The sequence below is a fragment of the Ochotona curzoniae genome, unplaced genomic scaffold (genome assembly GCF_017591425.1).
Source record: "Ochotona curzoniae isolate NIBS_2020 unplaced genomic scaffold, NIBS_Ocur_1.0 scaffold_4683, whole genome shotgun sequence".
Lineage (NCBI taxonomy): Eukaryota > Metazoa > Chordata > Mammalia > Lagomorpha > Ochotonidae > Ochotona > Ochotona curzoniae.
The window spans coordinates 32337311-32403458 of NW_024467121.1; the positions used below are offsets into that span (position 1 = coordinate 32337311).

Sequence of the window (66148 nt, forward strand, 5' to 3'; positions counted from 1 at the left end):
AATGGCCTAGAACTCACCCGGAGGTTTTACATGCCTGAAAAACCTGAATTGTCCATTCCTGACAACATCTCCATTGAGAACCAGCAGCTACCAAAACTGTGATATGGGTGCACTTGCCCCTTAAAAAGTTGCATATAGACTTTTTCAAACCTTTACACCAATCTTTTTGGTACAAGTAAGCTATTAACCTGTGTAAACTCTGCTTTGGGGCTGCTTTTTGCAGTCCTCATTAAGCAGTCCAACCAGCAGATACTTCTACCATCTATAAAAGACCATGGTTATTAAAAATGACCATGTGGGGCCCGGCGTGGTGGCACAAGTGGTTAAGGTCCTCGCCTTGCACGCCCAGGATCCCATATGGGTGCCGGTTCTAATCCCGGCTGCTCCACTTCCCATCCAGCTCCCTGCCTGTGGCCTGGGAAAGCAGTCGAGGACGGCCCAAAGCTTTGGGACCCTGCACCCACGTGGGAGACCTGGAAGAGGCTCCTGGCTTCAGATCGGCATAGCATGGCCGTTGCGCTCACTTGGGGAGTGAATCATGGAGGGAAGATCTTCCTCTCTGTCTCTCCTCTCTGTATATCCGCCTTTCCAATAAAAATAAAATAAATCTTTTAAAAAAAAATGACTATGTGACCCAACTGTAGTATTGTCTCAGTATAAATCCCTTGTCTGTATCTATGATGGCTGGTGTTACTTCCCTCTTTGTCTTATTGTCTTTGCCCAACCTGGTGGATTGGGCACACACTGTTCCAACAGCAACAATTCAAGTTGTTGGATATACACTGAGCTTCCCTGCCAGCTCTACAGCAAAATTCGTTAAACAGTAGCAGCAACTACTAACAAAAAATGGACTTGGTTAGAAAGATAAAAGGCTTCTGACCTATTGTAAAATAATACCTGGACCCATGAAAATATCCTAATCAGAGACAATATAATGAACCTTGCCAACAAGGGGTATTCTGTATTCTCTGCGAGATGAGTATTCTGTGTTGTCTTCCCTATATGCTCATTCATAGTTTGTGACTCTAACTTACATTGTTGTAAAGTTTTGACACAGTGTTCCACACTCACTTCTCACCTGGGGATCTCCTGAAAGGTAATAGACATGTAGATTTTGAGACAAAAAAACACTGAAGAGATGGAGTGATGGGAAAAATGAGGACAGTCTTCCTCACTGGCATCACTATTGCTAAACCCAGATATAGATGCATTTCTGTTAGTCAGGGATCTCAGAAACTGACATTCTGCTGTATAACTAACTACTCAGCCACTATTGTCAGTAAGCATAAGATGCTAGGGCATTGCTGAGTGCTGATCACAGAGGCATGGAAACTGTGTGTGTGCAGCTGTGGCCAGGAGAAAAAAAGAGGAATTAATCTTCACTCTCCCACAGCTGGTTCATGGCTTGTTCAAATATCATCCTGATGATCTTGGAACAGAGCCCCTGCATTATAGCTTCATCCATTGGTTTCTTCAAATGGATATACTAATGAATTTTTAAAGATTTCTCTATTTATTTGAAAGAGTTACAGAGAGAGATTTCCTATATACTGGTTCACTCTACAAAAGAACTTAATGACTCAGGCTGAGCCAGGCCATAGCCAAGAGGCAGGAGCTTCTTCTGGTCTCTCGTGTGGATGCAGGGGCCCTAACATTTGGGAATTCTTCCGCTGGTTTCTCAGTTGCATTAACAGGAAGCTGGATTGTAAGTGGACAACCAGGACTCCAAACTGGTGCCCATATGGGGTGCCAGAATAACAGGCAATGGCTTTTCCCTCAATTCCACAATGCTGGCCCCAAAACATTTATATTTAACATTCCATTATTTTCCAAAATGACTGATTTATCTTCCAGAATATTATTTTAATGTGCTGATCTTGAGTGTCAAATATTTTGGCTAACAAAATTCTCTTCAGTACATCCAGGTTGTGGGTTCTTAAGGAATTCTAGCTCTTGTCCAGGGTATTTCCAACATTACTGGCTAGAATTACTGGACCAAATATAATTTTGGCTTTCTGACATGACTGTAATTAAGAAGAATGTTGAGAACCAGTATACTTACTGAAGTTCCTTACAGTCTATTTATCAATATATGACATCCTTATTATAAGCAACATTTTCATAGGATTCCATTCCATTCTTACTTATGGGCTAAGGTTTGTTCAGTCCTGCCTGGTATGCCCCGTTCCATTACCATTTCACACATTAGCCAGCTGTTGGAGCTACTTTGCCCAGCTTGTCTGACCCCCAGGTCTGGAGCATGTGTTCACCAGCACAAGCTATGACCCGCCAGGGGGGTTTCCCAAGTTCCTCCACTTGACCCACTTCCAGACCCAGTTCACATACGTGCTATTGGGCTTTAGGCCAGTGTCAGGCATAGTCTGGCCTTCCAATTGGCCTTGTATGAGCTGGTGAACGTTGCAGCCCGGCCCACCCTACACCCTAGTCAGGATGCACATTCGGGTGCTGCTGCCTTGACCAGTCCAGACTGTTGTCAGTTCCTTAACCTGTGATTGATGGCAGGCTCCTTGGTCACACCTAGCTTAGTCCATCACCACCCCATCTCTTGAACTAACCCATGGGGCTAGTATTTCCATGGGGTTTGGCCCACACATCCCCCACAGAATCTTCCCCTGGATATGGTTCTCTAGCATGCTAGTTAATGTTGTGGACCTGCCTAATGTGACCCGTCTCCTGACCCACCATCATGTCAGATAATAGGATATGCTCCTGCTATATAAGCCCCGAGTCTTAGGTTTTGCATGAACTGGTGTTCGGTGTTCGGTGGTCAGGATTGTTCAGTGATTACAAGTTCTTCAAAGGAAAAGTTACCCTGTTGTTGGGAATCTAAAGGATTCATTCACATCCCAGAAGCACAGTGGGTTCACTGTGGAGCTACATAAGCAGGGATTCAAAGAACCAAAACCCCAGAGCTCGTGGCCAGGCAGCCAGCAGGCGGATTCGCATGCTATTTGGTGGCCGCACCAGGACAGCTCAGCACGTGCTCACGGTGGCTGGAGTCAGGGATCTGAGCATGAAGATGCCCCAGCCTGAGACCCACCAGCAGCCCGCAGGCTGCCAGAAATTTCAGCCCCCAGGCCCAAGGTTGTGCCCCTCCCCAATCCCATCCCCTGCCCAATGATGGCAGCGGGTGGGCCCTGTGCCCACCCAGGCCCCCAAGACTCCCCACCTCGATGTAATCACCCCAAGGGAGCAGCCCCTGGAGCCCAGGCAGGCCCGGGGACAGCTCACCACATGCTCACGGTAGCTAGAGTTAGGGATCTCGAACATAAACTCTTTTGAACTTCTATATTTGAAGTGCCTGCAAGACATCAAGGTGCAGTTCTCTAAAAGAGGATTAGAAGCCTTGATAGTGTCTTCCATATTTGGAGCTCTTTATCTGGAGCCAAAGGCTCATATGTTATGTTGGACAGTATATAAAAGATAAGGCAGAAACTTCCTGTCTAAAATACTTACAAAACATATGTTTCCCCTGCTGTTTTCTGTGATTGTCCTGTAGTAGTTTAACCCTTCAGCTTCCTACTTCCAGTTCTTGGCTCGTCTTTCAGACACTGCTTGTTTTCTCAGTAGATACACTCTTCTCTTAGAGACCATCTTCATCTGCTCCCTAAAAATGCTGATAATTAAATTATAACTACCCTCCCTATGAGTTATTGAGATAATTAACTGATACAAATAGAAGAAAATTGCTTGAACTGTATGTATTGTGCCTCTCATCTTCTAATTTTTTGATACAGGTTGATGGTGATTATTCTGACTTTAAGTTTTTATGCCATATGCATAATGTTGAATTGTTGCTTTTTGTGTGCAATGCAATACAAATGAATTAATCATGGTAGTTTTATGTACATTTTATTTCCATTCTGACTCATAACTAAAATGGTTATATTATTTTAATGCGGAGGGTTGTTTTGAGTCCAATAGGAAGTTCATGCTGAAGTCAACAAAGAATGCAGGTAATGATGATACAATTATCAACCTAGATGGGGAAAATGGAACATATGTCACTGAGGAAAAGTCATTTTGAGAAGGACAGAGTGCCTTATTGGGTTTTTGGTATCAGCTCTCCCCAAACAACTTCTCTCACCATTGCAAAGTGAATTGGCTGTGCTTCACTCCTGAAAGCCCCCAGAATTGCATAGACACTTGGTGTTTTTTTTTTTTTAGGATTTATTTATTTTTATTGCAAAGTCAGAGATATATATATATAGAGAGAGAGAGAGAGGAGGAGAGACAAAGAGAAAGATCTTCCATCCTATGATTCACTCCCCAAGTGACAGCAATGGCTGGTGCTGCACCAATCCAAAGCCTGGAGCTCTTCCAGGTCACATGGGTGCGGAACCCAAGGCTTTGCGCCGTCCTCAACTGCTTTCCCAGCCCACAAGCAGGGAGCTGGATGAGAAGAGAAACTGCCGGGATTAGAACCAGCACCCATACGGGATCCCAGTGCATTCAAGGCGAGGACTTTAGCCATTAGGCCACGGTGCCAGGCCCAGATACTTGGTTTTAGCACTTATGTGATGCGTACAGTTCTACTTTTAGCCTTGGATGGGCCTTCCCTTGCACACCTTCGCACATATTGTATCCTTCCATAACTTGGCTATTGTGATCAATGCTGCAGTATGATGACTTCAGTTCTTATTTTTCCCTTGTCAGTAGTGACATTACTGGGTCACATACTAATATCATATTTGGCTTTTAGAAGAACCTGTTTTTCTGTTTTCCAAAATGATTATGCTAATCTACAATATCACACAAAAAAGAAAACATATCCTTCTATGTCCTCACTAATCTATATCTTTTATCTTTTTTTAAAAGTATCAACCAATTCAATATTTGTGAGGCAATATTTCATTGTAGTTTTGATTTACATTTATCTTGTCATTAGAGATGGTTAACATTTTTTCATGTATTTGTCGAACATTTTCATATGTTATTTTGAGAAATATCTATTGAAGTTGTTTGTCTATAAAATGAGTCTTATAGAGTGCTGTGAATTCCTTGTATGTTTTGAATATTGATTCCTTACCTGATGTGCAATTTATAACTATGTTTTTTCTACTCTGTGGTTCTCTGCCTTTTCACCCTATTATTTCTTTGTGATACAGAATGTATTAGTTTGATATAGTCACATTTGTCTATTTTAAACTTACTGAGACTTCATGTGTGCCTAATAAATAGTCTGTTTTCAAAAATATTTCATGTTTTTTATAGCAGTTGGTTGTAATGATCTGTAAATGTATTTTTGGCCTAGTTGCTCTGTAGTAAACCTCAACTCTGAAGTTTAATTGTTGATTTTCTGTCTTTATCTGCTTATTGATGACATTGAAATTCCCCACTATTATTGTATTGGGGTCTGTCTCACCCTTCAGGCCTAATTACAATTGCTTTATAGGTTTGGGTGGTCTGGTGATGGGTTCATATCTATTTATGATGAATTCTTGCTGAATTCATCTTTTTATCAATATGTGGTGACCTTCTTTGTATCTTTTTAGCTTTTAAATCAAAGTCTGTTTCATCTGATCTGAGTTTAACTGTCCTGGTTGTCCTATATGTGTGAAATGTTTTTTTCTAATTCTTTGCTGTTATATATATCTTTACCTATGTAATTACTTTATTCTAAGCATGAAATAGTTTAAATGACTTTATTATAAGCATCAGGTATGTTTTGACCGGGGAGTTTGCATTTGCATTTAAAATTATTATTGATAGCTAAGAGCCATCTCCTATTATTTTCTTGATTTCTGATTGAGTGTTTTATATATTCACTGTTTTTTTCTGCCTCTCATTCTTTATTTTTGTGGTTTTGTATCTTTCTGTCATGATGTTGAATTTGATTTTCTTTCTCTTTATGTAGCTGCTCTGTTAGTGAATGTTGTACCGCTGTTTGTTTTCACTATGGTTTTCATGAATCTTTTGCTTATCATGTAGGTCTCCCTTCTGTATTTCTTGGAGGACTGGTCTGGGAGGATGCATTCACTCAGTTTGTGCTTCCTTGTGAAGGACTTGGAGTTTTTCTTCCCTTCTCAAGAATGGCTTCATTACATGTATTATTTTTTTAAATATTTACTTATTGATTGCTTCAAAAGACAAAATGACAGAGAGAAGGGTAGAGGCAGGAAGAAATATTAGGAATATCCATAAAACACACCTTATTAGAGAGCATGGAAAATGTCATAGTGATCTTGTTGAAATGCACATTCCTAAATTTTTTTGAAATATTTTAACAATTTGGAAAATAATTTTTGGATATTTACCAATTTATATAAACTAATTTTGTAAAATGTTTGTAACATAATGACCAAGGAAATCTTCCTTAGAATTTTTAAACACTTTAAGAATCAAGTGTTTGCTCTATAGCAATGAGATGCTCATCGTCTTCACATTATTAACTACGTTCATATGAATAGTATTAATTTGCCTCTTTTTGCATCCTTATTTTGAAGTCTTACGTGAATTTGTTTAGTAAAGAAAGCAATTTAATTTTTCATTACAACTTTTCTTCCTTTGTACATTTGTGAGATCATATAATAAATTATCCAGAGCTCCAATTATAGGAGGAGGAGTGTCTTTGTGGGAAAATTGGAAAAGAAAGAAGAAAACAGCATCTTGTGTTATTAATAATTTTTTAAAATCTTGGCTAGTTCTGTTTACTCTAATATTGGGATTCCTGTTGTGAACATGCCCTTTACTTGGCATTCAGAAGTTAAGAACTGAGAAATGTTTTTGGAGGCTATTTTCTTTCTTTATTTTTTTAAGATTTATTTATTTTTTATTACAAAGTCAGATATCCAGAGAGGAAGAGAGACAGAGAGGAAGATCTTCTGTTCGGTGATTCACTCCCCAAGTGGTCGCAGCTGCCGGTACTGCGCCGGGTACTGCGCCGATCCGAAGCCGGGAACCAGGAACCTGTTCCAGGTCTCCCACACGGGTACAGGGTCCCAAAGCTTTGGGCTGTCCTCGACTGCTTTCCCAGGCCACAAGCAGGGAGCTGGAAGGGAATTGGAGCAGCCGGGATTAGAACCAGTGCCCATATGGGATCCCAGCGCGTTCAAGGTGAGGACTTTAGCCGCTAGGCCACGCTGCTGAGCCCTAGAGGATATTTTCTACAAAGGATGCCTTCCTATGGCTTCTAGGAATGCCATATGTCTTTCTCCATTTTTGTGGCTGTAACAGATACTCGGCACTGAGTAATTTATAATGAGCAGAAGTTTGTTTGGCTCACTGGCATCTGGCTAGAGCTGCCTTTTCCTGTCATGCGGTGGCAGAAAGCTCACGAGCTAGACCCTGCTAAGCGAGGGAGAGAACCTGACAACCTTAAGCCCTGTTAAAGGGCCCTAATCCCATCCACCAGAGCTCTAGTCTCATGATTCTATTACCTCTTTAGGGTCTTAATAATACTATTTCAAAGGCAAATAAGTGCCCGGCATGGTAACATAGTGGTTAAAGTCCTCGCCTTGTATGCCAGGATCCCATATGTAGGATGGTTCTAATATCAGCAGCCCTGCTTCCCATCCAGCTCCCTGCTTGTGGCCTGGAAAAGCAGTCAAGGATGACTCAAAGCCTTGGGATCCTGCACCTGTGAGGGAGATCTAGTAGAAACTCCTGGCTCCTGGCTTTCAGATTGGCTCAGTTCCAGCAGCCATTGCAGCCACTTGGGGAGTGAACCATCAGATGGAAGATATTCTTCTCTGTCTCTCCTTCTCTCCTCTCTGTATATCTGACTTTGCAATAAAAATAAAAGAAATCTTTAAACATTTTTTTTAATTTAAAAAGGCAATTCAAATTTAACATAATTTTGAAAGGAACAAATATTTAAACCTTTAGCACCATGCTTTAGAAAAACTCTGCGAAATAATTTGCAATGAATACTATACAAGCATCTAAAGATCTGAAGGGTCCAGGTGATTTTGTCAGCAAAAGAGAAGTTCAATCATGGGTTCACTGGCAAAACATATTGTAGCTTAATACATTCTTCAGACACACGAAACTATATCCTTCTATTGTGTTCATATACAATGGCCATGGAGATTGTAGAAGCAGTATGAAACGCAGTCCCTAGGAGGATATCAGGCCTCACTTTATTTGTATGCTTTAATTCTGTGACCTTGAGGAAATATACAAACATATGATAAACTGACTTAAAAGATTTGGAGAGTCTTTTCACTTACAAACAGAGACAAAAAACAAAGTAAATTTAAAAGACATCAGAAACTAGAAAGGAAACAACAACAGATACCTCACACATACAGAGAAGTATTAGGAACTGTTACAAGCAACTATATTCAAACAAATCAGAAGACCTAGAAGAGATGGATAGATTTTTGGACACATACAACCCACCAAAATTGAATCAAGAAGCAATTAACAATCTAAATAGGCCTATAACATGCACTGAGATTGAATCAGTAATTAAAGCCCTCCCAACTAAGAAAAATCCTAGACCAGATGGCTTCACTGCTGAATTCTTCCAAACATTTCAAGAGGAGCTTACCCCAATCCTCCACAAGCTTTTCTAAAACAATAGAGAGGCAATTCTCCCAAACTCTTTCTGTAAAGCCAATATCACCTTAATGCCAAAGCCAGATAGAGAAACAACAGAAAAAGAGAACTACAGACCGATATCCTTGATGAACATAAATGCAAAGATCCTCAACAAAATATTGGCCAACAGGATCCAACAGTACATCAGGCAGATCATTCACCCGGACCAGATAAGATTCATCCCAGGCATGCAGGGATGATTCAACGTTTGCAAATGTGAGCTGCGTAAGGGGGAGGGCTGGCCTGGGCCAATATACAGAACACACTGACATGAGCGAGAGTCAGGTTGGACTGAGACATCTGTCAGTTTACATGAGGGCTGGGGGTGAGCCAGGCTTGACTATGCTGCTGCAGCCACCAAGGAAAGCTGGGTCTGGGGACAGATCAGGCTAAACTAGGCTGTAGCACCTGCTGGCAAATGCTAAGACTGGGAGTGGGCCATCTCAGACTGGGTCATAGCACCTACCAGCACCTACAAGACCTGAGGCTAGGTTTGGTAGGAGGACTTAATGGACTGCCTTGCTGGGCCTCTGCTTCCACTGGTGAGCTGGGACTGGGAGCAGTTCTGTCTGGGGGTGGGCCAGAATGGGCTAGGCTGCTGCATCCATTGGCATCCATGAGAACAGAATGGGTGCAGGCCAGCCAGGTTAGGCCTCAGCACCTACTGGCAAGTGGCAGGTACAAGATCTGTTGCTGAGAGCAGGCCTAGTAAGGGAGCTATCCGCAAACTCCTGCTGAATCATGAGAGTCAGGGCTAGGGGCAGGTCAAGCTTGTCAAGGCAGCAGCACTCATTGGTATACAAGTAGACTGGGTCTGGCGGTGGGGTGAACTTAGCTAAGCTGAAGCACCTGTGGGTATGCACAAGAGCCAGATGGGATGCAAGATGGACCAGACTAGGCTGCAGCACATGCTTGTACAACCAAAATTTTTAAAAAATATATTTAAAATAAACAGAACAAGTAGTTAAGATTCTAAAAATATCAGACATAGCTTCCTCAAAAATGTCACTGTCATGAAAGACAAAGGCTGAAGATTTTTTTCCATAGTAAATAAGACTAAAGACATGTGCCAATTAAATGAGATATTCAATCTTTACCTGGATTCTGTGCTAGAGGGGATAAAAACACTACAGTATTACAGAGAAATCTGGTGAAATTGAAATATTGTGACTGCTACAAAATACACAGAAAACACTATGACATATTCTTACCTGAAATGTGGAATTTGAATAAAAGTTCTAAATTTAACTATTTTTCTACAGAAATAAGAGGAATATTACAAGAAAGTAATTATCCAAATTATAAATATGGACTATCGTAAAGTAAATATGGACTTGTTTCTCCAGTTAATAGAAAAAAAATTTTTTTAAAGGCCATTTACTAGTAAAATTCAAATGAAAGAGACTTTTGAAACATGAAAACAAAGTACAAATTATGGATCTTGTTTAGATTTTTAGTTAAATAAAGCATTTGCACAAAAAGTCTTGGAGACATCAAACATTTTGATAATTGCTGGGCAGTGGATAGTGCTGAGGAGATATTTCTTAGTTTTATCTGATAATGGCATAGTGGATATGTTTTTTTAAATGCTGTCATGGGACCCACATATTGAAGTTGGTAAATAGTACTTAAGAAAAAAAAAAAAAGGAAAAGGGGGAGAAAGGTTGGAAACAGGCCAAAAACCAAAAGTGTACAAATGTTAATCATGGTTGAAGGTGATAACCTTTGAAATTACCAAGGCATATTTGATTAGGTTATTCTGGGTTTTTTTTGTGTGTGGTTGTGTGTGTATTTAAAATTTTCCCCAATAAAATGTCAAAAAATTATGTAATTTTGTCCAACCTTGGTTGGTTTAAGTTATTTATCATAACTACACTAAAAAATGGTTCAACATTAAGGTAAAATTTGTTTTAAAAAAGTTCCTAAAATAACCATGTTGACCTCATATATAGTGTCATGTTTGTGAGCCATTTGAAAATTCATCACAATGAGAAATGTAAAGTTTTGTGCTTTATTTCTTGAGATCTTTTTAACTAGGTAGGTGGGTAATTTTAAAATCATAAGCTGATGATATTCAGTAGTTGGTCTTCCTAAGCATATAGAAATAGAAAGCTTTATTTAGTTATTTTCGTAAGAAAACAACTTTAACAGAAAGGAAAGCATGCACCATATACAGGAGGAAGCATATAGCTCCATTTGCATCTGGAGGAATCCCTCCCCGTACCCCCCTACAGAGACTGGAAGGTGCTATCCAGGTGTGATCCAACACTGTAGTGAGAAAATGGCTCAGATTTCTAGTTGCTTTCCCCCAGAACTCCAAGATGGTCCTTCTCTTTATCTGGAGGGGATGTCTATTTTACAGTTGTAATTTTTCTGTTCTCTGTAATGTTTTAAAACAAGATGGTCACAGATGGGGAAATTAAAGGCCACTTGTCAACAATCAGCCTATTTCATTTCCTAAGCAGAAAAGATAGTCTACTGTGAAGTTTTAACATGTTTAGAGAATAATTAGGGGTTGTTAATCTAGGTCAAATTTGTCCACTGGGCTTTTCCTCTGTCCTTGCATTTAAAACTCAGTCTTGCCTATAGCTTAGTTAATCTTCTATTAGTTCACAGTAACTGCTGCTTTATAGTTGAAGTAAACATTGCTAAGAGTAAAGAGAAGCTAAATAGGTGATCAGTTAGCTTCAGCCTAACTTGGTGAAATACCTAGATGATAATATTATGATTTACCCATCAGTTTTGAGGACAGTTGCTCTTACCTAGGTTGGGGACAGGGATGTATGATACTGATTTTGGGCTTTCGAGCACACAAGCCTCTGTTCACCTTAGAGAATCGGGCCACCCACCTAGTGCTACTAGTCACACAGTCTTGGGAACTGCGGGGCATGTTCATTGCTCACTCAATGAGCAGTTAGTAGTACACACTTCATAGCATCTTATGAGGATTAAATGACTTGAATTACTTACAAAATACTTAGAACAGAGGTTAGCACATTATTGTAAACACCGCATGAAGATTTATAAAATAAACTCTGCATGGCTGTATGAATCTCCTTCATAATATCTGAATAACTGGCAACTGCTGATGAAGTTCCAAAATCTTGTTGATAAACTTATGTTGACTATTACACTGCTGGCAAATGGTATGTGGGAATGTCACTAATTTGAAAATCAGTCCATAAATTATCAAGCATGAATAAGTAAAAATTCTTACATTGTTAATCTTGAAAAAATATTTGAAATTAATGGTTTTTTAATTATTCCATTCATGAAAACTTTTGTTAATCAGTATTGCTTGAATGATGAAGTATACTTAGGGCATACACATTTATTTTGTGAGATTATAGACTTAATTGAAACAAACAGGTTTTGAGACAAATTTAAGTAGGTGTCAGTGAAAATATAAGAGTGTATGAGGATAAACATTCTGCATGAATTAGATCTAACCAGACATCTTAAAGAACATTTTAGACTTCTGTTCTGGAAAACAGAGATAGAGTCAAGGGAAAGAGAGACAGGATTGCTCTCTGCTACTTTAATCCCTAAACTCCCTTGATAGTCCACGTTGGCCCAGGCTGAAGCCAGGAGCCAGGAACTTAATATGGGTCTCCCAACTGGGTGGCAGGGAACCAACCACTTGGATTATCACCTTCCATGATCTTCTTTCACTGGAAGCTGCAACCTGTCTTTACGGCGCCCTAACACAGGGTGTGGATGTCTTAATTTGCATCTCCACTGCTAGGACGAACATCTGCTAAATTTACAAGAATCAAGTGTTTACAAAAATAAGCAATCCCAGTGAAACTCCTGGTCTTGTGAACAGTTAAGAATCATTTATAGTCACTTTCACAGAAAAAAGAGGCCAAGAGGCATTAGATTCAATTGGTAAATATACTTTGTGCATGTCAAAAATATCTTAAAGGTTTGCTTTTATCATGTTGTAATTGCACACTTTTTAATAGTTGCTGAATTGATTTGCTTGGAATCTTGCTTTACAGCTAAAACTAACAGTGTACTACTGTGCCATTCCATCTCTCTCCCCCCGAGTGCACTTTAAAGTTGGGGTTGTCATTTGTTTCCATGTCTGCCTCCTGCTCTGGACTATTTGCCTCTGAGTGTAGGACTAATTCATCTGTGTGCTTTGCATTTTCCGGCAGTAGTATGTCCTCAATTACATTTCTTAAGATTTATTTTATTTTTATTGTAAAGTCAGATATACAGAGATGAGTTGAGACAGGGAGGAAGATCTTCCGTCCATTGATTCACTCCCCAAGTGGCCACAACGGCCAGAGCTGCGCTGATCTGAAGCCAGGAGCCAGGTGCTTCTTCCAGGTCTCCCATGCGGGTACAGGGTCCCAAGGCTTTGGGCCATCCTTGACTGCTTTCCCAGGCCACAAGCAGGGAGCTGAATGGGAAGCAGGTTCGCCGGGAGTAGAGCTGGTGCCCATATGGGATCCTGGTGCATTCAAAGCAAGAACTTAGGCCGATAGGCTACTGCACCAGGCCCAATTACATTTGTTGAAGAGCCTAGTTTGTAATATCTGAAGAAAATGATAGTTTACTTTTTTTAAACAAAGCTCTGGAAAAGTGAGATGCATATTTGAGATTGTAAAATGTCTTAGCTCTTTACAGAAACTTGGGTTTTAATTTGGTTTGGAATTTGAAGCTATGAGTATAATATTTACTTTAGTGTCTAACGAACTAATATTTGCCTTAGTCTCTAAAGAACAGGCGAATCGGAATTACTGCCCTCTTTCACCACATTGGATCGCTAGGATGCAGCAGAATTAAATCAAATCTCAAATTCTGTACTGATGAAAAGCATTTACTAAAGCTTTTAAAAAAGTATCCTACAAAGTGTTTTATAGCTTCTGCTTTTGATTAAATGTTTGGAGCAATCTTGTTAGCTCTTGTAATGCTGGGCTGTTATCTGAAGGACTGCAAAAGTATTCAGATGTTAAACATCAGATGGCACACTAGTTCCCATATTCCTGGGAGTTCAGTTAAGCTAGTGAAAAATGTATCACTGGGGAGAATTATTCTTAAGACAAACGAAAGGCAGGAAGAAACACCCTTGGCTTGTTTCTGGTACGGTGTTTTTTGTGTGTGTGTGTGTGTGTGTGTGATCTGTAAAACAAATAATCGTTTTCATAAGTATGGCTGGAATAAGTAGTTAATGTAGTCATGCTCATTTACCCCAAAATCTACTTCTGGGGAACAGTTTTATACGTATGCATTGAAAAAATATGAACATGGATACTGGAATGAGCATCGATTGCCTTATTTAACTTTGTAGCCAAAATTTCCCGACGTATTGAACTCGCCGAATTTCACAAGGTTGAAAAAGCACTGTTTTGATTTAAAAAATCTTTCTTTTCACTTTAGTACCTTTAAATAGGATTCAAATGGAGCAAAGGGTCTTGGATCAACACCACAGAAGTAATTATCTTTGTTTTTAACCATTTCAGGCTTTCTTCAAGCAGAGGCTGCATGGTGTAATGGAAAAAACAGCCCTGGAATCTAACAAAGTCTGATCCCTGGATTCAGTCCCAGTTCTGCGTGACCTTGGGCAAGTTACTTTACTTATATGAATTTCCGTTTCCTTCCCTGCACACAACCAAGATCGCCAACAGTCACCTTGCAACCCAGTCTCGGAGCGCGCTTAGCACATCCCCAAGTCGGCCTACAGGAATATGCAGCCATGATTACTACGTCGCCACTCCACGACCCTCTCGAGGCCAGTGGCTTCGCACAGCAGGTGTAGGCAATGGCCCGAGCAGCCCCCTCCTCTCTGCATTTGTGAGCCTGCCTCCCTTGGCGTCTGCTCGCAGAGGGCGGTGGCAGCGCGATCGCGGCTTCTGGGCGTCCCGGGCCCGCCCCGAGCGGAACCGGCCGAGGGGCGGAGAGACGACGCGCGGAGGACCGGTGGGTCTCCGAGGCCTAGGCCGAGGCCCCAGTCCCGCAGCGTACAGGAGAGCCGAAGAGGCCTCGGCGCCGCGCCCGCGCCCCAGCGTGTGCACGGCCACCTCCCCCTCGGCCCTCCCACCCCCCGGCCTCTCTCCTCCCCCTCCGCCCTCGCGCGCCGCCCGCCCGGGTCGCGGCGGGGCCGTGGTGTACGTGCAGAGCGCGCAGAGCGAGTGGCGCCCGCACGCCCTGCGCTCCTCCGCTGGCTGGGCCGGGCCGCCCGGGACGCTGAGGCGGCGGCGGCGGCGAAATCTGCTGCCGTGCCAGCGCGTCCGGGGCTGAGATCGCCGTCCGCCTCACAGGCCGTCCTCCTTCATCCCGAACGCGCGATGAGGCGCCGAGGCAGCCGCTGACGCTGCGTGGCCCGACGCACGGACGAGAAGGCGGCCTGGCCGAGGGCGAGGGGGCGCCGGCCTGCCTTGAGGAGAGGGGCGGCGGATGCGTGGCGCAGTAACGTTCCTCGGCGCTCTCCCTGCTCCCCGGCCCGAGGCTAGGCCATCCGGCCACCACCTCCCCTACTCGACCATCGCCTCCGCCGACGCCTCCGCCATGGCCAATGACAGCGGCGGGCCCGGCGGACCGAGCCAGAGCGAGCGAGACCGGCAGTACTGTGAGCTGTGCGGGAAGATGGAGAACCTGCTGCGCTGTGGTCGCTGCCGCAGCTCCTTCTACTGCTGCAAAGAGCACCAGCGTCAGGACTGGAAGAAGCACAAGCTCGTGTGCCAGGGCAGCGAGGGCGTCCCCGGCCATGGAGCGGGTCCGCACCAGCAGCCCGGCCCTGCGCCACCCGCCGCCGCGCCGCCGCCCAGGGCTGCTGGGGCCGGGACCCGGGAGGCCAGGAAAGGAGCGGCGCGTCGGGAGAGCGCCGCCGCCACCAAGGCTTCGGGCCGGCCGGCCGGCGGGGATGCGGCCAAGGCAAAGACCAAACCCGCGGCCAACGCTGCCGCAGCCGCGTCCCCGCCTCGCGCGAACGCCGGCGGCCAGGGCCCAGCGGCGGCCGAGGCGGAGCCCAGGAAGGTGGAGCCGCTGGGCCGCCCGTCGATTTTGGAGAGGGCGAACATGTACCCGCCGAGCAGCTCCCCTGGCGAAGGGCTGAGCCAAGGCGTCGGCCTGCGACCCAACGGGAAAACGAAGCCCCTGCCGGCGCTGAAGCTGGCGCTCGAGTACATCGTGCCTTGCATGAACAAGCATGGCATCTGTGTGGTGGACGACTTCCTGGGCAAGGAGACCGGGCAGCAGATCGGCGACGAGGTGCGCGCGCTGCACGACACGGGCAAGTTCACGGACGGCCAGCTGGTTAGCCAGAAGAGCGACTCGTCCAAGGACATCCGAGGCGATAAGATCACCTGGATCGAGGGCAAGGAGCCCGGCTGCGAAACCATTGGGCTGCTGATGAGCAGCATGGACGACCTGATCCGCCACTGTAACGGGAAGCTGGGCAACTACAAAATCAATGGCCGGACGAAAGTAAGTGTGTGCATAAGGGTTCGCGCTTCACGTCCCTTGGAAAGCTGGCAGCCTCTCCTTCCAGGGGCACGAGCTGCTCAGGGTTAGGAACCGAATTCCTCCGTACAGAGATTTCCTTCTTGCATAGCACCCGTTAAAAGCACGGTTGGAAATAGAATGCATAGGTAGGAGGGAGGAAGGGACGGAGGGAGAGAAAGAAAGGGAAGCGCTTTTGCTCTGCGTCCCCTGCTTTTCCACGTATTCCGGGTTCATGATTTTCAGACCGAACTTAGGCACCCCCGTTCCTCCTTTAACGTTGCTGTTGCGCTGTTAGTCAGAATTCAAACCTTACCAGAATTCGAAACACCCAATGGGGGGCATTAGAGTACTACCCCAAACCATGTCCTGGTTCTGCCTCGACCTCGAGTTTGCATAAGTTCTTGGATTCTCCATAGTGCTTGACACATCCTGATTCACGGGGTTCAGAATTGGCCGGCTGATTGCAAAAAGGTACACTGAAAATAAGCTTTCAGCTGGAAAATTCCTTCTCTTTTCTTTCTTTCCTTCTTTCCTTCTTTGCTTCCTTCCTTCCTTCCTTCCTTCCTTCCTTCCTTCCTTCCTTCCTTCCTTCCTTCCTTCCTTCCTTTATTTTTCTATCTGTATTAGTTTACCATTTATCTATTCGGGAAGAGCTTGCCTACTCCCCTCCCCCTCTTCTCCCTGTCTGTTTTGAAGCCACTTGCAAAACTGGGAAAGAGGTATTTCCGTTTTCATCTCTGTGTAGGTAAATTACATTTTTAGCATAGATTTCCTTTATTTGCCTTGTTAATAGAATACCCCCCACCCCAATTAAAAAAAAAAACAGCTGTTTTTTTTGTTTCCTGGGGAAAAGAAACAAGGAAGGCTCAGCGTTGCAGCATGGGGTCATGTTTTTGCCTGCTCTTTCAGGTTGTCGCTTTTCCCTGACATTCTCAAGTTCCCATCCAGCCTAGTCCTCTGGCTTCCCTCAGGACGATCAACAGCAGGCAGGTTCTCCCACAGCTGTTTTTCACTTTACTTCCCACATCCCAGTCTTTGTATGCACCTCCTCCCAGGCCACACTGCTCCGTCCATCTCCTCCATCCGCAAAGGTCCCTTTTCGAGTCTGGAGAGTGTGTCTTGGGGGGTCCTCACCTGTGCCCGTGTGTACACACACACATGGACTCTTCCTACGAGTTGTTCTGTGTGTGTCAGAGCATCTGTGTTGATGGTCATTACTTGTGACTCCGGCTGTCTGAACACTCACATGAGGAAAGTTCTAAACATGAACATTTTGTGGAGAAATAAGAACCATGCAAAGTCCACTTTTATGTACTCCCAGTTCGATGCTGGATGAAGATGCATCATATATTCTCAAAACAGAGTCGTGTCTGAATGTTAAGCTGGAAGAGGGAAAGGGTTGCGTGAATCTCAGCCTTGGTCTTGGAATTTTTTTTCTTCCATCCCTTCTCCCTCCCTCCCATCCTTCCTTCCTCCCAGTCTTGCTCCCTCTCTCTTTTCCCTCCCTCCCCTTCTTCCTTCCTTTTCTCCCACAAATCAAATCTGAACATAGCCATGAACTCTGTAAAACAGAAAAGAAATCAGCTTGAAGAAAAAGGACTATGAAGACTGACCAAAGTATAGAATTGGAAAATTAAGTTGGGAGTCATGATAAATGCAGTGAAAATAAGTCACCTTGTTCCTCAGGAATGCCAAAGGCTGAAGGCAGTGTGGTTGAAGTGTCGCCTGACTGCATGTATTATCATGTAATAAGGCACTAGGAAGAATGGATTTTGAACTCTTTGATTTTGCTCTTATGCTCTGGTTTTAGGAGTGTAATCTGAAAATTTATGACTTAGGAAAGTCCTTTCTTTGTACTTCTCAGCTGAAAGTTTTTGAGAATCATGCTTGAACATTTAAGTGTCTCTTTAAAAAAAAAACAAAACAAGGGTACTTGCTTTGAGGGAATAAAGCAGGCTCTCAAAATATTATCCACCAGTCTGTTAGACACCAGATTAGGCTCAGTGCAAAGCAATTGCAATAATAATCCTGTGACATAATAATATTTCTAAATTATAATTGAAATCTTAGCTCAGCCACTTGATCACTTATGATAACCTAGCTGGTATTCAAACTTGGGTCATTGAAATGTAAAGCCCATGGTTTTTCTGCTGTAGTAGATTTAAGTGAGACATTAGAAGACAGGATGCGGCTCACTTAACATACCGCTGAAGTTAAAATTTGATCTACATATTTTGTCGATAGCAAATAGTATTCGCTTTATTTATAACCAGACTATGATTGGGCTATGTAAGCTTTTTTCAGCCTGTATGTACAATCACAGTCTGTAAAGTGCCAAGCCTACTGTTACGTCTATTTAAATCCCAGCCCCTCCTAATCTAGAAAACAGGACTGCCCTTCTAGAATGGAATATAATCAGATACATCAGGGTCAACTTCAGGATTAGCGCATATCCCTACTGTAGTCTGCTGTGTCTCTCAGACTCTGTGCTTACCTAGCCAGGCCATTCTGATTTATGAAAATATTTTGCGTGATGACTTAAAAACCACTTTATATTTACCTGCCCGAAGCGTGCTGATTTAAGAGTAACTATTTAAGAGAAGTCAGAATATGATTATTACATGTGATTGTAGAGACAGTCTGCAATCGAGAATTTTATTGCCTTCATCACAGCGATTTTAAATAACCGCAAATGTGTACTATTTTTCTCTCTTTAAATTTCATAGCAGAAGCCTAGCTTACTGGTGTATTACCTATGTAATAGGTTGGTAAAGTGGGGCCTTTCTAGACACATTATCAAGAAACTGAATGGGAAGCAGAGCAGCTGGGACTTGAACTGGCACTCAAAGGTGGGATACTTGCATCACAAGCAGCAGGTTAACATGCCGCACACGACCCCAACCTCTGTCCAGCTGCTTTGAAGGGCACCATAGAGAAAAATGGAATAGTGTAGGGGAAAAACAGAAACGAAATTGTTGCCTCTGAAGTAACTGAACTTTAATTGCTACTTTTTTCCTGTCTTTGGAGGGAAAGTCTCCCCCTTTTTGCTCTGATCCTGTGCTTTGGCTCTTTATGCTTTGTTTTGTCACACCCTTTTTCCCCATCAAGATTTGGAATGGTGACCAGAAAAAAAGAAACCATGCTTTGCTGCTTTGTAAAGAATAGTATTTTGTGGGCTGTGTGACGTCACAGGTGCCTTGACTTGGAAGTAGAAAAAACAGCATGAGGATGATGAGAGTTTAATTTAGAGCTCCAGTGCCTCCCTAAAAGGAACAATAAAGCATTGGCTGCAAATTATGTTAGTAAGGTTAAGATTTGTTGATAGTGAGAGAGGGAGAGACAGAGAGACATCGTCTGTCTGGTAGTTCTCTCCAGATGGTCTCAAGGCCAAATGCAAACAAGCTAAAACCAGGAGCTTCTATCGGGTTTCCTACTTAGGCAGCTTTTTGCAGGCTGTTTGCAGGGAGCTGGAGTGGAACTGGCACATCCAGGGCAAGAACTGGAGCCATATGAGATGCAGGCTTCTCGCAGTAGCTTTATTGGCCATGTCACAGCAGCTGCTATGTTCCTTAGTTTTCATTGGTGCTGCACTTAGTCACTTGGGCAGAAAGTGATTTTTTTTTTTAGTAAAAGGTGAACAAATCATATGATTTGAAGGTAAACCAGAGTATTGAATATGATTTTTTAGGATTTATTTATTTTTATTGCAAATTCAGATATACAGAGAGGAGGAGAGACAGAGAGGAAGATCCTCTGTCCAGTGATTCACTCCCCAAGTGACCACTATAGCCTGAGCCGAGCTGATCTGGAACCTCTTCCAGGTCTTCCAAGTGGGTGCGGGATCCCAGGGCTTTCGGCCATCCTTGGTTGCTTTCCCAGGCCACAAGCAGAGAGCTGGATGGGCAGTGGGGCTGCTGGAATTAGAACTGGTGTCTATATGGGATCCTGGTGCATGCAAGGTGAGGACTTTAGTCGCTAAGCCACCATACAGGGCCCTGAATATGATTTTTTTTTAGATTTTTTTTTTTTTTTTGAAAGTCGGATATACAGAGAGGAGGGGAGACAGAGAGGAAGATGTTCCGCCTGGTGATTCACTCCCTAAGTGACTGCAACGGCTGGAGCTGAGCCAATCTGAAGCCAGGAGCCTGGAGCTTCTTCTGGGTTTCCCACACAGGTGCAGGGTCCCAAGGCTTTGGGCTGTCCTTGACTGCTTTCTCAAGTCTCAAGCAGGGAGCTAGATCGGAAGCGGGGCCTTAGGATTAGAACCAGTGCCCATTTGGGATCCTAGGCATGCAAGGTGAGGACCTTAACCACTACACTATTGTGCCGGGCCCCTGAATGTGATTTTTAAAGCCAGAATAGGGTAAGGAAAATGCAGTACTTTATTATCACTGCTGTGAAGAGGTGCAATCATGTTAGGTGTTAAATACGAATCTACCCTTTGAAGACATAGTGAGAAGGTGTGTGTCTGAAGCCAGAAGGAGAGGCCTCACGAGGACTTGATTCATCATGTTGCCATCCCAACACTGTGAAAAATCATTTTCACTGTTTACATCTAAATAAATGAAGTAGTGGGCATAAAGCAACCAAGCCAAATTTCCTTCTCTGTCTACTTCTGTTATTTTTCTCCCTACTTTTGGAATCTAGGACAAATTGAAGCCACTTATTTAATAACTTAATAGCTGCACTAGAATTCATGATCAAAGTCATTTATGCTGTGTACCCAAAGTCTGAAAATATTGACCTGCAGTAATTGTGCCAGTTACAAAGGAGATATGTATGGATTAAAAGGATAGTCTTAATTTTCAGTGAAACCAAATTCAACTCAGTAAAAAAAAAATATTTGTATAATAAGTTTATAGGTAAACTAATATATGTATGTCCAAATGAATTTTAAATTAAAAGTTTCTTTACATCTTTGTAACTTACTGTAAGTCATGAAAATATCCTGCAACCCTTCGTCAGAGGAAGGGTGGTCAGGAGGAGAAAAAGAAAGAGAAGAAAAGCAAAAATGACATCTGTAAGTAGCAGGGATCTTGTGTTGCTGTTGGACCAGCATGGGATTCTGAGTTTCCCATGGTTTCTGGGTCCAGTGAGGGAATCTCTCTGAGTGATGCCTGCCTCCTCTGCCTCCCAGGCTAAGGCTCTCTAATCCTGCAGGGGAAGAGTTAGTTCTATGCTTTCCCTGTCATTTCCTTCTGTTACAAAGTGGATTAAAAAAAAAAAGTAGAATGATCGTTGATTTCTAACCTAATAACTTCCTAACCTCTTTCCCATGCGACACACAGCATTTTGTTTTGTTTTTTTTTTTTTAAAGGAAGTAAATCTGAGAGCGGTGCTGACTTATTCAAAGTCCTAGAGCTGATTACGAACAAAACATTTTATTTGTTTCCCTGTTATGTCACAATCTCTTCATCTAATTTAATTGTATTTGATGCATCTTTACGGATATATTTGAACATGTGTGACTTCCTTCCCCCCTTTACTTCAGTTATGCCACACTGACTTAGCTGACACTCTAGTTTCAATTTTCCTCCTTTAGAAAATCACCCTCTTTATTTCCTTAGATTTTTGTTTTTGCTCAACTCTGTCTTTCCTCTAATGTATCTAAAGCTTGAGACAAGTATACGCTGTTGGTTTCCTTAGCTGTCTTTCTGCTGTGCATGTCCTGTTTAGGGTTTGTTTTCTGTTCTCTTTCCCTCTGTCAGACCTGAAATCTATCTTTGTTCTTCTTCCATGTTTTCTGAAGCCTGTGCCCTTCTGGTATGCCTTTGAGTAGATGTTATCAGCTTAACTATTTTTAGTTAATTTTTCACTCTAGTCTTCTAACGCTACACCAGTATTTCAGCCTCCTCTTCGTTATAGCTCATTCTTGGATGATTTTTAAAGATCTTTTGACTGAATGTACTTTCATTCTACCTCCTTTTTCATTATGCCCATGTGTCCACATTTAGAACGTTGTTTGTGATTACATGTTGTCATTGAGGTAAATGAGCCATGTTCATAGCTTGTTTTTGGCTCTTATTCTGTTTAAAATACTTGTGCTTTTAAAAAAATGAAACAAGAAAGAAACTGATGATGATTAACAATCTCCCCTCACAGCATTAAGTATTTCCTAGCCCGCCCTTTGAACCATTCACCTCTATTGCAGTGTCCTCGACCTCATAATCCCACTTTTCTATAACTGATTCACATTTGTGTATCTGAAGAGTTTGGAACAGTATCTGTAGCCTCTGTTTACTTGTTAAAGTCACTGTAAAAGTTTTTATGAGTCTGACGTTATTACTTTCTTTGTTCAGTATCCTAGATCCTATTTCTTTCTCTTAAAAAAGTTTATTTTATTTTATTTAAAAAGAGATCTCTCCCTTTGCCTCTATCCCCCATTTCACTTCCTAGAATGACTGTAACAGCCAGGGCCCAGCAAGTTGAAGCCAAGAGCTGGGCATTAACTTGAAGTCTCCATTGTGCAACAGGAGCAATCAGCCATCCTGCACTGCCTGTCAGGGTGTGTACCAACAGGAAGGAGGAGTCAGGTGCGAAGCCAGAGCGCAAACCTAGGCGCTCCATGAGGGGATGGAGGTGTCCCAGGCAGTGTCCTAACCACTGTGCCAGACAGCTGAACTCCCTCCCCACTCCAAGATGCTAGTATTTTAATCAAAGTAAGCTATGTATACTCTTAGCTCCCTGTATTTTCCAAGTCTTGCTTTGGTAATATTTTTATTCATTTGTTAACAAGTATTAAGTGAGTCTCCTTCATGTACAGCCATATGCCTGAAGCTTGGATTCTGCTTAGGGTAGTTGAAAAGTAGGGAGTTACAGTTAGTAAACAAAGTTTAAACACTACATGACATATAGTGTTAGGAAGATCAAGAGAATAACCAAGGGATTCTCTTTTTAGATTATGTTTATAAAGTGCTGTAAGTAGAGAATTGAGGTTGGGTTAAGGATAAGTTACACAGGCGTGTGCACGAAGAGCATTGCACATAAAGGTACTAAATAGTAAATACAAAGGCATTGACATGGAACGCAGCTTGTGCATTCGGGGAACAGCAAGGAACCCACTGTGTTTAAGACAAAATGAGTGAGGGAGATATAATTACTGAAGTAGCAATAAAGGAAATTAGAGCAGTTTACGTAGCTATTTGCCTTGCTAGCCCTGGCAAGAGCTCTGGATTTTATTGTGGCTGATATGGGAGGACATTGAAGGGTTTGTTTTTAAAGCTCTCTAGCTGCTTCATGGGAGTAGACGTGGGAAGGAAGGATGGAAACAGGAGTGCTGATTAGGAGATTGTTACAGCAGCCTTGGCACTAGAGATGATAGAGATGATGATAATTGCTTATATTCTGAATGTATTTTGAAAGTAGAAGCCATGAGATTTTTTGAACGTATTAGATATGAGGTATGAGCTAAAGGAAGAGGTACAGATGACTTCAAGTATTTTGACTTGAGTGGTTGGAATGTAATAGTTACTTTATCTCACCCTAACTCTTTTGCTCTTCTTCTCCTCTTGTCTCACTTTTAAGTTTCCATTTATAGTGACCTGCTGTCACTTTCCAACCACAGGCATAAGGGAAGAAAAAACTCTGTATGTTCTATCTACTTTTCTACATTCCTTCAACTTGACTGTGCATGCTGTTGCTGTTTTTGACCTCATAGGCCCATCCTGTCATCTCCAAAGGTTTTATGACTTTTTTGACGAGGAATTCTTTTTTTTTTTTAAAGATTTATTTATTTTTATTGCAAAGTCAGATATACAGAGAGGAGGAGAGACAGAGAGGAAGATCTTCCATCATATGATTCACTCCCCAAATGACCGCAATGGCCAGTGCAGTGCTGATCTGATGCCGGGAACCAGGAACCTCTTCCGGGTCTCCTACATGGGTGCAGGGTCCCAAAGCCTTGGGCCGTCCTCGACTGCTTTTCCAGGCCACAAGCAGGAGCTAGATGGGAAGTGGAGCTGCCGGGATTAGAACCAGCGCCCATATGGCATCCTGGGGTGTTCAAGGTGAGGGCTTTAGCCGCTAAGCTACGCCTCTGTGCCCTTTGATGAGGAATTCTTACACAAAATCTTGCACTCTTCTGATGTTGTCATCTTCAGACAGGTCTGTGCCTTCTTATATCAACCACGCACTTAAAATGGTTTATAAATCCATGGTAAAAGAAATACACAGCTCGGAAGTTGAGGGAAACATTGGAGAAAATTGGGTGGTTCAGCACGAGGCAAGCATATATTTAGATGCCATGTCAAAATAAAGTCAGAAATAAAACATCTGAATTCAGACTTGCAGTTAACACATTGGTTAGGAAATCCTCATACATGTTGGAATACCTGACTTCAGTTTGTGACTCTGGCTTTTTCTTTTAGAGATGTATTTATTTTATTTTATTTTTTGTTAGAAAGACAGATTTACAGAGAGAGAAGTAGGTACAAAGAAAAAGATCTTCCATCCACTGTTTCACTCCCAGTGATGGCCACAACCACCCGAGCTGAGCCGATCTAAAGCCAGGAGCCAGGAGCTTCTTCTAGGTCTCCCATGCAGGTACAGGGTCCCTAGGCTTTGGGCTGTCTTCTGCTGCTTTCCCAGGCCACAAGCAGGGAGCTGGATGGGAAGTGGAGCATCTGGGATATGAACCGGCACCTGTATAGGATCCCAGCAGATGCAAGGCAAGGATTTAGTCACTAGGCTACTGTGTTGGGCCCATGGCTCTGACTTTTAATTCCAACTTCCTGCTAATGCAGACCCTGGCAGACTTATGTGATGGCTTAAATAACAGGTTCCTACCACTCTTAAATGGGAGAACTAGTCTGAGTTACGGACTACCAGCTTTGGTCATACTCCAAATTGTGGTTTTTAGCAAATGAACCACCTGATGAAAGCTCACTCTTTCAGAGAGATAGAAGATAGGCCAGCATTGTGGTACAAAATCTTGAAATGTCTTCACCCCGTCTAAGTATCTGGGATTGAGTATCACTTCTTCCAGTCCAGCTTCTTGCTAATGAACCTGAGAGATGTTAAGCGTGATCCAAGTGCTTGTGTCTCTGCCCCATGTGCAACACCTAGATGGAGTTCCTAGCTTCTTACTTTGACCTTGTCCAATTATTGTAGGCATTTGGAGAGTGAACCAGCAGGTGCAATATCTCTTTGTCTCTCCTTCTCTGTCACTCTGCCTTTTATAATCAATAAATCTTTATAAGTATGAAAAAAAGGACTTGGGACCAGCATTGTGGTACAGTAAGTTAAGCCACCTCCGGTGATGCCAGCGTGGCTTTTGACCACTGGTTCAAGTCCCTGCTCACTTCTGATCCAGCTCTCTGAAAATACTGCTGGGAGAACAACAGAAGATGATGTTAGGTTCTTGGGTCTCTCGAATTCAAATAGAAGGTGTGGCTTTGTCCTGGCCTCGCCCTAACTATTGTGACCATTTGGGGAATGAACCAGTGAGTGGAAGATCTCTTTTTGTCTTTCCTTCTGTCAGTAACTGCCTTTCTAAGTTTTTTTTTTTTTTTTAACCTTAAAAAGAAACAAAACAAAAACTTGCTGTTTCAAATAAAAATTCAGAAAATTGGGAAGAAGTAGAATGACCATATGTCAAAAAATGAGGCCAACACCATGGCATGGTAGGCTAAGCTTTTCCTATGGTGCTGACATCCCATATGGGCACTTGTTTCAATCTTGACTGCCTCACTTCCAATCCAGCTCCCAACCTATGGCCTAGGAAAGGAGCCGTGGAGAGCTCAAGTTCATTGCAGACCTGCCTTCAGATCAGCTTAGCTCTAGCAATTGTAGCCGTTTGGGAAATGAAAGAGCAGGTGAAAGATCTCTCTGTTTCTCCTTATCTCTATAATTCTGCCTTCCAAATAAAGATAAAATAAATAATTTTTTTAAAAATGTCAAAAATGATACCATTGACTTATAGGTGAAAATGATAGCTTCTTAAAATAATGAGGAAGGGCCCAGCAAGGTAGCCTAGCAGCTAAAGTCCTCACCTTGCACATGCTGGGATCCCATATGGGTGCCAGTTCTAGTCCCAACAGCTCTTCTTCCCATCCAGCTCCCTGCTTGTGGCCTGAAAAAGCAGCAGAGTACGGCCCAAGGCCTTGGGACTCTGTACCTGTGTGGGAGACCTGGAAGAAGTTCCTGGCTCCTGGCTTTGGATCGGCTCAGCTCCGACAGTTGCAGCCCCTTGGGGAATGAATCATATGATGGAAGATCTTCCATTCTGTCTCTCTTCTTGTATATATATCTGACTTTCCAATAAAAATAAATCTTAAAAAAAAATAGTGGAGAAAATTAACAATAGCTTTGGAACTGTGCTTGATAATCTTTGACAAATATTGGATATGTATGAGCCCTTTGTTTTCTTGATGTGGAGACTAATACTGGAGTTATAGATAACCTTACCTGGTAACAAATATTACTTAAAAATTATTTCCCACAGGTCTCTTGTTTTTCTTTCTGCTTACAATTTCTATTAAAAACTGTCTTCATTTGTGTCCTGCTCAATTATAAAACCCCCTTTTTTTTGTATATATCTTTGTCCTCCAGTCCAGTTTATCCATTGCTGCTTTTAATTTTAAAAAAATTTTGTTGCTTCAATTTTTATTTATTTGTTTGAGAGAGAGAGAGATTTCTTATCCCCTGATTTATTTCCCAAAAGCCTGCAGCAATCAGAGGGGGTTAGGGTGAAGCCAGGTGCCAGGAACTCAATCCAGGTCTTGTACATAAGGATCCCAGATCCTTGAGCCATCACTGATACCTCGCATGGCATTTATGAATGGAAAGCATAGATTGGGAAGCGGGCCAGAACTCTTGAGTGGGCCCGCAAGGAGTGTTTTGATCAGTAGGCCAAATGCCTAACCCCATTGCTATTTTGATTCAAAAAGAATATTTCAAGTCCAAAAGAGCCACCTTCCAGGTCCCTGGATATATTTCCATTTTTGCTTCATACATTTCCTCCACCCTTCCTGTGAAAAGGAGGGAGGGGGTTATCCAGCTTGCTTCTGCCCCGCCCCCCAGCCCTCTAAGCAGAATTGCAGCTCTCTGTCCTATCTGTTGCCCTCGCTCTTCCCACCCCCAACAGCACATTGTTCACAGCAGTAGATGTTTCTCCTACTTTTGTGAGCCACTTAAAAATAGGCCTTGGGTAAACTGAGCTGCTTTCATCAGGGACTCAGTAAATACTGCATTTCAATATCTACTGCACTACCCCAATTAAGATTTAAACATGTCATACCTTCAGAAAGTATTCTCTACTTAATTCATCATTTTGTTTGTGCTTCCTGGTATCCATCCTATATAAATATACCAGCACTTCAGAAATTTTACTAGATTTGTTTGAATTATACAGTTTTATGTTATTATTACAGTTTATCTAATGCTTACTGTTTGCTCAGGCATCTGTTCACTCTGACTGTCGCTACTCTTTGGAATACCACTTTCAGCCAGGCTGTTTTGCTCCTTACTGCTTTCCAACTTACTCTTCCTAGCACTGGGAATTCTTAGACCAGCTTATCACTGTCTTAGCATCTCAGATCTTTTACTTCCTTTAGGATCCAGGCTAAGTTCCCTTCCTAATATCTCTGCAACGTTTGAATCTTCATTAATCTCTGTCTTCTCAAGAACTTACATGTTTCCCAGAAATGTCTTCTTCAGAATGTTGTAAAGGCAAGAAGCCTATTTTATAATACTTTGTACCATGCTATATATTTTTTGCAAAGCTCCCTTTGTGTAATTCTTACTTTTTATTATTCATGTTTAGCAGTCTCTGAATTGTCCTGAGCCAATCCTGTGACCTGTACCTCACCTCTGCTTCTATACCTTTCCGTACAGTTTCTAAAACCCAAGTAAGACTTTCGTGGGAGTTTTTATCCTGCTGTGGTCAGCTCTCCTTTTTATGCTTACCGTGTTGTTTCTAGTCTCTAATTTTCCAGATAAAAATAGCCAACATAGTCTAAGCTATTTATAACTCCAAGTAGTAGGAGAAAATTCTGCACTGAAGGTGAAGTTAAGCTTTATTCCTTGCCTATGCCCCAAGTTAACTGATGGGATTACACGTTGTGATAGAACAGAGCGTATCCTTGAATCTCAAGGAGAGAAAAGCCTGTGTATTTGTACCTCCCTCATCCACACCCATGGCCTGAGAATTCCCAGAAAATATGTCTTTTTCAAAACAAAACTACATAATAAACAGGATAATGAAAGTGACCTCTTACATGACCTAGCTGCTCCTAGGAAGAATCATGAAGTTTGATATTGATCCCTCAGAGTTGATAGGCATTTTTTTTGAAGATTTATTTATTTTTATTGGAAAGTTGGATACAGAGAGAGAAGAGACTGAAAGGAAGATCTTCTATCTGCTGATTCACTCCCCAGGTGGTCACAGTGGCTGAAGCTGAGCTGAACTGATTCAAACCCAGGAGCCAGGAGTTTCTTCCAGGTCTCCCACACAGGTGCAGGGTCCCTAGGCTTTGGGCTGTTCTCTACTGCTTTCCCAGGCCACAGGCAGAGAGTTGGTTGGGAAGAAGGGCTTCCAGTAAATGAACCAGTGCCCATATGAGATCCCAGCATGTGCAAAGCAAGGACTTAGCCACTAGGCTACCACATTGGGGCTGAGTTGACAGGCATTTTAAAATTTTAACTGTATTGTGATTTTGATTTGGCTTTAAAACTGGTTTATTCAGTTTCAAACACATTAAAAGTTTAAAGGTTGAGCGTCAACAAAAGAGGGCATGGGAGAAATAAGATGGGAAATATTTTTGTGATCAGGAAATCATTTGGACCTAACCATATTTCTAGACTGAAACACTTGCCTTAGTGGAAGCAACTAATGTCATTGTATGAAAACAAACCAGTGATAATCTTTAGATGACACAAACATGACAATGAGTTTGATCTTGGAATTTATTCAAATGTTTTTCTCCTTTTTTTTTAAATCTCATCTTTCATTTTTTTCCCCTTAATTTTGATACTGAAAATGTGTTTTCATTCAGAATTTGGAGATATTTAGTTGGTGAGGAAAGTAACCTGACAGTTAATATTTATCACAGATAATTTATATGCAAGGAGTGATTGTGGCTTTGAGTAGTTACCACCCAAAGTGGTTTAGGATGAAATTTCTTCAGTAAAGCAATTTTTGCTAAAAACAATTTGTGATAATAACTCCTCCCTAATAGATTACAAAGCAATTGAATAAGCCAGTGTTTTGCCATTGCTTCATAACCTTTTTTTTTTTTTTGGCATGGGCGGGGGGCCTTAAGAGCCCCCTGTGGACCCTGTGGAAGCTGTTGCCTTACCCTAGATTTGAGCATGTACGTGAAGTTTTGCTAGTAATAAAGCCTTCCAAAGACCCTATGTTATAAATCAAATGAAAACCTTCTTAAGCATTTTGTGTGAGGTAAGGTAGAGTAAAATTTCTGTGTGTATCCACCTCCTATTCTTGCCAAAAGGCTTTGGAGTTGTGCTTTGAGGATTTTTCCCTCCTTAATATTCAGTTTAAGTTAGAAAGAAGGTATAAAGGTGTATAAATTATAACTAATGGTATCTTTTGAAAATTGTATGCTTATTTGTACAATCTGGTTGTAAAATGAAACAAAATTAACTTATAGACACCAGTGTAGATACCATGAATTTAGTAATAATGTCTTCCCTGGAGAGCATACTCTCCCAACATACTTGCTAGGGTCATCACTGCTTTAGATTTCTAGATGTGCCTTGGTTCAGATTCTGACTCAGTTTCTGATTTCAGCTTCCTGCTAATTATTGTCTACCCTGGGAGACAGCGCATGATGGTTAGAGTACTTGGATTTCTACCACTCACATGGGAGACCCAGACTGAATCCCATGCTCCTGATGTTGACTAGACCAAGCCCTGGGCGTTTGGGGAGTGAACAAATAGATGAAAACATCTCTTTCATTGCCTTGCAAATAAATATGATTAATTAATTAATTAATTTAAAATTGAAAAAGAGACTAAGAGCTGTTATCAGTAACTGTTAATACTGGGCTATGATTCTTTTTTCCTTTTGCCTTACACTGTCCTGTCCCCCTGTTCTCATTATGAAGATGCATTGTGTGCTTTGCTTTGTTTGTTATTACTTATTAACTGGCATTTCAGTAAGATTAACCAAATTTTGAAAAAATAAGAACCTGGGACTGGCGCCATGATAGCAGAATTCCATGTGGATTCCAGCTCGAGTCCTCTGGTTGTTCTAGTTTCCATCCAACTCTCTGCTGATGCACATGGAAAAGCAGTGGAAGATGGCCCAAGTGCTTGAGTCCTGCAACCCATGGGAGACCTGGAAGAAGCTCCTGGCTCCAGCTGTTGTGGACATTTGGGGAGTAAACCAGCAGATGGGAGATGTCTCTCCCAGTCTCTGTAACCCTGCTTTTTCAAATAAAGAAATAAATCTTCTAAAAATAATAAATAAAAAATATGGAGATAAATCTGATGATAATAGTATGCAGGATGCAGTGGTTGGGATGTGCCCTTATAACAAAAGTGAAACTAGACTTCATATTGGTTGCTTTTGTTTAAGTTAAAAATTGACCCTTATGGGCCAGCATTGTGGCACAGTGAGTTAAACCACTGCCTGTAATACTGGCATTCCATATGGGTGCTGGTTAGATTCCTGGCTGCTCCAGCTTTGCTAATATGCCTGGGAAAACAGAGAAAAAGTGACTGGGCCCGGCATCCACATGAAGATCCCGATGAGGCTTCAGCCTGGCTTTTGTGGCCGTTGGAGAGTCAGATAGCAGAAGGCAGATCTTTCTCTGTCTCTTTTCTCTAGAACTCTGCCTCATACATAAATAAATAATTTTTAAATTGACCCCAAATTATTGAGTCAAACATCTCTTGAAATTTTGGGTAGAAAGTTGTTTATTATTCCAGTTTTCAAGAATTGTACCTGATGTTTTTTCTTTATGCCTGCTCTTTAAAGATTCGTATCATTGTTTTATCATCTAAGAAGTATCCATATAAAGGGCATACAGACAGAGGCTGAAGGAAATGTGATTGTTATTGATAAAAACCAGAAATAGACACAGGGCTGCTAGTACTGTTTTGGTTCTTGTCCTCTGGCCATGCTGGTGCTGAGCGATCCCTCAGTCCCCACCTTTGACGAGATGTCCCCATCAGAACAGCTGTTGTGCAGATGGTTATTGGTAAGAAGCTTTCTTTGTTTTTAAAATTTAATGTAGCTATTTATTTCATTATTCCATGATATAGTTCCATAGGCAAGAAGCTTCTTATTTTTAAAGATTTATTCATCTTAATTGGAAAGTCAGATTTACAGAGAAAAGGAGAGACAGAGAAGGAAAATCTTTGTCTGCTGATTCACTCTGTAAGTGGCTGCAATGGCCAGAGCTGAGCCAATATGAAGCCAAGAGCCAGGAGCCTCCTCTGAGTCTCCCACATGGGTGCAGGGTCCCAAGGCCTTGGTCCATCCTCGGCTGCTTTCTCAGGCCACAAGCGTGGAGCTGGATGGGAAGTGGAGCAGCCAGGACATGAACCGGCACCCTTATGGAATCCCGGTGCGTGGAGGGTGAGGACTTTAGACAGTAGGCCCATTCCAGGGCCAGAAGCTTTCTTTTTATGAAGTGACTATATTTTGAACCCTTGGGCCAGTTTTTTGTAAGTTTTAAAATCTAGTCCAAGTGTGCCTTGACTGAACATTGCTCCTCTTCGTAGTGCTGGTCAACATGGGTATCACAAGTTAAAATTCAGTTTTGGATTCAGACTGCCTGTTTTATTTATACTGAGATACAAGAGCCTTATTTTTAATTAAAACCAATCTATTGTTACTTATGCCGTTGGCACATCGCCTCAGCAATGTGAGAAAGGATACTAGCAAGTAGATAAGGGCATCTTGAACCAAATTTCAGGTGATCATGTTACATAATGGGTGTTGGACTCACTTTGGCTGAGGATTATCAAAGGATCTTTTTCCATGCCCTCCCTCTTAGCAGAATAAAATCAAGTGCTAATAAATATTTTATTTGTAAACTTGAGTTTAATTATATAAGCTTCATTAAAAATTTGACATCCTTAGATGTTAATTTCAAAAGCCAGTCATGCATACATATAAGGTTACATGATCAGATCAGGAGCCAGCGCCGCACAGCAAGTTAAGCCGACACTTGCAACAATGCATCCCAACTTTGACGTGGCATTTGGAACCCTGGCTTCTCTTCTTGCTAATAGCTACCTTCTAATAAACCTGGCAAGGCAGCAGAAGATGGTCCAAGTACATGGCTTCTGCCACCAGCGTGGGAGACCAGAATGGAGTTGCTGGCCCCCAGCCTCCACTGGCCCCCAGCCTCCACTGGCCCCCAGCCTCCACTGGCCCCAATCCTGAATCTTGCAATCATTCAGGGAGTTAATTGGCAGGTAAAAGATCTCTCTTTGTCTCTCTCTGACATGACTTTCAAACAGTTAAATAAGAAAATCAATAAATCTTTTTTAGAGAGAAAGATGTAATCAGACCTCCAACAAGTTTTTACTTATTAATATAAGTGCCCAATTTATTGCATAATGTGTTGATGTTTCTTATATTTATTTATTAATCATAATGACAGCAATCAATCGAAAGCTTTGAAAACAATCTGATAGTTATTTCTAGCCTAGATTAATGGATATTTTAGAGTTTGCCTAATTTTCAGAAATGCTTTTTTTGACTTCTTTACCGTTTTTTATATCTTCTGGTGATTTATTAGCAAAGGTTTAGAATGACTTTTATGTCTGTACTCTGAAATTTGACTCATAATAATTGTATCATAGCACAAAATACATTTAAGAAACCAAATTGTCTGTAAGAAATTGTTTACAATTCCACATGAATTTTCTAAAATTAATTACATTTAGTAGTGTTTTTTTTCTTTTTCCTTTTATTTTATTTATTTGAAAGGCAGAATTAACAGAGAGGGAGGAACAGTTCTTCCATCCTCTGGTTTGCTCCCCAGCTGGACACAACAGTCAGGACAGGACCAGACGAAAGCAGTGAGTCAGGAATTTCTTCCTGTCTCCCATGTGAGTGCAGGGGCCCAAGCACTAGGGCTGTCTTGTGCTGCTTTCCCAGGCACATCAGCAAGGAGCTGGGTTGGAGATGGAGCAGCTGGTGCCCATATGGGATGCCAGCATTGCAATTATTGGTATTACCCACTATGCCACCACAATGCTGGCCCTTTATTCTTAACATCTTTAACAGTTGAAATATGAAATAACTCAAATGTATTTTACAACATATTATAGGAATTAGCTTTTTTACTTTAGATGTGGAAAAGAACATTTTTAGTTATTTTCAAAAAAAATATTTAAAAGTGAATCAAGGGAATACTTAAAAAATTTAAAAGCACTTAAATAAGTGGTAATTGCAGCACGTGCTTTTTCTTTACAGTTTAGCAATTATACCAATTTTAACTGAAAGATCTTACGTCATCATTACTACTTTGTGACTTAATGCTTTCTGACAATAAAAATAACATGATGCTCCAGAATTTTGCAAAAACTGAATAGAAAACAGCAGTTGATGAAATAACAGCTATAGTAGCTAAAGCTTTTCAATACTTTCTTTCCCAGAGTACTAGCAAACTCAGCAAGGGTGCTGTGAAATATCTTAAAATTTCAAGGGAAATGCAATAGCATCTGCTAGATGCCAAAATGGTTCATCAGCACATTCTTTACAACAATGTCAGACCTTTTGAAGCTGTGTTTAGTGTGTGCTGTGATAAAAAGCAAGGCCTGACCAAGAATTCCTATCTAGCAGGAGGAAATGTGTCTGTCAGTATCTGATCTGATCTGATCCCAGGGCTTAAAAAGTGATGCTGTTTCGTCTGGCATTACATTGTTAGGACTTAAATACATACTAAGTGGTGTGCCTTACTGTTTAATAAATAAAATTATTAGGTCTTTTTTGTTTTGTTTTGTTTTTGCCTTAGAGGTGCTGTGAAAAAATGGCTCGAGACACTAAAGGTTCTGTGAGCCAAGAAAGTTTGGAAACTGTTGACAATAGCTGACACTTCATGGAAACTTGTTTGTGGAGCCAAGGAGGGCTGAAATGATTGGATGGATACTAGTAAAAGAAGGTCTAATTTAAAATAGAAGAGATAGGTATGTTATGTGTTGGGGAGGAGGCAGTTAGCAGATGATGAGCAGATGTTAAAAATACAGATGTTGACTTAGAGTAAAATGTCTGTGAGGAGTTGAGGAAGGATGGAACCTAGACCCTTCCTCTTTTACAGATTTATTTGAAAGCCATGGTGAGTTAAAGAGAAAGAGATCAGCTTGCTTGTTCACTTCCTCAGATGGCCGTATCAGCTAGGGTAGGATCATCCTGCAGCTAGGATTTTTATCTGGGTCGCCTATGTGTGTGCTGGGGCCCAAGCACTTGGACATTCTTCTGTTGCTTTTCCTAGGCCATGGCAAGGAAGTGGATGGGATGTGGAGCAGCCAGGTCATGAAACCACACCAGTACAGGATGCTGGTGTCAAAGTCAGCCACTTTACCTGCTATACCACAAGGCCTAACCTAGACCCTTCTTTTGTAAATGTTGTCCCAAATTGATAGTACTAGTTTGTTGAAAGGAATTCAGAAATTCCTTTTTTTTTTTAATTTTTCATAATACAGTTTTAAAGACCTAGAGGTTCATCCCCCCCTTTTTCCCTTCCTATTTTTTTCTTTTATTATTTTATCCCCATGTTATCATGCTAGTATAGTCCCTCAGCACAAGTTACAAGCTTAACTTTCTGATACTTAAATATATCATGGCAGGGTAGGGTTAGGAAAAGGTAGAAAATCTAGCATTATAATGTGAAAGTATATTTATGTTTCTTGGGGCTCCTACTTTTATTCGTTGGTAGAGACGCATACTATATAATACCTTTATTTCCCAGTATGTCTCCCTTGTATATATGTATATATGTGTATACATATTATATATGTATATATGTCTCCCTTGTATATATAGGTCATATATGTGTGCATATATATAATATGTATTTTTAAACTCACCCCAGACCTCCTATCAGTATATGCATTTTCAACAAAATTCCCAGTTAATTTGTATGCATACTGAAAGTTCAGAAGAACTAAAGGGGATTAGTTTCCTTCTTAGTTCATTTTAAAATTATGTATCTTCTATATGCCAGCTATTCCGAGGGCAATGAGATGAAGATAGCTTGAGATTTACATGTATTTAGAAATGGTGCTGAAATAGTGGCTGACAGAGGTAGATGATGGAATTTTGAAATAGATTTTGAGGAATGCCAACAGATCTGATATGGAATATAGGGACTTTTAGAATTTTGAAGGTGGTTGAGGTCAAAGATAACCTTCAGTTGTGTCCAAGTACATGATTATAACTTTTTTTCTATTGGTGCTACGTAGCTAGGGTACAAGAGCTGCAAAGATTGCATTGGTCTAACTTTGTTAGCTTGTAGGACGAGGTTAAGGGGGAGAAAAGCTAACAATAACAACAAAAAGCCCTAGATAATGCAAAGAAAGAAAGACACAAGGAGGATAAGATGAGGAAAACATGGATAGGAGTGGCGTTCTCCTTGAAAACTAATTGAAAAGGCTGCACATCCTAAGGTTGAAAGAATCTTGCCCTTGTTTTTATCCCACAGACCTGGGGGAATTCTTTCCTGTCAGGCTGTTGATACTTAACAGGACTTAATGATTGATACCAGGAAAGTTTCCATCTAGAAAAGACTCCCAGGATTCTGGCTTTAGAGTCTGCTAGAAACGCAGTATTATTAGTGAAGAATTGAACAGTGTATTATTGATGAAGTAGTATTGATACAGAAGTAAGTGATCTTTTAGAGGAGCCAGGGGCATGATGGGGAAGTATGGGGGCAGGATAAGTAGTTTGGAAATGTTGAATTTGAGACTGGAAAAGGAAATGTGTAGGTGGAGATGGCTGTTTAAACTACTGGAAGACTGAATAGGGAACTCAAGAGGGATCAGGTATGATAATCAATTTGGGTGTCAGTGATAAAATAATAGCTTCTGCTAATTGTTCATTGCTAGACAGAAGACTGAGCAGTTTTTAGGTACTGTTTTGTTCTCATATCAACGCTTTGAGACAAGCAGATGAGGAGATAGCCTTAGACGCCTGTAATCACACAGCTGCTGATTGGTAGAACCAGGATGGGAACCAGATCTCGTCCCTTCCATAGCTCAGCTGGTAGACTGTAGCTGGCCTCCTGGCAAGAGGAACCAGATTTCTCTGATTCCAAATCCAGGCCATTCGCTAGTAAGCTCCTTCTTAGCAAAGGCTTCTGTGAAAATCCTAGAGTTGAGTCCATTTTCCTCTGGTTAGCTCAAGGTGTTTGCCTGTTTCTGAACCAACATCTAACCAGGTTGGAGCCATGAACTCATCCGAGCAGATTCCCGAGGACATGAGGCTGCTTTGAAGAGAACAAAAGCTGCTGTCCACAGAGCAACAGAAGTCTCCTGTGCAAGGATCGTGGTGATGATACAGACTGTCAGCAGTTATCAGAATGGCTGGCATTTGGTAAATGCTTACTTGGTTGTTAGGTGGTCTGGAAGTCCTTCACATGTGTTCTGCTTTTAAGCCTCACAATAGCCCTTTGAAAGTGTTTTCTGTTGCCCCATAAAGTGAGCTGGTTAAGTGATGAAGCTGAGATCTAGATACAGGCTGGCCAGGTACAACCTTTCTCCCTCTGTACCACCATAATATTTCATTTGCAGTTTTCTTATTTTTTCCTATTATAGTTACAGAGCATAGAAGTTAATGGCATAGTGAATTAGACAGACCTGGACTACTGATTTGTTACGCATGGTATGTTTAACAAATAGTTGTTGAGATGACTTTAAAATTTCCCTGAAGTCTTTTTTTTTTAAGATTTATTTTATTAAAGATTTATTTTTTATTTTTATTGGAAAGGCAGATATACAGAGAGGAGAGACAGAGAGGAAGATCTTCCGTCCGATGATTCACTCCCCAAGTGAGCGCAACGGGCCGATACTATGCCGATCCTAAGCCAGGAGACTCTTCCGGGTCTCCCACGCGGGTGCAGGGTCCCAAAGCTTTGGGCCGTCCTCGACTGCTTTCCTGGGCCACAGGCAGGGAGCTGGATGGGAAGCGGGGCTGCTGGGATTAGAACTGGCGCCCATATGGGATCCCGGGCGTGCAAGGCGAGGGCCTTAACCACTTGCGCCACCGCGCTGGGCCCTCCCTGAAGTCTTAAAATGGAAATTGCTTATTTTAATTTTTTATTTAAGAAATATTTTGAGCTTTATGTTTTACTCTCCTAAGTGGCTTTTTATATTTAGCCTAATTACTCTTTTATTTACTTATTTTTCAAATTTTCAATTTTTTTAATTTTAGAGGACAAGAAAAATTTCCCATTCACTGATGGAGCCAGGAATTCAGTCAACCTTTCCCATGTGGGTTCTAGGAACTTAGCTACTTAAAACCATCATCTGTTGTCTCTTAGTTATGCATTAGCAGGAAGCTGGAATGAAGTGCTTGGACCCCTTCATTCATGGTGAAGACCTGGAAGAACCTTAGGATTCCTGGCTTTGACTTTGCCTGGCCCCTGCCCCAGCCCCAGCAGTCATTTGGGAAGGAGATAGGAGATTTTTCTCTCCCTTTCTGTTTCTTTGTGACTCTGTTTTTAAAGTAAATGAATATAAATCCTAAATAGAAAAAGTGTCATGTGTTGAAATGTTAGAGTGTGAATATGAGATGGTATAGTCTAAGGTCTTTGTTTCAGACACTAGGAAAGCTTGCTCAGATTCTGTGGTTCAAAACCTCATCACTGCCTAATGGTGTTTCGGTTTCTGCTATGTTACACTTCTCTTTCTTCAAAGTAGTTGTCCAAACTTGAAAATGGTCAGTATTCATTTTTTGATTGATTCAGCAACTACAACACTGATTGAGTCCCTTTATAAATGAACTAGACACATGATTAGCTGCAAAGACATATATTAGGGAATGTTCATAAAAGCCCATAAAGCAAGCAATGAAGCTGGGCTCACAACCCGGCTGTTTAATTGTGCAGCCTCAGATAAGCTATCCATTCCAAGATTGTTGTTCGTAAAATGAGGATAATAGTCAATTGTGCACAGTTGTGAGGTTTAGATGAGATAATAAAGATTAAATTTAACATGATGCTTGGCCAAATATAGAAAATAATGAAAGTGTGGAAGAAAAAAGGAATTAAGTTGCATGGAATACTTTCCCGTGTTGATTTGTTTGACTCATATCCCAGTGAGGTAATGAGTAATGTCCTAATTTTCAAATGAAAAATTGACTCCAAGGGCTTGAGACTTTTCCAAGGTCTCATGGTGATTAGTCAAACTGTCTTAGCTATATTTCATGGCAGGCAAAGGAGGTTACACTCTCATTATTTAAAATACCCAGCTGATTGACATTGGAGTTAATTACTCAGGGCTCCAATTTGCATCTTTTGTGACAGCTCTCATCAACTCAATGCATTATAACTGTACTTCAAGAGTGCTGCCACTCAGTCTGCTCAAGTGAATGAAAGCTTATGGATCTGAATGAAAAATTACTACTTCTTTGCTGAAAAGTCTTCAGTGACTCCCTGTCAGCATAAAAGTCCAAGCTAATGATCAAGGCACAGAAGCTCTCTGGAGCCTTGACTGTGCCCAGCCTATGTTGCGCCTTGCTTGTAGTTGATGCATACGACCACATGTCTGCACACCCCCAACCCTACCACACTGTTGCTCATTCTCATTTCTGACCTCTGGAACATTGTCCAGGAAGTATGATCTTCCTCTTCTTTCTCTGACTAATCATATTCTTCCTTCCAGACCCATTTTTCTAGGTGGCCTTCCTTAAATCCAGCTTTCTCCCAAAGAAATATTCAGTTGATGGTCTGGTCATGTTTTGTCAGCTGTATTGAAATGATCGATTTTCCCTTCTGTTTTATTGGCCCTTTCTAGTGTTGTGTCTTACGTATATCCTCCTAACTGAATGTTTTTAAGTCTAAGCTCCTCTAGTTTCCTATTATACATGAATAGGCACACCTTCTGTTATTTTCCTCTATCTACAGTAATTACATGTTTCTAGATGCTTATACCAAAACCTTGGAGGCATCCTCTCTCTGGTATCTCCTGCCAATCTGCCCCAAATCCCTGTTTATTCTGTCTCCAAAATGCAAAGTATTCCGCCACTTCTTAGCACCTCGATAGCTCCCACCATGATCCAAGCAATCAGTATCCCTCACCTGACTTATTTCCCTTACCTCTGACTCTTACCCATTATTAGTCCACTTTCTACATCAGCGGTTTCCAAATTTTTCTGTAAAGGAACAGCTGGTTAAAAAATTTAGGCTTTGGGTTTGGCACTTTAGCCTAGTGGTTAACATCCTCACCTTGCACACGCCAGTATCCCATATGGGCGCCAGTTCTAATCTTGATGGCCCCATTTCCTATCCAGCTCCCTGCTTCTGGCCTAGGAAAGCAGTCGAAAACGGCCCAAAGCCTTGGGACTCTGCACCTGTGCGGGAGACCTGGAAGAAGTTCTTGGCTTCTGGCCTTGAATCAGCATAGCTCTAGCCATTGAGGCTACTTGGGGAGTGAACCAGCAGATGGAAGATCATTCCTTCTGTATATATAACTTTCCAATAAAAATAAATAATTTTTTTTTCAAAAAGTTTAGGCTTTGTGGACCACATGTCTCTAGTGTTGCTGTTACAGCACAAAAGCAACCAAGCATAATATGTAAATATAAGTAAATGAGCATCCTGTATTCTAATGAAGCTTAAAAAAATAAACAGTGCACCAATTTGCCAGCATTTTTCTGTGCTTGTCAGCCAGAATACTCAAAACCCTCCCATGATTTTTGCTTCTTTAATCTTTCAGCCCTCTGTGCATTCCTGTCCCAGCTCTGCCTGATTTCATCTCTCTCTCTGCTCCAGCCATACTGACCCTTCTCTTTTTCAGATATGCCAGGCACGTTGCCACCTGAGGGTCTTTTTTTGTTTTTATCATTTGTTTTCTTCTGCCTTGAGCATTCACTTCCTCTTTGCTCAACCTTTTTTTTTCCAGATATCAGTGTCTTAGGTCTGCCCAACCACCCTGTGCATAATAACATGCCAGCATTATATCATTATATTCTCCATTCCCTTTTTTGCTTTTTGCAATACACCTAACATGATACTATGTATAGTAACATTTTTGTCCTTTTTCTTCTGCTGGAATACAAGTTTACTTTGTTTATCTAGTCTGGTTGTTCTTGTAGCTTTGAAGTCTAGGATAATGCCTAACATATAATAGGTGCTTAGTATTTGTTGAGTGAATGAACATGTAGTAGTGAAGAGAAGGAAAGAAGAACTTATTATAAACCTTGACAATATCTACTACTTGCTCATTCATTAAAAGAATAGGCAAAGACAGCAACTGCCTCCAAGAATCACTGCCCTGGCAGAAGGAAAAGGGGCTAAAAATTTTTAAGTTAATGTATAATCTATCAAATCCTGTCTGTTTTACATTTTCAGTGTTAACTTTATGCCACCTTGTCTACTGCATTCTCACATTTCATTGTTCTGGCTCTCATCTGTCATTTGTATGCCTGTAGCTTTTTTAGTGCCGTCCAATCCATCCTTTACTTGTAGCAGTGTTGAAAATTAAAATATGTTTATCACTATTCAAAATCCTTTATGTTTGGTCCTTTGTCAATGAAAACGGAGTGCTTGTTTCAAAGCACAGCTCTCCAGGCCAGTAGGATAGTAGTACCAATATAGTAGTACCAAATAGGAATCATTGTAGCTTAGGAAGCAGCCTGAGTGACTCTTATTTTGCACATTTGGCAACACTGGCTTATGAGATAGAGTTCCTCAGTGAGACCCTTTGTGAGCCGCCACTTCCTGTCTTTCTGTCTCATGTTCTTTGTTCTACACCATACTGCATCTTCCGGCATGTGTTCCTATTTGCACTTCTCTCGGGGTGTCATATGTGTCCTTATTTGTTTTTGTTTTTTTTAAAGAAATATTTATATTGTTCCCTGTATTTGAATTCCTCCCCTATTCTTACAAACTAATTTTTCTTTAAAAATTCTTGGGCCTGGCACAGTGGCCTGGAGGCTAACGTCCTTGGCTTGAATGCACCAAGATCACATATGTGTGCCAGCTCTAATCCTGGCAGCCCCGCTTCCCAGCCATCTCCCTTCTTGTGGCCTGGGAAGGCAGTTGAGCACAGCCCAAAACCTTGGGACCCTGCACCTGTGTGGGGGACTTGGAGTAGATTCCTGGCTCCTGGCTCCTGGCTTTGGATTGGCACAGCACCGGCCATTGCGGTCATTTGGGGAGTGAATCATTGGACGGACGATCGCTCGCTCTCTATCTCTCCTCCTCTCTGTATATCTGACTTTGCAATAGAAATAAATACATCTTTTAAAAAAAATTCGCACTTGTCACTTTCTATAAAGTCTTTTCCGACATATTCCCATGACCAAGGTAATCGTGACTTTGCTGCCTAAGTACCTTCCACAAAACTCTGTGAGGGAGCGTATTATGTTGTGTCATGTTGTGAACTGGCCCGAGCCAACAGGTTTTTTTTTTTTTTACAGGCATTAGATTTTTGCCAAGAGTTGGTACTAACATTCAGAGGCTGCAGACATGAATACTGTAGATCTCTTCAAGCCAAACTAGCTTTCAATCCTCATTCCTGTGAATGCAAAAATTGAGACCAAGTTCTGTTACACATACAAAAGTTTATTAGCAAGCAGTCACAAAAGTAGTCTAGTGAGTTATTTTATAATATGAATGAAATTCCTCTTTTCCATGCTCCAAGACCTCTGACAAGCACTTTTATAAAAGATTTAAAACAGAAATGCCAGTGTGCTTTTAGGAGTCAGCTTAATCCAGTTGGGACCAGACAACAGAAATTCATAAAGTGAGCCAACCATAGAACATGCAATACCTAAGGCCCAGATACAGTCACCAAAATTATTGGCCATTAGAATCCTTAGATACACTTGTAATTGTTCATGGGAGAGTGGCAGTCCCTGTTAACTATCTGGAGCCTAACCACCTGCCTTGAAAACTGTAACCATTTCTAACAAATGTTAATTATCAAAGTCTCTGATTTTTGAGGGGAGAGGGGGAAAAGAGTATTTATCCTGCATCCCTGGAGTGATGGTTTTTAGTAGAGGTTTCCTAGTCCTGGATCTGCATGCTCCAGGAGGAAACTCAGAAACTCACGTCACTCAGTGCACTGAACCAAGTATTGATTATGCTGCTGGTATAAATAATTTAGATCTCTCTCCTCCACTGGAAGTGGATTTTTAGTTTCTAATATCCATCTCCCCATGCCTGCTGCAGGTGCGTGCTCAGTGAACCTGAGGAAATGCCAGAGTGAATGTTGGTCCCTTCCGGCAGTTAGGTCTTGGTTTGTTCAGTTTCTGTTTTTGCTGTTTTTGTTTTCACAGTTGATTGCCATCTCTGCCGAAGACTTGAATTAATAATACAGCAGATTTCTCATAGATGACATTTCCTTGCATGGGCTGGAATGGGACCACATAAGTGTAGTTGGAGACCAAGCTGAGACCTGCTCAAGATCCCTGCTGTTCTGTGGGAAGGGGTTGTCTGTCCTCCCCTAGGCTTGTGTTTGGGATTATTGTTTGCCATTGGCATAGACACGGAACCCTACTTGACAGTCTTGGGCAGAGTTGCACAGAGCTAGTGCGATTGGGGCTGGCATGAACAAATTACAGGTCTCTGCAGCAGAGTTAAATAACTTGAAATATGAACTGCTTCACCACATGGAGTCTTCATTTATAAAGTATAACTTTATCAGTCCCTTGTTGAAGGGCAGATGGCAGCATGGAGAGTGTGAAGTAATTATTATGTCTTTTAGGTAACACTGCTTTGGGAGCATAACTTTCAAACTACTTACTTTTTAAATGTATATTTAAGCGTTTTCTCTTGAAATTATAGTATAAAAAGCAGTTAAGGGGGCATTGTGGCACAGTGGGTAAAAGCCACTGTCTACGATTCTACCATTCATGTGAGTGCCAGTTTATGTCCTGACTTTTCTACGGCTAATGGCCTGGGAAAAGCAGAAGATGGCCAAATGATTTGACCCTTGTCACCTGCATAGGAGACCCTGATGATGCTCCTGGCTCCTAACTTCAGCTTGTAGCCCTGGCTGTTAGGGGCCTCTGGGGAATGAGCCAATGGATGGAACATCTCTCTGTTTTCCTTTCTCTTTCTTCTCTCTCCTTCGCTCTCATTCTCTCCTTCTTTGCCTTCCTTCCTCTGTCTCTCCTTTCCTCCCCTGCTCTATCTCTCTCACCATCTCTCCCTGTAACTTGGACTTTCAAATAAATAAGTAAATAAAGAAATATATCTCTTTTTAAAGGTGGTTAAGAGGCTAGCATCATGACATAATGGGTTAAGCCACAGCTTGCAGTGCTTGCATCCCATGTGACTGCCAGTATGAGTTCTGGCTGCTGCACTTCTAATCTAGCTCCCTGCTAATACACCTAGTTTGGGCTCCTGCTATTCATGTGGGAAACCCAAAAGAAGCTTCTAGCTCTTGGCTTTAGACTGGTCCAGCTTCATCTGTTAGGGCCGTTTCAAGAGTGAACCTTCACATGGAAGATACTCTCTATCTAACTCTGCCTTTTAAAAAGTGACTATTAGGGGCCCTCACCATGGTTACATAAGGTTAATTCTTCACCTGTAGTGTCAGCACTCCATATGGATGCCAGTTTGTGTGCTGGATGTTCCACTTCCGATTCAGTTCCTACTGTTGATCCGGGAAGGCAGTGGAGGATGGGCCAAGTGCTTGGACATCTGCTTCCATGTGGAAGACATAGAAGAAGATCCTGGCTCCTGCCTTTGGACCAGCCTACCGCTAACTGTTGCTGTCATTTGGGAAGTGCACCAGTGAATGGAAACTCTCTGTGTACATATATATATATATATGTCTTTCCTTCCCTCTGGGACTGAAAAAAATAGTAAAGTTTCTTTTTTTCTTTTTTTTAAAAAATGATTAATAGCTAAAGAGCTTTTCAGAATCAGTAAAGGTGAACAATTCTCTAGGGACGTGGATAAAGGATATGCATAGGCAGTTCATGAACGATAAATTACTTAGTAAGAATATGAAAATGTTTACTTCAAACATTTATAATCAAAATGTTAAGGTGATTTTTTTAAAGGGTATTTATTTGTTTGTAAATTTTTTGTTTGTTTAAAAGGCAAGTTGCAGACACAATAGGAGAGACACAGAGAGAAAATTTTGCATCTGCTGTTTCACTCCCTAAATGACTGCAATGATCAGGACTGGGCCAGACCAAAGCCAGGAGCCTAGATCTCCCTCCAGATCTCCCACGTGGAGGAAGGGGCACAAGTCTTTGGGTCATCTTTTACTGTTCTCCCAGGTGCATTAACAGGGACCTGTATTGAAGCGGTAAAACTAGGGCTCAAATTGGCACCCCTTTGGAATGCTAGCATCACAGGTGGAGGTTTAGCCAACCCCAGTTTATTGATTTCTAAAGGCAGTGATCTTCTGTCCTCTGATTCTCTCTTCAAATGCTCATAATATCTGGGAATGGGCCAGGGTAGTGCCAGGAGCCTGGAACTCTAACTAGATTTCCCTTGACCTGTTTGTTCCTAAAGTGCTCATTAGTGGAAAGGCAGATTAAAGTGGTAGCGAGGCTGGAACCCAGGTACTTCAGCATGAGATAGGGGTATCTCAAGTGGCAGTTTAATTAATGTGCTGCAACACCCACCCCACGGAGACAAATTTTTGCCTATCAAACTAAGCAATTTTTTGAAGAATAAAACTTAGTACTCAGGGTTTGCAAATAGGTGGGAAAATGTATGCCCTCATATAAAGGTGGTGGCCAGAGAAGCTAATGTAATCATATCGGAGAACATTATAGCAATAAGGAAGTTTTAATAGCTTTAGGAAGATATCAAGGGTATATACAAAGGGTTCTGAAACTGTTGTTGATTGCAATCATGTTGGCTAGAGATTTTAAAGTTTCAGTTGAGGAGCCAGTGCTATGACTCACCCGGCCATTACTCTGCCTGCAAACACCAGCATCCCATATGGGCAGTGATGCATATTGCAGCCATTTCACTTCCCACCCCGCACCCTTGTGATGGTCTCAGAAAGAAGTAGAGGATGACTCAATACCCTGGGACCCTGCACTGGATGGGAGAAACGGAAGAAGCTCTGCTTCTTGGCTTTGGATTGGCTGTGCTCCAGCCATTGTGGCTGGAGTGAACCATGAGTGAAAGCTCTTTCTTTCTGTCTCCTTTTCTCTGTAAATCTGCTTGTCTAATAAAAATAAATTTTTATAAAGTAAAATAATTTGAGAAACACACACACACACACTCGGTAATTCCTATTCCCTTGCCTACTTCATGAATGTCCAAGTGGCCAGCAAGGGCCAAACAGGGGGCCAAGGTGGAACCTTGGTATCATTACTGCTAGAATAAATGCCTGATCCTTTTTTCTTCCCTTATAGGAAACAACTGTCCATTAACCTTTTTTTTTTTCTTTTACATTATGTGTCTTTTATAATTGGTCAGAAATCAGTTAGTCAGAAACTGTCCATTAGCATCGTCAGTGTTTGTTGCATTGGTTACTCAAACCACTTTCACGTGCTCAAGGAGAACAACAAGGCTTAGGAATGTCATATTCTACACATAAGCCCATCTCCTAAGAATCTGTCTACTTGTGAAAGCCCTTGCCAAGTCCTTCCACTTTGCTCATGGTCATTGCCTCTGCTGTTTGTTCTTTCTCCCACCCTCAAAATCCCTTTTCTAGCTGTTTGAAAGTCCTTTTCTCCAATTCTCTGTATTTGTTCTAAGCTTATCCTGGATACTGCTTCTCCTACCACCTGTCATGAAGCTGTCACAGTACCTGCTTTCATGTCCTTCTCTTCTTAATTGCAGTTAGGGGGGTACGTTTTATCTACTACTGCTATGAAATGCACTTCATTCCTCTATGTGGACTAGATGTTTGTGTCAAGAAATACTATACTTATTCTTGATGCTTTAAAAAAAAAAGATTTATTTATTTTTATTGGAAAGTCAGAGTCACAGAGTGAAGGAGAAACAGAAAGATCCTCCATCCATTGGTCCACTCCCCAAGTAGCCGTAACAGTCAATGCTAAGCCAATTCAAAGCTAGGAGCCGGGACCATCACTACCCCCCGCCTTGCTGCTCCTCCATACTGGCACAGGGTCCCAAGGGTCTGGGCCATCCTTATCCCACAAACAGGGAGCTGGAAGGGAAGTAGAGCATCCAGGATACGAACCTGTGCCCACATGGGATACCGTGCATACAAGGCCTTAGCCACCAGGCCACTGTGCCAGGCCCAGTGTATTCTTTTTTCCTCCCAGTACTGTTAAATTTAATGCCTAAAATTTTGAAAATAAACAGTAATAAGTAACGTGTTCTCCCTTGGCCCTCCCAGGGTATGAACTAGATTTGTGTAGACCCCCAAAGGTTGTGCCAGTGGAGGATAAGTGTGCTTTGGCAGTGGATGGGGAAAAGATTTCAAAGTATGATTGTAAACTTGGAAAATACCTTGCTTTAGGCAGTACAACTTTACAAGTTAGAGCTGAGGGCCCAGCATGTTAGCCTAGTGGCTAAAGTCCTTGCCTTGCATGCAACAGGATCACATATAGGTGCTGATTTGTATCCCAGCTGGTTTAGTTCCCATCCAGCTCCCTTGCTTGTGGCCTGGGAAAGCAGTCAAGGGTGGCCCAAAGCCTTGGGACCCTGCATCTACGTGGGAGACTCAGAAGAAGCTCTTGACCTCAGATTGGCACAGCTCTAGCTGTTATAGCCACTAGGGGAGTGAACCAGCTGATGGAAGATCTTTCTGTCTCTCCTTCTTTCTGTAAATCTGACTTCCCAGTAAAAAGTAAAGAAATCTTAAAAAAAAAAAAAAGTTAAAGCAAGTTAGAGCTGAGACCCATGCATACATGTGTAAGTCTGCATTACCAGATTCATTGCGACTCTGAGGCAGGATAAGCTCATGCCTTCCTGGACTGAGGAACTGAGAAAGAACAGGGATTCTTTCTCCCTCTACACCACTTCCATTCGATTCCCTCTGCCATTTAGTAACCTTTAGCAAGTTTTTCTTTCCCACTGAAGTGAAGTTTTCTAATTTCTAAAATGTTTGATGAATTTGCTGCACACTAAAGGAAATAAAATAATCCATACCTGGCCTGTTTAGTGGTTAGTAAATGTTAGCCATGTACTTCTGTAAAAGCCATAGAGCTGTGTGCCTGAAGCAATGTATTTTAATAGGATAAAATTTCAGATTGTAAATCTTTTCACTTCATTTAGGGTGAAAACAGGAGTCCAATAAAGTTCTTTTACCTTTGATTCGGTTTTTAAATAATTCAGTTAAAAAATCATTTCCTGCTTCAGCCTCATATTGAAGCCTTCCAATGCCAGAAATAAATGTCTTCAGATTCCAAAGAGGTCTCACCAACCCCTTCCTTCCGTTTATTCTCAAAGTGAAAAACACATTCATGGTGTCTCCTATCTTAAGGACATCCTCAATCATGCATATTTTCGTATCAAAAAGGAAGAACTAGTATTTGTCTTAAGTTTAAATAAATTTTCCTTAATGGGAAATTGAACTATTTAGATAGATTTTTCTCAATAGGAAGTTGAAATATATACAGGCTAGTTGATTAGAAACACATCTTAGAATTATAAATAGGGGACTACATTGTTTCTGTTTGGAGACCTTCTGACTTCCCAGGTTAGACTGGAGTGTTTCTTTTGATCCTTGGTGCAGTTGTAGTCATGGATTAGTGCCGTTTCCAGGGTTGGTCTTAGCAAGCTAATTGGGTTGACATTTAAATGGAGACCCCATAGATCACTCATCTTTTTTCCCTTTTTCTTCAAATCTCAGTGTCCCGGACTATCAGCAGAATGAATGGACCTAGAGAACAAAAAATAAAGTGATTTTGGCCCCTCAGGGACTGTAAAAGTTATCATACTTTGTTTGTTTGTTTTTGCAATTTAGCAATTTACCAGGTTTCAAAGCTTTTTTTTTCTTTAGTAAGACTTATGGACTTATTTATTGCTACTGGAAAGCAAATCTACAGAGAAGGAGAGACAGAATGGAAGATTATCCAAGATAGAAACACATGAGAGATAATACGAGTTCTCACCTTTTGGTTGACTACTCAGATGCCTGCAACAACTGGGACTGGCAGAGTGGAAGTCAGGAGCTAGGAATTCTATTTGGATCTCCTGTGTGAATGACTGGACTCAATGACTAGAGCCAATATCTGCCACTACCCATGGAATACATAAGCAGGAAACTGGAATGGAGGGCAAAGCCGGGATTATGCCCTGGCATTCCACACTATGTGTCCCAGATGGCAGTTCAATTTCTTGGCCCAGTGCCTACCCCGTAGCTCATCTTGACCATTGCCAGGAAGCTCCTTTCCTACCCAGTGTGTATTATTATCATCATTATTATTATTATTATTTCAATTGAAAAGTCAGATGTACTGAGAAGAGAAGAGACAGAGAGGAAGATCTTCTGTCTGCTGATTCACTCCCCAGGCATCTGCAACTGCTGGAGCTGAGCTGATCCAAAGCCAGGAACCAGGAGCCTGTCCAGGTCTCCCACAGAGGTGCAGGGACCCAAGGCTTTGGGCCGTCCTCGACTGCTTTCCCAGGCCAGAAGCAGGGAGCTGGATGAAAATTAGGGTGCTGGAACACAGATTGGTGCCCAGTGAGATTCCAGCACATGCACAGCGAGGATGTTAACAGCTAGGCTACCTTGCCAGGTCCCCAATGCATATTATTAAAACTCCTTTACTTGACATTTTGACCTTAATAAATGATGACTGCTTATATTTGTTTGCTCACACTGAAAATTTCAGGGTTATACTTCTTATTCTCCATTTCAGTCCATTAGTAAAATCATGCTGGTTTCTGCTTTAGAATACATAATATCGCACTTTGCCATTCTGAGTTCAGCCTCTTGTTTCTCTGCTGCAAACTATAATGCTCAACTTACTTTTCGCTTTTTACTCTTATCACCTGCAGTCTATTAAATGATTAATTACTTAGATTCCGGAACCGGAGCGTGTCTGTTCATTTGAGAACACTGATTGGCACTCCTGGACTTCGTTTAGTGCTGTTGGTTTTACAGAGTTGTGTAAGTTACTGCACATAAAGGACTTGGCAAGTAGTAAACCAGCAATAAATGTGAAGTGTTGAGCGACATTGAAGTTTTTACAGTTGTTCTTTTTCATTCATACAGAAATAAAACCGACCTCTTAAAGCATTAGTCAGATGCATATTAAACCGGCTCCTGTCCCTTTGAGGAGAATATCCAGTCCTTACTTGCTTGCCCCCTCCCACCACCAGGGCCTGGTGTCTGCTCCGCTGAACCTTGGCTCCTGCTGCTGTGTTCCATCTGCCCCGGCATGCCTGCCTTTGCACTCCTCTTCCCCCTGTCACGTTCTCTCCTCTCATCTGCACAACTTCCTCCTCCCCTCAGGTGGCAGCTCCTCAGAGTGACTCCCCTAACCACTGTTCTAGAATATCATGCCATTCTTCCTAATCTCTAGTGGTAATAGAGGGAATTTGCTAAGTCTTTTTGGAGTCAGGAGAAATTAAAATATGTGGATATATATTGTTCACCAGAACTTCTGTTGTTGAAGATCAATAGGATCAGGGTGCTTAGGAAAAGCAAATTTTTTCGTTCACTCACTTGGAGAGAGAACCACTGAGTCACTTTTTTTCAGTAGCTCACATATTCCATTGAATATGAATTTCAAAAATTAGTAATATTTATTGTAACCATCTATGGTGATAGAGCAATTTAATTATTGTCTGTTGACTTTATACTGAATCATTGACTTGAAGGACTGAGCCATTGACTTTAAAATGGGGAGAAATAAAAGATTTTAGCATGATAAAGGATTGTACCTTTGTTTGCTGAGAATTTTTTTCCACCACCTTTACCAACATCAGTTGATTATTATGTACCTCTCTGCTAGAACCTTTAAGTTGTTTTGTGTTTTATTTATCTTGCACGTCATGTTTAACACTCAACATTCTGAGCCATATCTTGTTATATGAACAAAAAATTACTTTCTCTGTGATTTGAAGGGCCACATGCTACTTGGTTAATTTCTTAGAATTGCTGAAGTAATTTGGAATTCATAATCTAAGTTCTGCCTACTCAAGTTGGTATCACTCAAAAACAGTGTTCAGTTGAGTGTTTGAGTCAGACAGTTCCCTGACAAGTGGTTAAATAGGTGATTTCAGAGAGGAGAGAAACCTACCATGGGGTGACATACTCACTTGGTCTTGATTGTCGGTGTGTACAAGGATTGTGACAGTGGAACCTCAGGACTCTTCTGGCTGTTGTGGTTTTCAGCAGAGGCCCATTGGCTCGTCATGGTCGGGGCTTGAGCAGAGGCCCTTGGCTAGTCATAGTCGGGGCTTCATACAGTGTTGCTGTCTGATCTTTTGATTCTGGCGTTCCCCATCACTGTGCAGAAGTCAACAGTCCTTAGGTTTTTCACCAGCCTACCCTTGGGTTTTTCTAAATGTCAGTATCAAATGGTTTTATCTCTTTTTTCCCTAGAAAATAGAATTTTTTTTAAACTAAAACCTAACTGTAACCCAGAGTAGCCAAAAACCAAGAGATCTACTTTGTACATTACTCTCTGTTTTTATTTGAATGTGGACTTTAAAATCTTTGCTATTATTATTGTTATTATTCTTATTATTACAGGCCATGGTTGCTTGTTACCCCGGCAATGGAACAGGTTATGTGCGCCATGTTGATAATCCAAATGGAGATGGAAGATGTGTGACATGTATATATTATCTTAATAAAGACTGGGATGCCAAGGTATGCAACTTCATTGAACATTTTTTTTCTCACAGGTTTCCCACGATTATTAAGATTCAGATTTCTCATGGGTGAAACTATATTGAACTCATGAAACACTTATTTCTTTCTTAAATTTATTTCAGTATCAGATAATAGGAATGGATTTTTGTTAAATAAAACACTACCATGTCTGTTTAGCAGCACAACCAGTAGCACTATGATGTTGTGCACTTAAAAGCTTGAGAGTGTAGATCTCACACTCATTGTAACTGCATGAAGCAAATTAAGGCAGTGGCCTACATGAAGCATAGGGAGCTGATGGACACAGGGATCACTCTGGAATTGTATGCACTATATGTATGTATTTTTATACACCAAGCATATGTTAGTAAAACTAGAACAATAGAGGAACTAATGAAACATTTGTTGAAAATTCAACTTTTACAAAAGTGACTTTGTTAAAACATCTTCTTTTTAAAAATCTTTATAAAGACACTGCTGATAACAACTTTTTTTATGATGGCTTTATGGGAAGATTAATGAGACCTAATTTTTATGGATTCTTTGCATTTTTTATAGCACCATCATGGCAATGGGCTGTTGACCATCGACACGATTGCATCTTTCCTTTACTATGGAAAAAATAGAAGTTTAACAGTACTGACAAACCTTGAAAATCTAATTGGAATGTATAATATGCTAAATATACGTTGTTTCAAATGTATATATCCCAAATATAAACCTGAGTTTTTATTTTTTATTTTTTAATGAACAATTCAGTGACTGGAATATTTTTTTGAAAAGGGGTTAAGGGGCTATGTGTTTTGCTTTTTTTTTTTTTAAGATTTACCTAGTTTTATTGGAAAGGCATGTCTATAGAGAGGAGGAGAGACAGAAAGGAGAGAACTTATATCTGCTGGTTCATTCCCCAAATGGCCACAACAACTGGGGTTCAAGCAGTCTGAAGCCAGGAGCCTGGAGCTTCTTCTGGGTTTCAAACATGGGTGCAGGGTCCCAAGACTTTGAGCCATACTCTTTTCCAGAGCATAAGCTGGGAACTGGATAGGTGTAGAGCAGTTGAGACATAAGCTGGTGCCCATAGAGGATCCTGAGTGGCACTTACAAGGAGAAGATTAGGCGACTGAGCCATTGTACCAGCCCCCCCCCCAACCTGAGTTTCTTAACGTTTAAATGACTGTCTTAAAATATGTTGAACACTGTGTTTGACTTTTCAAAGTCATAAATGAAAATATTCAGGGAGAAAAATGAATATACTGCATAGCTCAGTGGACTTCCACAGAGTAACCATTCCTGAATAGCCAAAGTGGATACTTCTTTCCTTCTTTCCCTCTCCTCCTCCCTCCCTCCCTTCCTTCCTCTCTCCCTTCCTTCCATCCTTCCATCTTTCCATCCTTTCTTTTCTTTAAATTAAATCACCTGTTAAAAGACTTCTCTGTCGAATTTATACCCAAGTGGAACACACTCAGATATTAACTCTACAAAAGTCTCATCCTGTCCTAAAAAATGTTTTGGATTTAAAATATACAGTATACCAGTGATTTCTATCGTGTTTCAAGTTTAAGAGAGAGATAAATGTACAGCTAAATAAATATTTTTAAAGGTTTATTTATTTTTAATTGTAAATGCAGATCAGATTTGCAGAGAGAAGAAGAAACAGAGAAAGATGTTCCATCCACTGGTTCACATCCCCAAAAGGCCATGATGGCCAGCGCTGAAGGGCTATATAAATATTAAGGCATATGTCAACAAGCATTTTTCTTTTTTTTTTTAAGCTTTGTTTATTTTTATTACAAAGTCAGATATACAGAGAGGAGGAGAGAAGGGGGAAAGATCTTCCTTCCGATGATTTACTCCCCAAGTGACTGCAATGACCAGTGCTGTGGTGATCCGAAGCCGGGAACCAGGAATCTCTTCTGGGTCTCCCAAGCGGGTGCAGGGTCCCAAAGCTTTGGTCTGTCCTCAATTGCTTTCCCAGGCCACAGCAGGGAGCTGGATGGGAAATAGAGCTGTTGGGATTAGAATCGGCTCCCATATGGGTTCAAGGCCAGGACTTTAGCTGCTAGGCCACGCCACCAGTCCCAACAAGCATTTTTTGTATTACAGATTTCAGGGTCTAAAGTAGAGAAATAAAATTAATAATTCACCTTGGTCCCAAACACAAAATACTGGTGAATTTAGTTGAAACTTAAAAATTGATTTTTTGTAGACTCGGTGGCTTAGTGGTTAAAGTCCTCACCTTGAACGCACCAGAATCTCATATGGGCACTGGTTCTAACCCTAGCAGCCCTGCTTCCCATCTGGCTCCCTGTTTGTGGCCTGTGAAAGCAGTTGATGATGGCCTAAAGCCTTGGGATCCTTCACCCATGTGGGAGACCTGGAGGAAGTTCCTGCCTCCTGGCTTCAGATTTGTGCAGCACTGGCCATTGTGCTCACTTGGGGAGTGAATCTTCGGATGGAAGATCTTCCTCTCTGTCTCTCCTCCTCTCTGTGTATCTGACTTTCCAATAAAAATAAAATAAACCTTTTTTAAAAAAATAGATTTTTGGTCAGATTTTGTAAAAAGCTAGAAAGCTGAAAATAGATATAATCAACTTCTATTATCTTCTAGATTTTGTTTGGCTCCTGGGCAGCTCTTCTAATTTTTGAAAAGTTTTTTTTTAATGTATTTAATGTATATATATATATATATATTAATTTTATCTCTAAGGTAGTGGAACCAGAAGACAGAGAGCCCTAACATCTACTGGTTCATTCTCCAGATGCCCTCAACAGCCAGGATTGGGCCAGGCTAAAGCCAGAAAACAAATCTAGCTCTCCCATGTAAGTGTCAGGTGCCAAAGTGTATGAGCCATCATCTGCTGCTTCCTCGGATGCACGTTAGCAGGGAGCTGCATCCCAGATAGAATAACCAGGACTCCAACCAAGTTTTCCTGCATTGGATGTGGGTGTCTTAAGTGGAGCCTTAATCACTGAACCAAACTCTCAATCCTGGTCTTTTAGTTTTATACAACCTAGTCAAGGTCATTATTATATATATTCTTAAGTTAACACATAGGCAGAAAAAAAAATCCCCTGATATTTTTATGTGTAGAGCAGAAGACTTTATGTTAGGATGGCAGTGAATATAGCGTGCCTGCTGAGGATAGAGCAGAAATGCAGATACCTTCACAGAGCTGTGGGTCTATTAGAGGTACACGTGGATAGATGGTCAATGATAATCGGTTGTGCCAAGTGTCAGAATGTTAGGAAGCCACTGAATTCAGAGGTTAGGGAAGGTTTCCAGGGGAATAAGGAGAAGTGTCAACTAGGCGTTATCTCTTTAGACGTGTTTAGTAGATCACCTGTGATATTCCTGGTGACTCCGGCCGGTCAAAGGGAAAATTGTGGAAGTTAATTCGATGTTTGCATAGTTAGCTGTGAACAGCCCTGGAGCCCACCCTGGAGCACCGGCAAGGGGCCAAGAGCTGGACCTGAAGATGTGCCTGATGAACATTTTTTCTGGCTGAGTTGTAGACATAGACTCAAACTTCATGATGTCTCGATCTGGTATTGCAGTTCTGTGCATTTTAAAAGTCAGCCTCTTCAAGAGTTTATTTGATGGGATTTGCCTAGAATGAATCTCCTCCCAGACTGGATTACCTACTCTACACTCATGTGCAACAGGTGCTTAGTCAGAATTGGTTTGAATGGATAAACCCACTTAATCTCAGGACCGTTGTGTAAAGGCAAAGAATACCAATCCCTTATGGGTAGAATTGAGTTTTGATAAGTGCATAGTTATCAGCATAGGAAGCCCAGTGTGAAAAGGCGGAGTAGCTGGTTCTAGCACTGTGGCTTGAATGGTGGTTGTGATAATGATGAGGGAAGACACCCTGCCAAAAGATGGAATCCTCTCTATATTTTTCTTTTTAAAAAATTCCTTAAGTGTTATATTTATGACTGTTCTATTAAGTGTTAAACTTCCAAATATAGTAAATTATTAGACATGAGCTGTTTGTAGCATTTTGTCAAAATGACTTTTGGAACTCTTCTCATTTTAAGAGCAGTTTAAGCAGATCAGTAGGATACATAAATATTTATTAGTTTTCAAAACTTTTAAGCATCATTTTGGAAATTGAATGGAGACAATATTCATGTGTTACCATTTATGAAACTCTAAAACAAAAAATGAATTTTTCTTTGTATCAGTGCCATACTTAGAATTTTTGCCTATCATCCTGCCTTATTAGTTGAAATGTGTTTGTGAATAATTTGAGGATTCTTTTTTTCTACTGAATAATTAGAGGGTTTTTTTCCACTGAAGTAGTTCCCTCTCCAGTTTAATCTGACAGCATTTTTGGTTGCTTGTGCTGAGATATTTGTCTCGTCTCTTAGGTAAGTGGAGGTATACTTCGAATTTTTCCAGAAGGCAAAGCCCAGTTTGCTGACATTGAACCCAAATTTGATAGACTGCTGTTTTTCTGGTCTGACCGCCGCAACCCTCATGAAGTACAACCAGCATATGCTACAAGGTAGTATATCTTAAAAGAAAAAAAAATGTGTTTAAAAAAGAGAAAAGCAGTGTGGTAGAACAGGAGGCAGTCATTTGGATAAACTTGTAAATGTTTCTAGTGTGTGTTTTCCTGTGTTAGGTACTTTTTTATTATGTCTTAATGTCATTCTAATTTGAATAAGTGTATATTATTTATTCAAATTGGTACTAAATGCTTTTGTATTTCTTTGCAAAGTCACGCCTTGCCTTGGATAAGAGAAGAAACTTCCTGCCTTTCTAGCCATGTTTGCTTGGCTTGTGCTATTGTCTGTCTTTTGAGAGTATTTCATGTGGATGACTTAAAGGTTAGATAGGGAAGGAAAAGGGAAACTTGTAAAATGGTAATGAAAGAAGAAAATAAAGGGCAACAATGTGGAGAAGTGGATACAGAGCAGAAGAAAATAAATGAAATATCCAGAGAATAGAAGTATAGAGAAAAGCTGGGGGGGTGGAAGTTTGGGGGGGAATCCCAGCCTACACAGAATTGTACCACACAATTCAAAATTCAAAATAAAAATGTATTTTTTTAAAAAAGAAGTAACGATAAAAGAATAAAGAAAAGTAGAGGAAAGATTGTATGTGGGAGTTAATGTTAGAAAAATAACTTTTTCGCCTTCGTTTATGAATAAACATCTTTTTTGTTATGCCATTCCTCTATAAGGTGTAGCACTCCCAACCTATTGTGTTTAATTTTTACCATTACTCATAACTCAATTAAAACTGTGAAGACTATTAAAACTGAAGATGTTGTAGACATTAGTATAAAGTAAGTATTTGTAGGGAAAAAGTGCCCTAAGTATGTTTTTCATTCACTGAAGTCCTAGATCATGCTGATAATGATGCTATAGCTGGTTTAGGAGATGCAGTGAGATGCGTGCTGGAAAGGACACAGCCTGAGATACCCTAGGTTTTAGTAGTGATGCTGGAGACCAGGTAGCTTGCATACGGTTCTCAGCTGTTTCTCTCCCCCCGCCCCTGCCCCTGTTTTTCCCCAAGCCATGTGGCCTTTGCTCTGGTTCACACAGAATAGCAAGCTGACAAATCCTTAGTCAGAAATCACAAAAAGTTTGAAGTGAAAGCTAGAGAGAAGCTGTCTCCTTATCCCTTCGTTTGGAAGCTCAGCGCCTGTCTCTGCCTGCCACTGTAGACTCAGTGTTTTCTGACCCAGAAACTGCTTCCTAGATCTTATTTTAGACGAAATTTTGAGTTTGATTGTATCCTTTCTAGACAAACAAATAACAACTTGAGATGGTAAATAAATGCCAATGAGCGTAGAAGATCAGTACCCTGGGAGTTGAGAGGAAGGGGAAGTGGGATTAGGGAGCTAAAAAGTGCAGGCACGGCTGCACAGCCCTGGGAAAGGACTGGACTGCCCTCGTTGTGGGGTGGAAATTTGTGAGGAAAGTGTATTCTTGAAAGAGATCTGTGGGAAGCAAGACTAGAAAGTGAGAATGGCAGGTGGTAGTTCACAGCTGTTTTCCAGTAGGGACGTGGGGCTATGGCAGGGAGCTGATCCAGAAATTAGAACCAAGTTTACTAAGTAACTGAAATTTTGAGGCAAGAATAAAGAGATAAGAGAAAGATAGCTGAGCCCTTTCCTGTTATCAAGGCCACTAGGGAATACAAAGGCAAAAACAAAAATCAGAAGCGGCTACCTGGCAGGAAAGGCCTTGGAACCCTGGACAGAGCAGAGGATGGGAGCCGGGCCAGGCTGGGCTCGCAGCTCCCCAGTTGAGGCATCAGAATATCAGAAATCTCCTCGCTCTCTAAACTCTGATTCTGACTCAGCTCTACATTTGACTCTTCAAAAGTATGGTTTATGATTTAGTTTTGCACATGCACTGCCTCTTCATTGGATCATTCTTGCTTTCCCTCAGGGCCATTCACTAGAATTTGCAAGACATTCTAATTGTTGCATTTTACTGAAGAATTGAAGTTTTGTGGTGTGCATTCTGTTCCTACAGGATTGTACATTTTCCCCATTGTTCTTATCAGAAGGCCTAAGCATATGCACAGTTAAACTTTGGTGACTCAGTATTATATTGATACACATCCATCCTTACGCTTTGCTGTAATCTAATGAGATTATCAGAAGCTTTTGAGACTGTTAGCTCTCACCAAAGGACCCCAGGCTACCATGCCTAGAGTTTGTTGTATTCTTCAATGTTAAGGCTACTGGAAGAATGTTTTACTTATTTGGCCTTTAATGTCATTTGCATTTAGACATAATTTTGACATTACAGGTTTTAATATACTGTTATAAGAGCATACCATTATCCCACCTCACAATGTCATGATTCTTACCCTATTCTAAATTTTCTTTTAGGTACGCAATAACTGTTTGGTATTTTGATGCAGATGAGAGAGCACGAGCTAAAGTAAAATATCTAACAGGTAAACATCATTTTTGACCAGGTGGTGCTTTCAGTAAATTCAGGCATAGTCCTTTCTTTGTTTCTTTTTAAGGCCATAAATACTTACTCCTTGCTCTTTTTCAGGTTCATTAAGTCACTTATTTCAAGAAGGAGTTCTCTTATGTCATCTTTAGTATCACATCTAATCAGCAAAACTGTCTAAAGATGGGGAAAGTTTGAAGCAAATTCTGAATAGTTACTCAATTACAATCTAAGTGTTTCTAAGATTGCCTTTCTCACTAATAAGAGACTTGGCTTGTTAATAGCCATCTGGCTTTCCCTCTCTCCGCCGTTAAAAGAAAGTAAATGTCCTTCCTTTTTAAACGTATATGTACACTTGAGAAATACCCTAGATCCTCTGTGTTCAGTATGCACATGAAGAATGTCAGTAATAAGGGATTACATTAAAATGCCCAAATCAGGAAATCATTCAGGCAGGTGGACTCTGCCTCCCAGTGGTGCACACAGGTAGGTCAGCATGTGGGTACTAAACCAAAGACCATGATAGTGCAAGTTTTCCAGTGAGCAGTGGTTCAGGTTCCCATCAGGAGGACCACTTGCTTCTTGTACCTGTGTATCCAAAAGTCCACCAAGTGTTCACATTACTCATCAGCCATGTTTCCATGAGCCATTGGTAATCCACTTTAGGTTTCTATTAAAACATAAATAAATAAAAATTGAATCTTGATAGATTTTTCTGCACATTTTAAAGTGATTATTTGTGGCAAAAGCCTGCAAGTGATTGCTTTTAAGCTACAAATGAGACAATCACACTGTATTTAGGGAATGGTTTTACCCTGGGAATTTTACTAATTGCAGGTAACACCTTCATTATAATAGAATGCCATGGATAGTGTTTGGAAGTGCAAGTACAAAGCTTTCAGTTGATGTTTGAAAGTTGAAGTGTTGTTTGGAATTTGGTGGGAAGCAGTAGCAGAAGCTCTGTGGTACTGACTAACTGAATTTTATTTTACTTTCGCTTTGCAGGTGAAAAAGGAGTGAGGGTTGAGCTCAATAAACCTTCTGATGCCATCGGAAAAGATGTCTTATAGAGCCTTTCATCCAGCAATATCCCCACTGCACTACAGTAATTGTTGACACTGTTTGCTAACTTGTGAACACAAATAAGCAGGAGAAAGAAAAATAGACATCCAGTCAGCATTTTAGGAAAAGATACAACTGTTTTGTGTTACATCAGACAAGAAGATTTTGACTGCTGTGACTTTGTACTGCGTGAGTGACTCTGAAATCTGAAATTGCCTATGGGAAGAAAATAAGCTACCAATTGAAAATGGTTTTTACATCCAGACGTGAAATAAGTGCCCTGTGTAGAGTTTTTTTTCATGCTTATATTTTACCCAAACTGTCATCTAGCTGAGTTCATTTCATCTCTCCCTTTTTTATAGCAAGTTTGAATTTGGGGTAATTTTTGTATGATTAGGTACAATTTATCAAAACTGAATTGAGGAAAAATTACAGTATTATTTCTCAAAATAACATCAATCTATTTTTGTAAACCTCTTCGTACTATTAAATTTTGCCCTGAAAGACCTCTCACCATGATTGTTGCCAGTGACTGATGCTTAATTTTCTTTTTACTTAAAGTAAGAAAAGGAGCACTTTACCAGTGGAAACATCAGATTGTTGTGTAGTCCTATCTTGCTCTAATTTGAATTCTTTAAGATTGCTGCTGTGATTTTTTTTTTGAAATTGTTAATAATGAAACCTAACAGTAAAACAATCACCATTTATTACCAGCAACTTTGAGTTCATGTGTTGTAAAGAAAAATGCATCATAAGAGGGGTTTATCTTCTTTAGCTTTTTTGTTTTTGTTTTTGGTTTTGGTTTTGATTTAGCAAAACTGAAATGACTGGCACTAAATGAACTTGAGATTATCCTCAGCATCAAGTTCCTCAGATGAAGGGCTTTCTTCTGCTCTCAGAGGTTTCCTTTAGAGGTAGGTGGTAAATCCCCATTGCTAAAGCTTTTCCTTTTGCTTTTCAAATGGATTGTACTTCAATATTTACTGTTTTCTTGTTGGTATTGTGATCCATCTGATCCTCAGAGCAGAACTTTGTTCTTTTGAAGAGTATCGGGGGAGATGACATATACATGCTAGAGACGGAAATGTGTAGTTACAGACTTCATGTTGACTGACTGTCCAGACGGCCGATGAGGGTCCCCAAATGTGATGCCAGCCTTCTTGTCAGCACTGAAAGGTGTATGTTTCGCTTAGAAAAAAGAGAACAACAAAAAAAGCTTAAAACCAGACTATTTTATTTTTATGTTTTATAGTTTTGTTTTTTATATTTTAGAAAGAGAGGGAACATTATTACATAATCACACAAGGCCTCCCAGACTTCTGTTATTTAAGGAATGAATAAGCTGGGATCGACGTCTTGGGTGTCACTCTCCCTGGCTCTTGAGCAAAGAGCCCTTGCTGACCTGCGTTCTCTGCCCTCCGTCCTTGATCTTCTTTGCCAAAATCTGAGTATACAGAAATAGTTCTACATATTTCAATTTTTGACAGCTTAGCATCTGTATGGTTTGTATCCGATTAGAAACCTTTTCTATGGAAAGCTCAGTAATTTTTATTAAAAGATTGCTAGTGTTCATGTAAAACATGAAAAAAATTTAGTGAAACTGACAGTGTGAAGTCAGAATGGTGATGACTGTGTGGTAGGATGTTCTCACGTAGGAGAACACGCAAGAAAACGTGCATTTGTTGTTTTTCCTTGCCCTTGTTCAGTTTGTCCCACTTACCCCTCCACGTGACAACACAGCATTTCCACAGCAAGTGCCTCTGCCAGCCCGACCTGGGAGTGCACGTTATCTTGGCCATCTGGTCTACGGTGCACTGTGTTGGGCCACAACTCGAAAGCACTATCATTTTTAGGGTTAGTAGAATTTTGTACATGGAAGTATGATAAGATGTACAGCATAGTCTTTTAATTTGGGAGCCCCTGTTACTCAAATGTGTGTACCACTGGAGTTGTGCAAAGTATCAGATTCTACTAGATGTTGGTTGCGCTTGACAGACAGGTCTTAAATTGCATATTTTTTTTTTGAAAGAGTTTATATACTTCCTTGGAGATCAGTGTGAAAATATCAAGAAATCAGGATAGCCACTTGTGTTAGTAGTCACTGAAAATTATTCATTTGATGTCAGTGGGACTGTTTATTTGTCACTAAGCCAGAACTGTATTTAAAACAGTTTGTGGCCTATATGTGTTTAATCCTGGTTGAAGATGAATCTTCACAATGCTGTTTTTATTGAGCACATTTAACTAGCTGTAAAACACAGACGTTTATCAATAGCAGGCAAAGAATGTCAGGGTTCCTCTGTCGCTAGCCTGTAAACTCCTGTAACCTGGAAGGCAGCGCTGCGTTCTCAGAGAGCTCTCAAGTTGCTTGTAAAGCTAAGTAAAACCATGTATAAATGTTCTTGAAAAAAATAATGATGGTGTTTTTTTTTTCCAGCTGTCTTCTTTTTTCAGTCTTTTACATACATTGGCTTTCTTAACGGGCCTTTTATCAGCTAATGTACTTCTCTGTGCCATAGCCCTGGCGGAGTCCAGAACGTTGGTAAATGTCAGGAGAAAGAAGGGACATTGTAGGAGTTCCATAATTCTAAAAACACCCCAGGCTGTTTGGACTCTGAATATTCTTGCTTTGTTTGCATTCTTAACATTTAAGTCCTTGCCCTTTCCATTGAATTTTTTAAAGCAGTTTGTCACCCCTAGCCACTGAGTGTATTTGTAAAGGCTATGTGTATGGACCCTGGCCGCAGAAGGGGCATGAAGTGTTTATCTGTAATTGTTCTAAGTGTCCTGTTGTTTCTGTGCTGGAAAATTTCTTTTGTGTGGCCATCCACTAAGATACAGGAGCTTTAATGTGACAGCACTGGACATGTATCTTTAACTTAAAAAGATTTTTAATGTAGTGTTTTGGTTATTTCTTGGCCTGTCTTAGGCCACTTGGAGAATTCCACTGACACACAGCTGAGCTGATTGAAGGAGAGAAGAATGCAAAGAAATTGATGAAGCTAAGTAGTATAATAAATACAGCACGGGCAAATGTGACATCTGTTTATTTGTGGCTCAACCTTAGTTATGTGACTTTCTGACCTTTTTTAAAATTTAAAGTAAGCACAATTATCTGTAACCCTAAGGTGCTGAGTGAGACCTAAGTGAAAGCCAGCATGCGGTGTAACTGACAGTGATAAAATAGGTAGGTCTTCAACATGTGCTATTCTCCTTTAACAATATAGTAGCAAAATTACAATGAGGAGATTTGGGATGATGAACATTGGATAGTTGACAATTAAGCATTTATAAATCTTTAGTTTATTCTTGGATGTTAATCACTGATATAAGACACTGTGTAATTTATTTCCCAAAGTGCACTTGGTCTGAGAAGGAGCTACATGTTGAATGTCAAGTGCAACAGCTGTGTATTTATGCCATATACCTAATCATTGCACATTGGGTTTTTGTTTCAGTTAGTCTAGAACATTCACAGACTCCATACTTCAGGGATAATTTTATCCCTAGGATTCCAGTTTTTCTTCTAATGAAAATTCATTTATGATCAGCAGGAAGTAGATTTCATCTGAAATAGGGAGCTACACAAGGATCAACTATTTGGGCTGATAGATGCATAAAGGGCACAGCCTTGTGAGCTGGAGACAGTTCCTTAAGCAGAACACAGTCAACATTAAGCATTCTGCAAAATAGGAAAAGCTTAAAGAGCTTTCTTAGAGGCAGCTAGAGCTCTTTTTATTGAATGGGTGATTTTGTGCTGTGAACAAGATGTCATAAGGGTCAAAGAGCTATTGAATAAGGTTTTTTCCTTCAGTGAGATTAGCTTTTTGCTAAAATTATTAAATTCCTATGTTGTTCTTGCAATACTTTTTTTTTTTTTAATTTATTTGAAAGGCAAGGTTACAGAGAGATCTTCCATTCACTGGGTTTTCCCTCAAATGGCCACAATGGCCAGGCTGGAGCCAGGAGCTTCTTCCAGTCTCCCATGTTGGCACAGCGGCTCAAGCACTGGGAACATCTGCTGCCTTCCCAGGCAGCTTAACAAAGAGCTGGATCAGAAGTGGAGCAGCCAGTCTCAAACTGGCGCCCATCAGAGACAGTTGTTTTAACATGCTGTGCCACAACACAGACCCTTCTCATACTACTTTTATACTTTTTCTTCAGAGCAGATTTTATTTCCGTGTATTTAAAATAAGATCACAGAAGTGACTTGCTCACAGCCTGTAAGTGGTGGGGAGCCAACACTTGAACATGTACTCTATTTTTCTTGTTTAATCCTAATTGTTTTTTTTTTTTTAAAAGATATTTTATTAGAAAGGCAGGGTTACAGAAAGAGGGGGAGGAACAGAATCTTCCATCCCCTGGTTACTCCTCAAATGGCTATAACAGCCGGCTGGGATGAGCCAGGCTGAAGCAAAGAGAAAGGAGCCTTCTTGGGATCTCCCATGTGGGTTCAGTGGCTGAAGCATTTAGCCATCTTCTGCTGCTTCCCGGGCCATACACAGTAGCCGGGTCAGAAGCAGAGCAGCTGGGCGAGAGCTAGCATTGCAGGCAGAGGCATAACTTGCTACACCACAATGCCAGCCTCAAATCTTAATTATTAAATCAACTTGCTCTATATTTTTGAGCAATCTCTAACCTTCTCCTAAGAGAAAAATTTCAACTCTTAAAATGTTTTGGATCCTTGCTCCATTAGATATAAATAATGTGTCAGTACCTCTTTGAATTTTCCGTATTAGGTAATGTTTACTAACCTTCATCTAATGGATAATGAGCATTTGTCTTTCTAACACTCATCACTCTTGCTGCACTTGGCGAAACATGCCCACTTCCACCTTGCTGGTCTTCCACTTGTTGCAGATGCACTTGTTGCAGATGCAACTCAGTAGCGCTACTGTTAAAATTATGCCATTCATAGGTGAGATACCAAGTACATCATAATGACCTGTTAGCTTTCAAAATATTTTTCCTTGCTTTCTTGGATTTTTGTTGTGGTTTTGGCCCGGGGGCTCTTTGTGGGGTGCGGTTGATCTGCCTTCACCACTCTCAGGGGTGCAGCTACCAATTGCTGGAGCTCACACTTTATTGGTTCAGTCTCTTAACTTTGTGCAAAGCTGTATAAATGATGAACTTTTCATCTTTCTATTTTCCCCTCTGTAGCTCATAGAATACTCCCATCCCTTGGGCTCTCACTTTGCCGTATCTATTAGTGTGTCTTTATTCTCAGCCACTAAATAGGCAAACTGCAAAATCACACCCCATCATTTGAGAACATCTTACATTGTGCTGCTAATTCTTTCATCTCTTCTTTATTTTTGGCACTTGTCTAGACAGTGCATCCACTAGCTTTGATCATTGCTCTGGCTAATGTGTATCTTCACCTTTATTTTAGAGACAGCTATTTTCCAGTTTGTCTAATGTTTCATATTTACTATCAGATTTTTATTTTCAAAGAACTCTTTTTTGTCCTCTGATTTTAAAAGTATGTAATAATGTGTTCCTTCTAAAAAATATAGCACTTTCTTCCATTCTTCTGTGTCATAAGTATTCCTCAAATGTATGATGATTTTGTTTTTGTATTATGATGTTTAAGAAGCAAGTCCTTGGGCTTCTGGTTTTCCAACGAACAGTGGCTGCTGCTTGAGTCTGAATCAGTAATTTTCCCAAAGCCCCAGCCATGCCTGTAGTATAACTGGGAGTCATGGAAAATACTTAGATACACCCAAGCAAGCAGCACCTGGAAACAGCAACAGACAGTTGGTTGGAAAGTATATGGCAGAGGTGAGGGCAGTGGGGATCCAGCAGAGGCAGCACATGGGGGAGAAACATCAAGAACTCTACCATGAGCCATAGGAATCCTGACACTGGCCACTAGCACATAAGGGAAGTTTGAAAGTGAGCTGGCTGTTAAGGTACTATTCCACAAGAGTGGAGATGTCTCTGAGTGGCTTGATAGTAGAGTGAAAGAAGCAAGGATTCTTTTTTTTTTTTTTAAGATTTATTTTATTTTTATTGGAAAGGCAGATTTACAGAGAGGAGGAGAGACAGGGAGGAAGATCTTCCGTCTGATGATTCACTCCCCAAGTGGCCACAATGGCTAGAGCTGAGCCAATCCAAAGCCAGGAGCCTCCTCCGAGTCTCCCACGCTGGTACAGGGTCCCAAAGTCTTGGGTTTTGAGCCATCCTGAACTGCTTTCCCGGGCCACAAGCAGGGAGCTGGATGGGAAGCAGGGCCGCCGGGATTAGAACCGGCGCCCATATGGGATCCTGGGCGTTCAAGGAAAGGACCTTGACCGCTACGCTATGGCACCAGGAACTGATGAATTCTTAAGGGAAATCCCAACACTATCATACTTGAACTAAACAGGCCTTATAGAAGTTTTAAAAAAAAAAAAAACTATCACATGAAATGGAGGATTCAATGTTTTAGAATAGGCCCAAAGGGGGGAAAAACAGCTGAGCAATATGTGTTGATAAAAGTCAACAAATACATTGAAAAGGACAAGTTACAGGATGTCCAAGAACAAATTCAACTGAAAATGCAGTGAATCGCATTGGGGGGGTGGGAGTGGGGAACAAGAGTAAGGGCGATAGCGAAGAACAGAAGACTTACATGGGGTTAGAAAATGGACTGAGCACACGGGCACGTGTGTGTACATGCAGTGTGACACACGGTGGCATTCTGCACAGGACACTCAGCTGTCTGGGAACAATGTGCTTGGCCTTCCCATGGAGTCGAATATTTGGGTATTTGGTGTTAAGGATGCAGTACACCAGTAATGTGCATCCATCTTTATAAGTAAACCGTGTGAGAGAAGGAAACATAGATGTGTATCTATGGAATTTATCAGAAAAAAAGAATCCTATGAGGAGCCTTGTAAAATAAAATTACCATCCCAATTTCTTTCAAGTAAATCTAGGTTTTAATGTATTTTTTCAAGGAATTTTTAAAATCTGGAAATTTCTTGGACCTTAAGAATATTCCAACTTGGGGGCCTGGCAGGCTAGCCTAGGCTAGGTCCTCGTCTTGCATGCACCAGGATCCTGTATGGATGCCAGGTGTAATCCCGGCAGCCCCACTCCCTCCCTGTGGTCTGGGAAAGCAGTGGAGGACAGCCCACAGCCTTGGAACCCTGCAACTACATGGGAGACCGGAAGGGGCTCCTAGCTTCTGGTTTCAGATATGATCAGCTCTGGCCATTGCAGCCACTTGGGGAATGAATCCGCAGACAGAAGATCTTCCTTTCTCTCTTCCTCTCTGCATATCTGCCTTTCCAATAAAAGAAA

At 41.1% G+C, this 66148-nt stretch overlaps 1 protein-coding gene across 2 annotated transcripts; it reads left to right on the plus strand.

Annotated features, from left to right (window-relative positions):
- The first annotated feature begins 14647 nt into the window (after positions 1–14647).
- On the plus strand, positions 14648–59374 carry EGLN1 (egl-9 family hypoxia inducible factor 1). Of its 2 annotated transcripts, XM_040967805.1 has the most exons (6): positions 14648–15462; positions 15517–15999; positions 50750–50869; positions 55247–55383; positions 57730–57797; positions 58805–59374. In XM_040967805.1, the coding sequence occupies exons 1-6, from the start codon at positions 14971–14973 to the stop codon at positions 58867–58869; spliced, it is 1365 nt and encodes a 454-aa protein (XP_040823739.1). In that variant the 5' UTR covers positions 14648–14970; the 3' UTR covers positions 58870–59374. The 2 variants fall into 2 exon arrangements, with proteins under 2 accessions (XP_040823739.1, XP_040823738.1); XM_040967804.1 differs by having other exon boundaries at positions 14648–15999.
- The last annotated feature ends 6774 nt before the right edge of the window (positions 59375–66148 follow it).

Excerpts from the sequence above, each read along its gene's own strand:
- EGLN1 (XM_040967804.1), top strand. The coding sequence starts at position 14,971 with ATGCGTGGCGCAGTAACGTTCCTCGGCGCTCTCCCTGCTCCCCGGCCC. Across the intron at positions 50,870-55,246 it reads ATAAAGACTGGGATGCCAAG|GTAAGTGGAGGTATACTTCG; the intron begins GTATGCAACTTC and ends CTCGTCTCTTAG. Across the intron at positions 57,798-58,804 it reads TAAAGTAAAATATCTAACAG|GTGAAAAAGGAGTGAGGGTT; the intron begins GTAAACATCATT and ends TTCGCTTTGCAG.